Source organism: Lepidochelys kempii, chromosome 7 (genome assembly GCF_965140285.1).
Source record: "Lepidochelys kempii isolate rLepKem1 chromosome 7, rLepKem1.hap1, whole genome shotgun sequence".
Classification (NCBI taxonomy): Eukaryota; Metazoa; Chordata; order Testudines; family Cheloniidae; genus Lepidochelys; species Lepidochelys kempii.
In genome coordinates, this window is record NC_136386.1 from 71,460,108 (window position 1) to 71,532,196 (window position 72,089).

The following is a 72,089-nucleotide window of genomic DNA, read 5'->3' on the forward strand; positions in this document are numbered from 1 at the left end:
AAGTTAATAGACCTCTAATTTATGCTGAGGGACTTCAGTCCCCAGAGCAGCTAATAATCCCAAGGGCACAGAGGTGGTTTTACATCAATTCAGAGATCATCCCACACCACAGGATCCTTGGCTATCCACTTAGGCCAGCCTAAAACCCTTTTGTACCACTAGTCTGGTGTAAAAGTGCCTTGCAGTGGGTCAGGGTCTGGCTGCAGAGGAGAGGAGTTTAGATTGTGGACAGCATAGTGTAATCTGGATTGATGGAGCAGTTTGATTAGAGGTTCAGCACTGAGCATGCTGATCTCTGAGAGCCATTCCCCTGGATTTAACTTTAACTGGCAATATCCAGGGATCCAAGTGTTTTATTGAAATAATGTATTTACACCTAAAATGAAAAGAAATCTGGTAACTGCTAAAATGGCCAGCAGTTCACAAAATGGAGCACACTGGGGTGTGATTAGCTCTGGATAACAGGGTGCCCCTGCTGGACCAATTGTTTAGTTATACCACATAACCACTCTGTGATTTCATTTTCTGTCTCCTGCTAGCATGGTAGCACGGTGTGCTTGAAAGTTCAAAAATGTGACCTCCTTTAAACCATATTACTAAATACTTAAACACAAACACTACTGCACTTAAACTGTTTCATGTGACCATAAATGACACTGATGTAAATCAGCAGTAGCTCTACTGCTGTCACTGGAGTTACACCATTATATGGTGTAAGGGAGATCAAATTCACACCCACATGCCTTATTTTTCTGTTCATTTTGAGGAATGCGTTCATTTCCATGAAGAGAAGAACAGAGCTCAATGGTGGGATGGCATGATACACTTACAAAGCCCTGAGGGAGGCACTGCAGTCTGTCAGTCAAACATATCAATCATTTCAAAGAGTAGCAAAATATGTATTTACCCAGTAAACCACAGTGGCTCTTAATGAGTGAGGGATGGGGCAGGGCCTTTCTCTTCACCCACCCTGTGTCAGTACTAGACCCCTCCTGCTCTGCGTGGGGTGGCTTGTTAACCTTCTCACAGATAATCCTCTCTCTGCTGAAGGAACTAGTGTCTGAGACAGAGGTCTTGCATAGAAACCCCTTGGACTAACCTAATTTAGAGGGGAAAGTTTTTAAGATGAGCTTTCTGCTGAGTTGCTTTATTCCCCAGGAAGAGGAGTGTGGACATTGACTCTGTGTGTGTTTGCTGCACAGGATAAAGACTCAAATAGTCCATATATGCTCTGTCAGGCAAAGAATATTCATACTAATAATTAGCTGAATACCCTTCCGAGCGCTTAGCCCCTGAGAAAAGATTTTCTTTCCTCTTTCATTTATCCTACTTGTGGTGCTCTTTGTAGAAAAAACAAATAAAATAAAATACATACATGTACAAACAAGTAATGGGAACACCTCAAAAGAGTCTGAGTTCCAGTTTGGCCCTAAGCATTACCCATTAACCTGACTGCTTCTCACAGCCTTCCAGAACTCTTGAGGCTAAATAATTGGGCTGGCTATCTTGTGAGATTTTCTTGTAAAATTTCTGTTACTATGATTTCCACTTGGCCTACAAACACTGTAAGAGCAACCTCTCTAATTGCATTTAGTTCCAATTCTGCTCCCATCCAAAACACAACAGGGTGATGTGAGTGGGTAACTATCTCACACAGCATTCAGCAGGGAAGGAGTAATTCCTTGCAAAGGAAGTCAGATAGAGGGTCTCCACCATGCTACAAAACCTGCTGTCATTACTATTATTCATTCTTGTTTCAATAGCTTGTATGGTGGGGTAAATTTACATGGTGCTTTACAAACAAGTACAGTATGTGCAAAAGTGTTAATCATTTATTTCAAGGAAATGAGCTGCGGAAGGAAGGACTGTGACACTACAGAAGGCTGTCACAGGGTTGTGCTGTCTGTTTATTTAAATAGGTATCAGGTAAGATGGCACTCAAGTATATGTAGCACTGTCGTTGGGCTTTGTAGAACCAGTAAAATGTGTTGTACACTGCAAATGGATTCCTTTATGCAGCTGTTGTAGTTCTTAAAGGCTTCATTAGTTGATATTTTCTTCAGCGTTGCAAGTACATCTAAAGTAGCATTTGCCACGCTGGATTAGATCAGTCTTTCATCAAGCCTGGAATCCTGTCTCCTACCGAGTTCACTACCAGATGCTTCAGTGGAAATTGCAAGAAACGCTATTATGGACAATTGTCATCTTCAAATTTCTTCCTAACCTCTGACAGTGGTTGGATTATATCCTGAAGCTTTAGAGTTTTATACCACCTATTGGTTTTTAACCTATAGCATTTTCCATACGTGTGGTGTGGATGTATCCATATGAATTACCCTCAGCAGAGATTTATTCTTACCTGAAATACATTTTAGCAATACTCAAGGGTAGCATCAACATTTTAACAGTAATCTCCATTTAGTAACTTGCAGTGCCCTCTCCTGTGTACTGTGGGATTACCACCCTCTCCCAAAGAAAAGATTTCTTTTCAGCCAGACAAACAGCTAGTATTACACGTATCGATGTGGAAGAATAGAGAGCACTGCCTCTGTCTGTTTATCAAATATGGAGGAAGATTCTTTTTTAACACTCGTCTCTCCACCTCAGCTATCCAGAACAGTTAAAGAACCGCAGATCTCATTTTAGTTCAAAAATATCTCCAAGGCATTCAGCAGCAAACTCTTTGGTTGAGGGCTTTGCAAGGTTTGGAGCTGACAAGCCAATAAACATGCAGATGTGGGAACGAGACGGATTGACTTGGCCCAAGCTCATTTTACATATTCATCGCTACAGCACGGCACAAAGAAGCCTTCCTTTGGCTTTTTTCCATTTGATGTTGATACATCCAACCAGGACAGTAATACCCAGCCATGTAAATCATCAAATGAAAGAGGGAGGGTGCCAGAGAAGGAAAGTGCATGCAAGCACATAGTGGAGATCTATATGCTTGATATTCATTTTTGATAGAGTGAACCCCTGTTTAGTGTAGGGAAATGTGTAGGTATTGGGGCATTCAATATAATGAGAGGGTGTTTACTGATTATGTTTTTCTAATGACACAGCAGGAAAAAAATTAAATACCTCACTGAATAAGGAATTTACGTGGAGTTAAAGCCTGCCCTGTGCCAACCAGGTGCACCAGCAGGGAGAAGGGGAAGGGGGAAGCTTCTCACTTCAACCCCAGGATAAGGATCACCTACTAGTGATTGAAGTGGTCAGAGAAAAGTCCAGCTAATACACTTGTGAGACTTCAGAGGATTTACATCTGTGTAACCAAGAGCCAAACTTGGCTCCCGGTCCCCTTTGGTGCCTGAATAGCTTCCTTAGTAGGCTACAAGTGTGCTGCAGTCCTGAAAAGCAGTAGCTATGGATACACTTTGGTTCCTGGCAGAGAGCCTAGCAGTGCTTCCACCACGGTGGAATCCTATCCTGGACAGCTAGAGTCCTTCTGCAGACAATGCATGACGCAGCATCTCAGAGCTCCTCAGGGATGGGCAGGGTTGTGTTTAGTCCACCAATGCGTTTGAAAACTCTTCTTCTAACTTTTTTGAATAATTCATTATGAACTTGTATTCTTGCTGCGTCTGTAATTACAAGCCAGAACAGATGGCAAAAGCGTGGTTTAAAGCTATCTGTCCATTCTGGTAACGTATGCTGTCTAGTGATCACTCACTAACACACAATGTTTTGGCTCATTGTGAGGAAAAAACTATGAACAGGAAGGATCTGCCTTATCAGAAATGTCTCTTCTATATGAGAGGATTTATTGCAAGAGGTTTTACTTCTGCCTCACCCCTTTCAATGCTATTTTGAGATACTTTTAAATCAATATTGATGATGATTAAATGCTCCTGTTTAAGAATGGAAAATTGATTTTCCACAATAGGAAATTTCAGTAAGGTCAGAAAGGAGATTCGTAAAATCAGTGTGCATTTACAGGTTACAAAATCTCTATCAAAATGCCTTACATTTGTAAACTAATCCAGTTTCCCCCCAGGGCAAAATGGTGTCCAGGAATCCCTGTTAGAGAGATCCAGTCAGTCCTTCAGCTGATGAAAACTGGCATCAACTTCCATGGATATACACTGGTCACCACTTGAGGCTCTGGCCCAGTAAGAGATGTCTCATAAAATTACTCCAACCCTTTCTGTTTGCTGCCTGGTTCAAAATTAAAATAAAAGTATACAAAATTTAAACTTTAAAAAATGGAGGTTTCCTCTCCTCTGCATAGATAGTACAAAAAGCCTCTGTGCTACCCTTTATAAGCAGTGAGCTGTGCTTAATTGTCCCTGGCTAAAATATAGCACCTGCCCCACTGTAATGAAGTTTTAATGGCTGCCACTTACCACTTCACAGGCAATGGCTGGAGATATATAATGCCCAATACTACAAACACAAAAGTGAGTCATTTCACTCATGTGGGTAGCCCCACTGGGTAGGGTGGGACTAGTCACATGGATTTTAAGCTCTTTGGGTTGGGGACTGGGATTTTTTTTTGTTCTGTTTATTCAGCACCTAGCACAATGGAGTCTTGGTCCATGCCTAGAGCTCTGAGGCTGTATGGTAATAAAAATAAAAAGTAATACTGTGTTTGCAGGATCAGGCCCATAGCTTACACATATACCAGATTGTTTTCAGGTTGAAAGATGGTATAGGCAGTGGGCCTGATTTGGTAAGAGAAGGAGGGATGAAGAGCTGTGGCCAGTACTCTTAAAGGGTGAAAATAAAAAGCATGTCCGCTAATTGGATCTCTGCAGCATGGCCTGGCATCAGCATGAAAAAATGTAATCAGACACACAAAGTGGAGCTGGCTCTGCTTTGGCTGTTCCAAAGTCCTGGTTTGGAAAATGACTAGGGTCTTTCCAGGCCATGATATACCCTCATCCCTGCTCCAGGAATCAGTGTGCCGCAGGCTGCTGGCAGGCTGGTGCCAGCAATACGGCTGGTCAAAAAATTCCCGTCAAAACTGTTTGGTAGAAAAATTGAGTTTTTCAGCTACTCTATATTTTTTTGAAAGTGTCCGTCTGCTCTACATGGAAAACTTTGACTTTGTGGAAAAAAAGCCCAACAAACCTGAAAACATTTTGGTCCAAAACCTTAGGTTTTCAGATGAAAGGTGTGTGTGTGTGTGGGCACAAAGTCAAAATTTTCCACAGAAACCCACCCACTTTCCAACAAGCTTTAGCCAGCACCCTAATTGTGAGGTTTGAACAACACGCTTCCAATATTCATGACATCTCTTCGAAAGCTCAGGGACTCCTGTCTGTCAGCATGTTGTGATGCCATTGAGCCACCAGCTCCGCCCTCTGACACAAGTTTAAAGAAACGTTAAAAGGCAGAGTAGCAACACTTGGCTTTTTTTTTTTTAAAGATATGTTCTCACCCTGGGAGAGCAGATGCTGCAAAAATAAAACCTTGCAAGATGAGCCAATGGCTGTGAGGTCCAGGGAGCAAGGCACAGGTTCCAACCCAATGTCACAGCTGTATTAAGGGGAGGCACATTGCAGCACTGCTGCTGATTTCTCAGCATCCAACAGAGAGAACTGGGGCACAGAAGAGGACAACTTCCTCCCTCCGCCCTTCTTTTGATCGTGGTGTGAGTAGAAATTTGCTTCTGGCCTCTACAAACAAACTATTACCCTTCCCCTCCTGTCCTTGTGCCAGTGGAGCATGGCTAGCCAGCACTTTGAGGGCTGAGCTGAAGCTCCACCAGTTCCCTGCTCCTCCTTCTTCACTCCCCTATGCCTTCGGGGTGGGGGAGAGAGCATGATTTTTGAGCCAATCTGATTCTGAGGGGCTTAACTCATGATTTTGAATACTTAGGTTTGGCAATGCTTTATTTACCTGCACCTGCATAGACCCTCGATCCAGCAGGGTACATAAGCAGAAATGCCAAAATATTGCATGCAAGGTTTTTCTGATGGCATTTCTTCATGACAATACCTAACAGAGGTATTTACAGAGAAACAGCTACTGTAGTAACTAGGCACAGTCAGGACACCGATCATGCCAGCTTGGACTTCCCAGGGAGATATAATAGGCACAGACAAGATGATCCAGGGGTTAATATTTCTGGCCTAAGCGGGTGGAAGGACTAGAAATCTCCTGTAAAAGGGAGCTTTTTAATGAATCCCAGCCAAAAGTATCTGTGAAGTTTGGATTAACACCTGTAATGAACAGTGGAAACTGCATTTACTTACCCGCACTTAACCCCATAGCATTTTTCTCTTGCACAGCTTGTACTTGTCATCGGTCCCTAGATGATTTCATCATGGCCTGATGTGCACTGAGAAATGTTTAGCCTTTTCTTACACTTGAAAATCAAAAAAGGGCCTCTTGAAATTATTCCTCCCAAACCAACCTATCATATACAGCATTGTGGATGCTAGATGACCACTTGAGAATTTAAGCGTGTACCTATGAAGTGGATTCATTGCTCTGATGGTGAGCTGCTGTTGTGCTCAGAAATAAGGGATGTTTGGATCTTGTCCTTGCTTATCCATCTCCAATATTTGTATAAGGAAGGCCTCTCAGTTACGCTGGTGTAAATCAACAGTAACTCAGTTGATTTCAGGATTTACTCTGGTAGAACACTGCCAAATGTGACCCAATGGCCTAATTTTTTCCTCTTGCACCAATAAAATTCAATGGTCTTGAATGGAGTTGCTCCTGACTTCCATCAGTCTAAGCGATAGTAGAATCAGGCTCCCATGTGTTCTTTTAGGCCCCTGATTACAGGGGAAATGCAGCTGGATCAGAAGAAAATGACACCACTCAGATGGTTGTGAAAGCATCACTGACATGCTTAAGGCAGCAAATTAAAAACAGAATGAGATGTGATGTATATTTCTGCTGAAATTCAAATAGGCCTAGCCTTAGCCCTGGTCTACACTAGGACTTTAGGTCGAATTTAGCAGCGTTAAATCGATGTAAACCTGTACCCGTCCACACGATGAAGCCCTTTATTTCGACTTAAAGGGCTCTTAAAATCAATTTCCTTACTCCACCCCTGACAAGTGGATTAGCGCTTAAATCGGCCTTGCCGGCTCGAATTTGGGGTACTGTGGACACAATTCGATGGTATTGGCCTCCGGGAGCTATCCCAGAGTGCTCCATTGTGACCGCTCTGGACAGCACTCTCAACTCAGATGCACTGGCCAGTTAGACATGAAAAGAACGAACTTTTGAATCTCATTTCCTGTTTGGCCAGTGTGGCAAGCTGCAGGTGACCATGCAGAGCTCATCAGCAGAGGTGACCATGGTGGAGTCCCAGAATCGGAAAAGAGCTCCAGCATGGACCGAACGGGAGGTACGGGATCTGATCGCTGTATGGGGAGAGGAATCCGTGCTATCAGAACTCCGTTCCAGTTTTCAAAATGCCAAAACCTTTGTCAAAATCTCCCAGGGCATGAAGGACAGAGGCCATAAAAGGGACCCGAAGCAGTGCCGTTAGAAACTTAAGGAGCTGAAGCAAGCCTACCAGAAAACCAGAGAGGCGAACGGCCGCTCCGGGTCAGAGCCCCAAACATGCCGCTTCTATGATGAGCTGCATGCCATTTTAGGGGGTTCAGCCACCACTACCCCAGCCGTGTTGTTTGACTCCTTCAATGGAGATGGAGGCAACACAGAAGCAGGTTTTGGGGACGAAGAAGATGATGATGAGGAGGAGGTTGTAGATAGCTCACAGCAAGCAAGAGGAGAAACTGGTTTTCCTGACAGCCAGGAACTGTTTCTCACCCTGGACCTGGAGCCAGTACCCCCTGAACCCACCCAAGGCTGCTTCCTGGACCCGGCAGGCGGAGAAGGGACCTCCGGTGAGTGTACCTTTTAAAATACTATACATGATTTAAAAGCAAGCATGTGAAAGGATTACTTTGCCCTGGCATTCGCGGCTCTCCTGGATGTACTCCCAAAGCCTTTGCAAAAGGTTTCGGGGAAGGGCAGCCTTATTGCGTCCTTCATGGTAGGACACTTTACCACTCCAGGCCAGTAACACGTACTCGGGAATCATTGTACAACAAAGCATTGCAGTGTATGTTTGCTGGCGTTCAAACAACATCCATTCTTTATCTCTCTGTGTTATCCTCAGGAGAGTGAGATATAATTCATGGTCACCTGGTTGAAATAGAGTGCTTTTCTTCAGGGGACACTCAGAGGAGCCCGCTCCTGCTGGGCTGTTTGCCTGTGACTAAACAGAAATGTTCCCTGCTGTTAGCCACGGGGAGGGAGGAGGGTTGAGGGGGTAGCCACGCGGTGGGGGGAGGCAAAATGCAACCTTGTAACGAAAGCACATGTGCTATGTATGTAATGTTAATAGCAAGGTTTACCCTGAAAGAGTGTAGCCACTGTTTTATAAAATGTGTCTTTTTAAATACCGCTGTCCCTATTTTTTCTCCACCAGCTGCATGTGTTTCAATGATCACAGGAGCTTCTCCTTCCCAGAGGCTAGTGAAGATTAGAAAGAAAAAAAAACGCACTCGAGATGAAATGTTCTCCGAGCTCATGCTGTCCTCCCACACTGACAGAGCACAGACGAATGCGTGGAGGCAAATAATGTCAGAGTGCAGGAAAGCACAAAATGACCGGGAGGAGAGGTGGCGGGCTGAAGACAGGGCTGAAGCTCAAATGTGGCAGCAGCGTGATGAGAGGAGGCAGGATTCAATGCTGAGGCTGCTGGAGAACCAAACCAGTATGCTCCAGTGTATGGCTGAGCTGCAGCAAAGGCAGCTGGAGCACAGACTGCCACTACAGCCCCTGTGTAACCAACCGCCCTCCTCCCCAAGTTCCATAGCCTCCACACCCAGACGCCCAAGAACGCGGTGGGGGGGCCACCGGCCAACCAGCCACTCCACCACAGAGGATTGCCCCAAAAAAAGAAGGCTGGCATTCAATAAATTTTAAAGTTGTAAACTTTTAAAGTACTGTGTGGCATTTTCCTTCCCTCCTCCACCACCCCTCCTGGGCTACCTTGGTAGTCATCCCCCTATTTGTGTGATGAATGAATAAAGAATGCATGAATGTGAAGCAACAATTACTTTATTGCCTCTGCAAGCGGTGATCAAAGGGAGGAGGGAAGGGTGGTTAGCTTACAGGGAAGTAGAGTGAACCAAGGGGCGGGGGGTTTCATCAAGGAGAAACAAACAGAACTTTCACACCGTAGCCTGGCCAGTCATGAAACTGGTTTTCAAAGCTTCTCTGATGCGTACCGTGCCCTCCTGTGCTCTTCTAACCGCCCTGGTGTCTGGCTGTGCGTAACCAGCAGCCAGGCGATTTGCCTCAACCTCCCACCCCGCCATAAACGTCTCCCCCTTACTCTCACAGATATTGTGGAGCACACAGCAAGCAGTAATAACAGTAGGAATATTGGTTTCGCTGAGGTCTAAGAGTCAGTAAACTGCACCAACGCACCTTTAAACGTCCAAATGCACATTCTACCACCATTCTGCACTTGCTCAGCCTGCAGTTGAACAGCTCCTGACTACTGTCCAGGCTGCCTGTGTACGGCTTCATGAGCCATGGCATTAAGGGGTAGGTTGGGTTCCCAAGGATACATATAGGCATTTCAACATCCCCAAAAGTTATTTTCTGGTCTGGGAATAAAGTCCCTTCCTGCAGCTTTTGAAACAGACCAGAGTTCCTGAAGATGCGAGCGTCATGTACCTTTCCCGGCCATCCCACGTTGATGTTGGTGAAACGTCCCTTGTGATCCACCAGAGCTTGCAGCACTATCGAAAAGTACCCCTTGCGGTTTATGTACTCGGCGGTTTGGTGCTCCGGTGCCAAGATATGGATATGCGTTCCGTCTATGGCCCCACCACAGTTAGGGAATCCCATTGCAGCAAAGCCATCCACTATGACCTGCACATTTCCCAGGGTCACTACCCTTGATATCAGCAGATCTTTGATCGCGTGGGCTACTTGCATCAGAGCAGCCCCCACAGTAGATTTGCCCACTCCAAATTGATTCCCAACTGACCGGTAGCTGTCTGGCGTTGCAAGCTTCCACAGGGCTATCGCCACTCGCTTCTCAACTGTGAGGGCTGCTCTCATCTTGGTATTCATGCACTTCAGGGAGGGGAAAGCAAGTCACAAAGTTCCATGAAAGTGTCCTTACGCATGTGAAAGTTTTGCAGCCACTGGGAATCGTCCCAGACCTGCAACACTGTGCGGTCCCACCAGTCTGTGCTTGTTTCCCGAGCCCAGAATCAGCGTTCCACAGCATGAACCTGCCCCATTAGCACCATGATGCATGCATTGGCAGGGCCCATGCTTTCAGAGAAATCTGTGTCCATGTCCTGATCACTCACGTGACCGCGCTGACGTCGCCTTCTCGCCCGGTATCGTTTTGCCAGGTTCTGGTGCTGCATATACTGCTGGATAATGTGTGTGGTGTTTAATGTGCTCCTAATTGCCAAGGTGAGCTGAGCGGCCTCCATGCTTGCCTTGGTATGGCGTCCGCACAGAAAAAAGGCGCGGAACGATTGTCTGCCATTGCTCTGACAGAGGGGGGGCGACTGATGACACGGCTTACAGGGTTGGCTTCAGAGAGCTAAAATCAACAAAGGGGGTGGCTTTACATCAAGGAGTATTTCAGGCAGGACTTCACGGAGGGTTCCAATAAGAAATGGTGCACCTAAGTTATTTTTCTTATTGGAACAAGGAGGTTAGCCTGGCCTCTGATTAATACATGGCTAGATTTACCTCGCTGCACCTTCTCTGTGAGTGACTACAGTGTGACCTAGAGGAATGAGTCCACTAGACAGGGGAGGGGGGGAAGCAAATGAGTACAAAACAAATCTGGTCTATTTCTTGTTTTGATCCACTCCATCTATCTTTTACATCTTTGGCTGGCAGCAGACGGTGCAGAAAGACTGCATGCCATCCACATCTCGTGGCTGCTCGGCAGAAGATGGTACAGTACGACGGCTAGCCATCCTCATCTCTTGCCTGCCTGGCAGAAGATGGTACAGTACGACTGCTAGCAATCCATATCGCCTGCCTGCTCACCATAAGACGGTTCAATAGGACTGACTGCAGGACTAAAGAGAATGACCTGGTCAAGTCACTCCAAATTTAGTCCCTGCGCCCATGTTTTCCCAGGCGCTCCCAGCCGACATGGCCAGGAGCACCTCGGACACGACGAGGACGGCTACCAGTAGTATTGCACCGTCTGCTGCCAGAAGGCAATGGGTTGCTGCTACTGTGTAGCAATGCTGTACCGCGTCTGCCAGCACCCAGGAGACATACGGTGACGGTTACCTGAGCGGGCTCCATGCTTGCCGTGGTATGGCGTCTGCACAGGTAACTCAGGAAAAAAGGCGCGAAACGATTGTCTGCCCTTGCTTTCACGGAGGGTGGGAGGGAAGGGGGGCCTGACGATATGTACCCAGAACCACCCGCGACAATGTTTTAGCCCCATCAGGCATTGGGATCTCAACCCAGAATTCCAATGGGCAGCGGAGACTGCGGGAACTGTGGGATAGCTACCTACAGTGCAACGCTCTGGAAGTCGACTCTAGCCTCGGTACTGTGGAAGCACTCCACCGAGTTAATGCACTTAATGCACTTAGAGCATTTTCTGTGGGGACACACACACTCGAATATATAAAACAGATTTCTAAAAAAAGACTTCTATAAATTCGACCTTATTCCGTAGTGTAGACATACCCTTAGGCACTTGCAGATCTAAAGCCAAATTTATCCCTTTTATAACACCACTGGGTGAACATGGAGGCTGAACGTAGACACCTGTGACTGCAGGAACCCCCTCAACTTCACAACATGTTAAATGGAAGCAGAACACTACAAGCATCTTGTAGCTTCAGCAAGGGCTCAGATGTACAACTTATGCAGGAAGGCCCATCATAGGGACTTCAGGAAGTCAGGCACCCAGCCTACTTGTGATTGGCTCATTCTCCTTAGCCTATCTAGATCCACCTGTGGATAGTTAAATGCCTAAGTAACTTAGTGGCAGTTAATGAGGTAAGGAGCACCTGGACTAATAAGAGCTTATGAGGAGTCAGTCAGGGAAGCCCCAGAACAGATGAAGTACCTGAGGAGAGAGATTTCTCAGGGGAGCTGGGTAGGCAGCTGCTCCCCCTGGTGTTTCCCTGGAGAGCAAGAGCAGGCCAGAGCGAAAGTGCTCCTAGACAAAAGACCAGAGCAGCACAGGACAATGAACTGGTTATGGGACTTCCTGGGCAGCTACTAGGGATTGGTTCAGTAAAGAGCAACAAGCTGTCAGGGAAAGACTGGCAGCTGGCTGAATGCCTGGCAGAGGCCCAAGTTCCAGGAAGATAATTTGGTCTAAGAGTGCTCAGAGGAGCTAGGAGGGCGAGACATAGGACTGATTAACCTGGGGTGCAGACTTTCTGGTGGAGTAAGATGAGCTAAAGAGTTCATTTATATCTTTGTTTTGTTCTTTTCTGTTAAATGAGGCTCCGAAGATACTAGAAAGGCCTGCTTGGACTCACTTATACCCTGAGTGAGAGGAAACTGAGCCAGGAGCCCACTGGCTGTGCCACACCTAACCACAGGGGGCACACCATGGTGACTTCCATGCCATTACAGGGCCCTTCTAATCTTGGGCTAGTCCCAAATGTGCATAATTAAATATTAAACTGAAATGAATGCACTATGGAACCAGAGTTTGGGTGTTGCTCGTCCCTGTCTTCCTGTTTTATTTAATTCTTGACATAATGACACCTTTAAAATAAACCAGTAAATATCTCAGGAGTGTCAATTAGTCATAATAAGAAATGCAGCACATCTGCTAACCTGTGTGGTTAAGATTGCATAAACTGTTAAATGAAGCTGCATTCAGAAGTAAAATGTACTGAATCATACAGAGTCACATGAACTGAAAGACTTATTATAATGGGGAAAAAGTCTCAGATTACACATAGGTAAAGAGTATACAGATTTAAATTTTCCCCCAGAAACAAATTGACTTTATTCAAACTAACACTGATAGACTCAGATCCTTCAAACCAAAGATTGATAAATAGAATCTAAGATGAATCTAAAAAAAATACATTGAAAATTGAAGAATTTCAGTGTTTATCCATAATTAGAGCTGGAATTTTCTGTTTGGGGGGGGGGGGGGATCAATTGAAAAATGTCCTTTTTGTCAAAATGATTTTTTTTTCATTTATTTTCTAACTTTTCAGAAAAGTACTGGAAAATTTCAGTGAATTTTAAGGGGGGAAAATGTTTCATTTCAGTTGAAATTGTTCATGAAAATACTGCTTTCCACCCACAATCCTTCCAGGAAATGGCATCATACACAATACATATAAAATACTTGGGCCTGATTAGTATCATATGCGGTAATCTGGCATGTGCAATGATTTCATAAAAGCCACTTGGTGCTGTGTAACATCTACATAATTAGAGTGGTGCGGTTGCACAAATGGCTTAATTCTAGTGCTTCAATTGGGTGGGGAGGAGAGAAAGGTTGGGATGCTTCCCCAAAAAAGGACTAAGGCATCAATTTTATCCACTATTTCAAGGAAGTGATGTGCCTGCCTGTCCGGAAGAATAAGTATCTGTTCCCCATTTTCAAGTCCCAAACAGAAGTTAGTCTAATGTATGAGTGCTGCCAGATGACCAGAAGAAGCCCACAGTCATTACAAGAGTTAACAGGTCTTAGATATGAGTCTACCTGGGTTTTTATGTTTCTCTGGATCACAGAACTTAGGGGGGCCCATTCCTAGGACTGATAGAAGAACTAATAGAGTTGCTAAAAAGGCAACTGAACTCAGTGATGGACATGTCTGAGAGCCCCTGTAGATCAGCCGTGTCCCCATAGCTGGATCAGCATTTCAGGTGGGATGTACTCAGGTGTCCTAATTTATGAGGCAAGCTCGTAAATGAGTATGTGTAATGAGTGAGTAATATGCCCACTCCAACTTCCATGCCCACTCAGAGATGTTACTGAATAGGTATCCCATTGGCACTATAAAGGTTAGTACTGGGTTTGCAACAACCCCTAATCAAGACTTGCTGATGCATGCTACATTAGGAGACTCTTTCCTGGGTAGCATTGATTTTCATCACTGACATTGATTCAGCAGTCTGAGTTGAAGTTCTGGTTATGGGTTTTCCAATACAGTCCTTTCGATGATTGTGGTATCTGAGATCAGTGGGATATGCTGCAGTTCTCTGACACAGGGTGGGTCGTCTGCCTCTAGCAGACCCTGAGTGTCTGTGTGCTAAACAGCCCTGGTTCAGCAGCTCTGACCCCAGCAACATGTCTACAGCCCCACTCTGGCTTCCACCACCCTTGGTTACTACTTGCATAGTGACTCCAACACACACCAAGTCATGAATTTTGCCAAAACTGTGAGCTCTGGAATACCCAGACCTCTCCTGGGCAGTTCAAAGAAATAATACTGTTTGTTTTTTCCTTTTAAAGACAAAAAGCCACACCAAGTGTTATTAACTTAAGTTCACTTTAAACGCAGCACTGAGTTGGTTTGTGGTAAAAATGAAAAATTTATTAACAAAATATAGAATCATAGAATCATAGAATATCAGGGTTGGAAGGGACCCCAGAAGGTCATCTAGTCCAACCCCCTGCTCAAAGCAGGACCAATTCCCAGTTAAATCATCCCAGCCAGGGCTTTGTCAAGCCTGACCTTAAAAACCTCTAAGGAAGGAGATTCTACCACCTCCCTAGGTAACGCATTCCAGTGTTTCAGTATACATCGGATTAAGTGAGTTTTAGTATAAGGAATGAAAATAAAGAGGTACAAGTCAAGCAAAACAAAACATGCTTCTAAAGATCTAAAATTTAATCTAGCAAGATACGGGCTTTGTTCAAGATGGTTTCTCTCACCAGTCACTTTTCTTCCCAGCCTTGGCTGTCTTTCCCTCAGTCAGGACCTTCCACAAAGTACCGGGCTCTGGCTTCTTGAGTGAAAGATCTTTACCTACACAGGTTTTTCATCTATTTCATTTCCAGAGACTTCAACGCCGTCCTTCCTTGATTGAAGGATCCATCTTTCTCAGCTTGCAAGGGCACTGTTCCCTTGTGTCTTGTCTAGTGATGGATGCCAGCAACAGCTTCTGTCCTTGGTTGTATCTTCCAAAGTTCATTGAACCTCATTCTGTTCTTCCTTTCCTGTGGGTTCCCCATCCCCCTGTATGATTTCTATGTAAAAGGGGCTTCCATTGTTTGATTCCACCATGATTAATTTACATAGAGGTCCATAACGCTTAATACCCACCACGTACATACATGATGCAAGATTATTAATGATCACTAAGTTATTAGCTTTCAAATTATACCTCACAAGCCATATTCTGTACAAAGATCATTCCAATAGTGGGTAGGGTGTGAATAGAGGAGTGCTTAGTGTCACAGGCTCACAAGAGTCTTCAGTACATTTTTTGTATAGTGTCATGGTTCCTGAAAGGGCATTTTTGGTTTGCAGATTGAGAGTCTGGTGGGGCTTTACTAAGGTCTTTGCAAGAGGGTTGAGGAAAATCCTGATGAACTTCTGTTCACTTGCGTGCTTCTGTTAGCTAAAGTTTATTGTCATCCTGGTGTCAAGGTGAGTGATGTCCTGGAACTGTGACAACAGCCTGTTATCCTGAAGTGAAAAAATGAGGCAGGCGTAAAAAATCACCCAACATGCACCCTATTTCATGATGCTGGAGGACAAAGTCACAGACAGGGAGGGAGATGGAGGAGACAGAGCTTTGTAAGGGCTAGACACCATCTGCTATGTTGACAGTCATTTGTGCCAACAGAACAGGGCAATGATTAATTTGTTAAGGACTGTGCAAGGAGAATGTGGCTAGGTGTATTCAAGATGTAGGGGGGATGAGACGGTTGTCACTGAACCTGTGGTTAAAAATAACAAGAGAAAAAGGTGATCTGAGGTTTTGAAGAGGACATTCGGACATTTCATTTGGAGACTGAGACAAAGGTGTTAAGTGATGCTCTTAGCTTTGCTGCCAGAGAGGGAGACTGAGTTGCTCATGAGCAAGGAGAGAAGTATAAGTGATTGGTTATTTAGATAGCACAAAGCAAGGTATGGAATTTAAGAACAACTTGTGGGAAAGCTGCCTGTATGGCAACAGAGAAAGGGCAGGTTGGCTGACTGCTAACAATAACATTGAACACTTCTCTTAGCCTGCAGAATCCTCTGAAACACTTAAAGTTTTAAAACTCCAGTGCAATAATCTATGCTAATTAGAAATCTTGTTGGCAGATATATCAAGGACTGAAAGCAAGAAAGATGAGTGACTACCTGGTAGATACAGTGGTCCTTCCAATACAAGGTTGAGGCACACTGGAGGACAGTGGGGAAAGTTTCATGCCTTGAGTCCATTCTGTGCGTCGCCTGGAGTCCATTCTGTGCGTCTGTTCTGTAGGTGGCCTGTTTCAGTGCTAATTTGAAAGCCCTATATCTGTTCTCATTTGCTTTTTCCCATGGGTCAGATTGGCAGAGATGCTGGGGGGTTTTCGCCTTCCTCTGAACCATGGAGCATAAGTCACTTGCAGGTTTAAACTAGTGTAAATGATGGATTCTCTGTAATTTGAAGTCTTTAAATCATGTTTTGAGAACTTCAGTAACTCAGTCAGAGGTTATTGGTCTATTACAGGAGTGGGTGGGTTATCTTTTGTGGCCTAAAATGTGAGGGACTAGATGGTCATGATGGTCCCTTCTGGCCTTAGAGTCTATGAGTCTATTTCATTTTCACAGTCTTAATGCTCAGATGGCATCAGCAATAATGTACTCTTGATACTCTTGTTCCTGACTTAAATGTCTCCAAGTTCCATGGAAACTGCCTTCTGTTGTTACAATAAAAGGATGATTGATTCATGCTCCCCTGCTAGCATATCCTGATGTCAATCTTCTCATCAGCATCTCAAATGCAACTTGACATTTACTAAAAGAACAGTTCCTCAGGTTTGTCTCTTGCATTTGGGTGAGTCCATGAGCTGATGAAGAGGAGTGGAAATGTCTCTGTAATGGCACAGATCTTCAAGAGTGGCTCATAAACTAACAAAGCTTTATGAATTGAAGAATCCATGGATCTGGGAATGGATTTCCCACAGAGAAATATGACTGAAAAGACTAAATCAGAATTGCTGATGGTGCCAGGTTAACTCAACTCACATAATGTGTGAATAATATAGTTAGATGAAAGACTCTCTAGAGAAGATAAGACACCCACATCAGAAAGATCTCTCTCTCTCTCTCTCGCTCTCTCTCTCTCAAAATGCAATTTTACTTCTGACATAATAGAGGAATGAAAATTCTATTAATGCAGGAATGTATGGATTTATGTAAACGGTAGGGACAGAAGAAAGATTATAAACTACCTCATAAATGAGTATCAGGTAGTCAGGACTATAAACCTGAAAGTGAAATCTGGCAACTGTGCACTAAGGATGGAATCCTGACCCCATTGCAGTGGCAGAACTGTCATTGACTTCAGTGGGGCCAGGATTTCACCCTAATGTGGGGTGAGATATTTAAAGCCAAACTTGACTTTGGAAGTCGCTTTGAATTCCAAGGACATGATAGGTAGTACAAGATAGAGGTTGACAGGCTATGTGTAGCAGCTTAATCTGTGCCTCTTGCCTAGTGGATGAAGGTGAATGCTCCTTTAGAAAATTTCATTGTGGACTTCACTGTGCTGGAACTGGAACCAGCTTCAGTTACTTTAGAAACACTGCCCTGTTACGTTCCCCAAATGTACAACTCCCACCAGGTTCTCCTGGTGCCTTGGGCTATGGCGTCTCCTCTCCCCACTCAGATACTTCTCTCTCCCCTTTTCAATCTAACTAACCCTCAGTAGCTGAAATGATCTTCCTGTCCCTCCTTTCAAGTCCCTTCACTACTTTCTATCTCTTTCTGTATAATGTTCTTCAAAGTAACTGTCAACTCTTTTAAGGATCTGCCCTACCTAGAGCTTCATCTCACCCCCTCTACAGTTAACCCACTCTTCTCACTTTATTACTACCTTTGTCTCATTCTCACTCCTTCACCTTCATCCCCCTTTCCACACCACTTCCCATCCTAGAACAATAGCCCTCTTTTCTGCTCCAAATCCCTCCTCAGAACTCACTCAGGCCTTGCTTTCCTCTATTGAGGTCCAGTCCTGTGCTGTCAGCTCCTCCCCTCTTGCCCTACCGGTACCTCTCCTTTAATTCTAAAAATATCAGTACTTAAGAGACTCTCATATAATGTAACTTCTATTATCTCTACTTGTTGTAAGCCTTTTCCTTTCTTTCCCTTTCCTCCATTCCTCCTCTATTCCTCTTCCTTGGTCTATAAATCAGGAGGGAGGAATGTAGAGGGTATAGTACTATCCATTTCATCCTAGCTCTTTACTCCCCTAGGGATCCCTTACTGGGACTGGAGTGTTTTAAAGGGGAAAAACATTTTAGGACAATGGCACCTCTGAATCTGGTTGATTCTTGAAGGATAGAGGATTGTAACTCAGTTGGATCAGTATGCTGGGTGGAAGCAAGTGTAGAGCCTTAGAGCTCCTTCTACATAAGGGAAGGACTGCCCCATGGAAGAAGGAACTGGGAGGGAGAATCCAAAGTGCAGCTACAGAGACAGAAAGGGGCAGAGGGTGGCCTGATCCAAAGCCCTTTGAAATCAGTGGCAAGACTCCCATAGACTTCAATCAGTTTGGATTAGGCCCTGTCTGAGTAACCTCTTCACAAAGCTCTTACCTATTATTTAGTTAGTTATTTTTATTCTGAATGACAGTTGCTTCCCTGTGTTCATTGCCTTTCTATTTTTAACCATCTTTAAATATCTGGGAGGAAATTTAATTTCAAGACCATTATTTTCAAAGGTTCTTCCTTTCTGTGGCTCTAGAAGAGCTTGTGGTTTCAAAGCAAAGGAGCTAAGATGAGGGGCATTATTTTTTCCACTCTGTCTTCATCTTCTCTCTCCTAGTCCCCACAGCCCACACTTTCCCTCCCTCTCTGTGCCTTTTCTGCCAAATAAAAGGCAAAGGAAAATTTATCATTTAAAAAACACAGATGTGCACACACAGAACAGAGATATGAAAGTGTTGGATTTTGTAGTCTAGGTGCAGGTGGAGGGGGAAGTGTATTAAATGTTATTTGATGTTTGTGCTATAACAATACTTTTAAGGGGGTTTTGCAGTCCTCACTGCTCACACAAGTAAGACCAGATTACAGATGCTCCAGTAATGCAACAAGCTAAATTGCTCGACAGTGCATCATAATGTCTAAGGTTTTGCTTTGTTTTTGTTTTGTTTTGTTTTTTTGAAGGGGGGTGAAATGCTTGTCTGGGGCAGTATAGGTTTCATTTTGTTAACAAACAATTTTTATACCAAATTTTGCAGAAACATTGGGATGGTGTCTTTCCCACACCCTGGTTATGAAATCAGCAAAAGCAAAACATCAATGTTACTCGTGATGCAACATTTTTCTTGTGGCTATTGTCCTATGGCTTAGGTAGCCTGGGAAAAAATGTAAAAAACAAGTCCAACAGAAAGGAACCACATGGCAGAGAAGAGTCCAGCTGACTGTTTATTAACTACAACATGCAAGGCCTAGCTAAACATACATACACACACACACACACAGTTTCTGGGATTTGGTGGCATTTGAAACATACAAGGCAGTGAGAACCATTAGAGGGCTCACAAAGTGTTTAAAGGCATACTGCCAATTCCTACGTACTAAGGAGGGGCAGGAGGAGAAATTCAAGCCACCTTCATAGATCATACAGAAGCCCAAGAAAGAGCACTTCTTGTTCCTTTGCTGCTCATTCTGAACATGCCAAAGTGTCTGACACAAAAATTGCTATGGGTAACAAAAGAATGGAGGCTAACTAATAGGAGGAAGAGTGATATTGGACAGTATTTTTAGACCCAAGAAGAGCTCTGTGTAAGCTTGAAAGCTTGTCTCTCTCACCAACAGAAGCTGGTCCAGTAAAAGATATCACCTCATCCACCTTGTGTCTTTAGTATTTTTAGAGGTATTATAAAACTTTTAAAAAATGCTATTCCATTGTGTATTCTATTCTGGTTGTTTCTCTTTCCTTTCCCCAGGCTCCATGCTCAGTTAGATGGCTGGCTGGTAAAATGCCTCCCAGAGAGTACACGCTGTGCTTTACTTACTATTAAAATATATGAATCCAACTTGAGCAGCTGCTTGCTGTCAGGTCCATTAAATCCCTAGCATTCATGCCCCTGAGTGCTTCTTCCCGAGGTCTGTTCTCATTCATTGTTGGAGGTGACAGATATTGAAGCGAGAGCAGCTGATCCTCACTGAGATGGGAGTGGAGCTGCCTGATTGATTACCCATAGAGAATACAAGCTCTATATGCAGTGAGATGTTCTGCAGTAAAGTCGTGCTTAGGTAGATACAACAGGCTCTTGTCTGTTGTCCTCACTAGAGCATTCTATTCACATTCCTGGATAGCTTGTGTTTTGTTTTTCCTTTGCACCAGATAATACACTTTTGCTCTGTTTCCCATGTCATCATAGAAATTAGATGGGATGACCTATTAGGCTACACGTTATCTGTCCCTTTCACAAAGCAGGTTTGTTCCCTGAGTGTTTTACCAGGGCCAGTTTTAAATTATTCAAAGGGACACTATCAACCAGCTGAAGCCAACAATTTGGGTTGAAAGGCTATGTGGGTGAGTTATTCAAGCAAGTAAGTTAAAGGCTGGACTCCTGGTGCCAGCCGCTCCTCTCAATTCATATTCATGTAACTCAATTGGCTTCAGTGGAATTATTCCTGATTTACATGCAGTAAGTATAAGCAAGATTAGATTCTTGGAGTCTATTCTGTGTGAGTTGCTGGCTCACTGTGTGACCTTGGCTTTAGTTACTTGGGTGCTCTAGGCCTCACTTTACCTATCTGAAAATGACTATGGCACTATAGTAGCCACCTCATCACAAAAGCATGATAAGGCTTATTTCTGAAGAAGCACTGATATCTTTGAGGGAAGGGCATGCTCAATATCAGGTATGTCACAAAAGGGATGTCACAAAATAATACAAGTATTTTGCAATCACTTATTCAGCACTATGAACAAATAAACAATTCATATTCCTAAACTAAGACATTGTCCCTGTCCCCAATGACTTTACAGTCTAGGAACCAGTCTAGGTGTTCAAGGGAGATGAAAAGGGAGCAAGGAGCCCTCCCCTCTCCTCCTTATGGTCAGTGGAAGGAGACAGAAACAAGGAGTGGTCATTTTCAGCATGGCAAAAAGGTTAATAGTAAGTGTCACAGGGTTCTGCACTAGTGCCAGTGTTTAATATACCACATAAAGCCTTTCTGAGCAGGGAAAGGAGTAGCATGGGATAGCCACAGAAATGAAGTACCTTTTGCACCAATGGAAGCTGGACTCTTACCTGCTGGCTCCTGCTGAGGTATATTATAGGAGTGGCCATATGTGGAGGATGGGTCAAAAATGACATTCTGAGATACAGAGGAAGTCTGTGAGGTGGTGTAGGAGACTGGGGGACAGAATTAGGGAGGGAACAGCACTGTAGACATTTTAGGATAGGGACTATTTAAGGGCATTAATCTTTGGCATCAGACCTGAATGAAGATGAGAAGATGAGCTTGCTAGAACAGAAAGGGAATATGACTTGACTTTAGTGTCAGTGCAAAAGTTAGCTCCACCCACCTGATATAATTCAAAGAGACAGATGAATACACTCACATATGAACATTAATGTTGCTTTATTTCCCACCTACAGCCAACCAACACTTCTCAGGTGGACAGTCAGAGGTCACCCAGAAGAGAATCACTATGAGAAAATAGATACGCCTTTCCAAAACATGCTTGAACTTGCATGCTATGCCTTGGCGCCAGTTGATGATTTAAGGTAATTCTTCAATTTAAAATGTTGGGTACAGCTAAATAAGAATCTGGTACCCACAAGGATGGGCAAATAACAATGGTAGGCTCTAACATTAAGAAAAATCACAGCACTGAGTTCAGTGAAGCATTAGTTAGTATTTCTCAGTCTGTTACTGCATGCTTATAGATAACGTTTTTGAGCTGGGTTTTTGAGATTGGAGGATTGGTCCTCTATCAAATAATTGCCTCGTTATTGAAGAATACATAATCATGCTTCAAGCCTCTTTTAAAAGAAAGGAACTTTTTTATTTAGGTCCTATTCCTGTAATTGTAATCAGTTGAACTACACTGTGTAATACTAGAATAATACAGTGATACGTTGGGTCCCAGGTTAGAAACTAGCCAAGAGTCTGAGGGACATAACAAACATGCATACAACTTTACACATTCTGCTTAAAACCAACTCCATACATATCTGCTTGTTCATCTGTCTTCCTTGATAGACAGACAGACAGAAATCCCCCTCTACAGAGGAAACCCTAAGCGGTGTGGAGCTAATATAGCAGTTCCATGCCGCACTTTGACTGGCCCTAGCATAGGATGGGTGACCAGGGGAAAAGAGTTGTGGATGGAGCACTGCTGTGCTATGGATATATATTGTGCTGCTGTAACAGCTCTTTGAGGCTACAGGGTGCAAATTTGAGCCCTGGGGCCCAGGGCATAAAAATACCTGTACCTGCTCTCTGGTCCTGTGTTAGGAGCAGTTCATCTAGACTGGATCTGGGCCTTTAGAGAGGTCTACCAGGCTAGATCCAGTCTCTGGAGGCAATGCTTCAATAGCTTATACTTACAACTATTGTGGGTTAGCACCTGCACTCTTCCTGAATCTTTTAGGCCACCTCTAATGCAGTTATAAATTGCTAATTACCAAAGAATATGTAGCACTTATCTAGACTCTCACTGAACCTAGTTTAATTAAGGTACACAGCAAAAGAAAATGAAGGCTAGAGCACCATTCAGTTCCCTAACTGGCATGCTATTAAGTCATGGAGTGAAACCCATGCAGGACCCAATTACTGTACGTAAAATAAACAAGTGTAGTTAATGTAATCAAACTTAGGAAGTGAAAATCAGAAAAACAATGATTTAGCTCTTAATCTAACAATAATGTAGTGAGAAAGAGTGTTGTCTAGTGATTACAGCAAGAGACTGGGAGTCAGGTTCCATTTCTGCCTCTGACTTCCTGCATGACCTCAGACAACCCACTTAAACTTTCCATACCTCACTATGTCCATCTGTTAAATGAGTATAGTAATACTTGACACCTGTACCACCCAGGTGAGAATTAACTAGTCTGTCAAGTGCTTTGAGATCCTTAGATGCAAGGAGCTGTATAGAATTGCGAAGTGTTATTTTTTCCCATATATACTGTATTTGTTATTCCCAAGAGTCCAAAGCAGAGAAAAAGAGGAATGCAACGATGTTAGGAAGAGTCTATCAGTGACCTCTCTAGCAAATCTCTCCAGCAGTGACCTCCCTCAAACTCCCAGCTACTGCTGAAAATGAAATTTTAAATTTTATTTTAAAAATTACCCTTGAGGTTCCTGTGATTCTTGCAAGGCTTTTAGATGCACTTAGCAATCCACCTGGACATTGATTTATTTAGACTGCAGAGAAAAAAATACAGAACATTAACTCCTCTCTTATCCTCTCAAGAAATATACCACATTAACCCTTATCCCAGGCAGTGTGATGGATGGTAACAAGTACAAAGTGCCCTATTAACACGGTAGTGTAGTAAAATAATGGTTGGCTTATTTCCTGGGAATTGAATGGCAACCTCAGAATTATGAGGTTAGCTAACAATTAAAAACTACACAATAGCTGATCCTTTCTGGTGAGAAAACCTGGATTTGTGCTGGAAATGGCCCAACCTGATGATCACTTTAGATAAGCTATTACCAGCAGGACAGTGGGGTTGGAGGGGGTATTGTTTCATATTCTCTGTGTGTATATAAAGTCTGCTGCAGTTTCCACGGTATGCATCCGATGAAGTGAGCTGTAGCTCACGAAAGCTCATGCTCAAATAAATTATTTAGTCTCTAAGGTGCCACAAGTACTCCTTTTCTTTTTGCGAATACAGACTAACACGGCTGTTACTCTGAAATAGAATCTACCTGACATTACAAGTCAGGAGTCTGTTTTTTAAAAACTGCCTCTAATTTTCACTGGTAATTAATCATGACTGGAAAACTGTGAGTACAATCAACTCTGGATCCAGAGTCCAGCATTTACTAGGGGTCAGATTCAAAGTTCAGCATTTATTAAAGTCCTGATCCGAAGCTCATTAAAATCAATATGAACTTTTGTATTGGCTTTAAAGGACTGTGGATCAGGACTACGGCCCAGTTCTACACAGAGGTAGTGCTGCAGAAATCCTCAGCCCTATTACTATTTAGTGACCCTCATGGGCCAATCCTGAAATGAGAGTTAAAAGTTCTAAAGGAAGATGTCTCACTGCTCCTAATTGTAGTGCAAGTGGAAGGAGCCTAGATCAGTGGAGATCCTTCTTCAAGGTCCCCACAGTTCTCAGAATAAACCATAAACTTAGAACTAGCACAAGAACCAGAAGCAACACCATGATGTCATGGTACAGTAAATGTGGTACTCGTGCACAGTACTGTACATAGAAGCCATTGATTATTGACCAAAATACACTATCAACATGAAAATCTCAGCCCACCCCAAGGCAAAGGATTAACGTGCTTTTCTTTTGCTCATTGCTACAGATAGCATCTTCAGACTCCGGACCCATTCTCTGGTCTGGGGCAGAGTGTGGCTGTTGGCCTTTTGTTTGTTCTTTTATACTTAAAAAGCTTATCTAGCTGAATGCCAAGTCAAATACCAAGACTTCATTTTGTGGTCATTAGGCAGTGTAGTTCTGAGGTATTTTCCCATTCCTTCTGGTTCTTTAATATTCCTTTGCCAGCTGACCCCAGAGTCCTTTTCTTCTTGCCAGAAGGAAATTGTGACATCAGTCAGCAGAGATCATGTTGGGTTTAAATTGTATTAATGTTGCAGACTTTAAATGGGCCATCACTAGAGAACATGAACCTTGTTCTACTGCATTCATCTATAAACCAGAAACTGTTACAACTGAGACTTTTTGGAAGGAGGGAGGGTTAGGGCAGGAGTACAGAATGAGGATTTTTAAAAATGAAGTTGAAATATATCCAGTTCAACTTATTCATTCATCTCTAGTTTCATCGCCAAGAACTCTAGTTTTAAAGAAACACGGCCATCTCATGATACTTATTGGGTTTTTTTGAAGCTCCTGTTCTTGGATGATTCTGTGAGAATCTCAGTTTACAGTTTTTAAAATGTAAGTTTCTAGTCCTCATGGTTGCATAGAAGAACCTGAAACCATAACCTGAGTGCACTCTAAAGGCTCCAGAAACCAGATAGCCAATAAAAAGAACCCAGTATTTTTTTAAAAGTCTTTATATTTAAGCTAGTCTCGTGATTTTTATGGGGGCTGAGTCATGATTTTTGAATGCTTAGGGGGTTGACAGTACTGTTAAAGGAACACTGTCACCATAAAAAAGTCACTGATAGTCTCCAACCCTTTTCTACATTGCTAGTAAAATCCATTTACTGAAAAAGAAACTATTTTTAAAACATCACTTACTTTTCACTAAGGGACTGATCCAGAGTCCATTGATGTCAATGGTATGATGTACTGAGGACTGTATTGGAATTGCAAGGTATCACTTTAAGAGTGGAGGGACTTACTAGTCCTGCTTGCAGGTTGGGAGGCTCTGTAGGGAAGTGTGTGATCAGGTAGTTCAGCTAGAGTCTGATTCCCACCCTTGGTCTTGTCTGATGGTGCCAGAGGCCCAAAGAAGAGATGAAATCTTCTGACTGCCTTCCCCCACTTCCTACCCCCATGGCTAATGAAGAAATCAGCAGAGGCCATGGAACATCCTAAATACATGATGTGAGTGGTGGGGGGACACTCACTACTGACTGACTGCTGGGCCACAGGATGCAGTAGCTGATAGGGAGACAGGGGAAGACAGCATGTTGTAGGGGCTTAAGGAGGCCCATGAGCAGGGGAGGGATAACTCAGTGATTTGAGCATTGGCCTGCTAAACCCAGGGTTGTGAGTTCAATCCTTGAGGGGCCCACTTAGGGATCTGGGGCAAAACTTGGGGATTGGTCCTGCTTTGAGAAGGGGATTGGACTAGATGACATCCTGAGGTCCCTTCCAACCCTGATATTCTATTCTATGATTCTATGTGGTACTCGACATAGACACAGACACCTCTCGCAGTGATGACCTGGCAGGCAGATTGAATGTAGAAAGCACCAGGTGTTCATGCTTGTGGACACCTCAGGCTTCGCTTCCAGGTAATAATGTATGTAACTGAAGACCCACCATTGCCAACTGTTTCTGTTGAGATTGGTCACAGAGATTCCCCTGAGCTGGCATCATCCATCACAGAGAAAGGCATGTATCTTTCTCTAAGCCTGGTTTTATTAGGGAGAGAGACAACAGAGCCTCCCCAAGCTTCCCTAACAGAATGCTACTGCCAGAGAGAGAGAGAGGGGTTTACCCTACTGCAAGGCAGGAGGGGGCATGAGAAGGGGTTTGGGTCTCCTCGGAAGGTTTGGCAAGCATGGCTAGCACCCTAACTTCAGGGTGTTTTATCCAGACTGAACGTTCCAGCTTTCTGAGGTCTGACCGTTGCTAGTTGAACATGCCACAAGGTGCAAGACTCTTGCCTTTCCAGCAAAGGAATGTAGCCAAACTCCTTCCAAGGTAGTGGTGCTCCTGACAATTACAAACACAATAGGCCAAATGATCCTGCCACCTTTTCACACCCAGGACTCCTGTGGACTTCAAAGATTCAGCACAAGGAAGAACTGCAGAATCAGTCCCATTTCTGTATTCTTGCTTTGCCTTACTAACAGAAAATAAAGGCAAACAACAAACCCCAGAGAAATGCAGCCTGTAAATTCTTCGGCATGTGCTCAGTTCTTACATAAACACACGCTGCAATCCACCAAGGGAGGTATGTGACAGCTTCCAGGCATAAACTGTTGCCCTCCATGTGGCCTACAAATTACTGTACACAGCATCCAATACGTCGTCACTGGGCCAGCCTGGTTAACAAGCAAGAGCTCTTGACGGCTATTCCCTTCAAAGCAGGTTTGTTTTCTCACTGCCTTGTTCCACAGTAATTCAGCAATACACTGTTTGCCACACCAGCCTCATCTTCCTCAGCTGTTTAACAGCTATACTCTGAACTAGAGCTGTAGAATATCTCAATATTCTGTTCCAGAGAAAGGAGGGAAGAGAAGATAGAAGGGAAAAGCAACAGTTCAGGAGCACATCCATAAATGAGGCTATACTGCCAACTGCAGGCGGTATCCCTGAAACAGTCACAGAGGGGGCAAATATGGAATGAAGGGAAGAATTAAATAAGAAATGGGAAGGGAGGAAGGAATCTTTATTGGCTTTTGCTTCAGGGATGAGTTTAACCTGAGTTTAATCCCATTGCTTTAAAATATTCAGTAGCTGCTACATGCAAGGTCCATTTGCAGTGCTGGCTGAAAGGCCCTATCCATTATCCTTGGAGAGTGAGTCTGAAGTCTGGAAGAGTTAAAGCTGGATGGTTGAAGGGTAACTGGGCTTGTCAGTCCCCAAGCCACTGAACAGAGAATTTGAAAGCCAGGGCATTAGCTTCGCTCAGCCCACAGAAGGGGTGAAGTCATCCTGCAGTTCTGTGGAAGCAGTATCTGAGGCAGAGTCAGTCACTGCGCTGAGGTAAGCATGTTCTGCAAAGGAAGTGATCTGAGGGAGAGACTCAGAGAAAGAACCAATGCAGCAGCTGTGGGAAGAAATGTGACTCAGTGGCTAGTAAAGGATATTTATAGTCTGGACACATGGGCTCTATTTATAACTCTGCCACTAACTCCCTGTGTGACCTGGTACCAGTAAATTTTAGCCCAGTTTTCTAAAAGTGGCCACAAATGTTGTGTGCCTTACTTCAGAGAGGTTGTGAGCCTAATTTTTTTCCCAAAGGTGCTGAGCACCCACAGCTCCCATTGTCCTTCCGGCCAAAGTGTCTCAGATTACACCCCAAAAACAGAGGCACACAAAATTAGTGTCCACTTCAGAAATGTTTGGCTCAGCTTCTCTGTACCTCCATTTTTGCATTTGCAAAAGGGTATCATACTCACCTCACAGGCAGGAGTGAGGTGTAATCTGCATGTTAAGAAAAGGCAGACTGAGCTCTAGATAAAGGTGCTTGAATCTGAAGATTATTATCCCTCCTACATGTCTCACTTAAAATAAAATTGTGCCATAGACTATGCACCCTGAGGGATGTTTGGCATAACATCTCCCAGTAGGCAGAGTGTCACCCAACCACTGCGGCTAGCCTTTCTGGTGCAACCTCACAATGGAGTCTGAAAATGACTTTCTTGTAATGGGACTGTCTTCTCTGCACTGAGTTAGCATTGATTTTTCTATCATTTTCAACATGAATTGTGGGGCATTTTGTTCCTGCTATTCCAGCATCTGAAAAGGTAAAGCACTTGGCTTGTAGTTCTCAAATACCAATTCCAATCTGGTTTCAGATAGCTGTGGATAGTATGTCAAAGGTGCTTGAAAGATAACTTTCTCCCTCAGCCATATCTTTAAAAACACACATTTCACTCATCATGCTGCACAGCGCAATGACAATGTAGCTCTGAACATAACTCTCGACCTTCAACAGATTCCAGTGTGGGGCACAGACCTGTGAACCCAAGTCAGCTGGAATGTGCTAGCCATGAGATTTTATTTGCAGTGTAGATGTACCCTTAGTGGCCTACAAACAATGAGGTCACATGCTTTGTTCACCTTCTAGTGGGGAAGGTGCCCACGTCACAAAATTACCTTTCTGGTTGGCTAGCATCCCCCTTGTCAGCAGACTCAGGAAAGAGGCCAAGCGTTTGAATAGACATGGAGACTGAACTATGCTCCCACTATTTTTAAAGGTGGTCCTGATAGAACAAGAATGGGACAGAGCAGGGAGACCTGTGTAACACCAACAGACCCCAGTCGTCGGTGGGCAGGATCGAAGCGGGGACCTCTGGAGCTTAGTGCATGAGCCTCTACTACATGAGCTAAAAGCCTACTGACTGTTAGCTACAGCTGTAGAGCAGGACTCATTTTTTTTCTCTCTCTTTCTCAGTGGTCTCAGTGCCACTAGATGGGACAGAACACCACACCCAGGAGGTGTGTGGGTTACACCTGCACTGCTCATGTCTGCAATGTACCTGCTCCGCAGATAAAGACAGGACTTCAAACTCCAGGATCTGTTCCATCTGGCTCTTGCAAAGGTCCTTACATTTATTAGCACCTTTAATTTTAAAAAACGAGGACAGCTCTTTGAAAATAGGACCATTAGCTTTGGCTTCCATGTCTAAAGGCAAAACAAATTCAAAGTCAGGTGTGATGTGGTGACCTTATTAAAATGTCTAGTTCTTTATGGCATAAAATAGGACCAGGGCACAACTGCTTTCATATAACACCTGTTACTTTGAGAGTTATGTTTTAAACAATCTTTTAAGAGACAGAACCAATTTTTGTTTCTTAAAAAGTGACAAAAATTTTAAGCTTTAATAGACACCAGCCCAGAATGTTGTCCCTTCAATAAATGCAAGACAGAATTTCATATCATAAAGCCTATTCCAGTGAAGCAATTCAAGATGGCTAGTGTGTGTTCAAATGAAACAAAAGCTTGATGGTGTCTGCTACTGAGTACATCCCAAAAAATATTTATGTTCTGGAAACACTGTGAGAGAGTGATCTTTTGGTATGGGGGTTTTATTGATGGTGCCTACTGTACCACTGTGGTAAATTTGACTCCTTCTTTGAGTTTGGTATATTAGACCTTTTCTCTGCTATTAATTTTCCTGTCTTAAAAATGAGAATTAGTATTATGGAATACTATGGTAGGGGAGAAAAGATTAATAGTTACTCTTTAGGAAAGATAATTAACCTCCAAACATTGCTGTCAGAGAGTCATTATAACATCAGCCTTATTTTATCTCAGCTTTAGTCTTCCTTTCTCTTCCTACAGCTCTGAAGCACATTAGTTGTACTGCCCTGATAAACAAAGTTCCTAAACTGCCATGGGATAAGAGGGAAGGTTCTCTCATGGATCAGTAACTGGTTAAAAGATAGGAAACAAAGGTCAGCAGTTTTCAGAATGGAGAGGGGTTAAATAGTGGTAAATAGTACTGGGATCAGAACTGTTCAACATATTGATAAATGATCTGGAAAAAAGGGGTAAACAGCAAGGTGGCAAAATTTGCAGAGGATACAAAACTACTCAAGATAGTTAAGTCCAAAGCAGACTGCAAAGAGTTACAAAGGTACCTCACAAAACTGGGTGACTGGGCAACAGAATAACAGATGAAATGTTGATAAATACAAAGTAATGCGCATTGGAAAACATAATCCCAACTATAAATATAAAATGATGGGGTCTAAATTAGCTGTTATCACTCAAGAAAGAGATGTTGGAGTCCTTGTGGCTATTTCTCTGAAAACATCCACTCATTGTGCAGCAGCAGTCAAAAAAGCCAACAGAATGTTGGTAACCATTAGGCAAGGGATAGATAATAAGATAGAAAATACCATACTGCCTCTATATTAATCCATGGTACGTCCACATCTTGAATACTGTGTGCAGATCTGGTCACCTATCTCAAAAAAGATACACTGGAATTGGAAAAGGTACAGAAAGGGGCAACAAAAATGATTAGGGGTATGGATCAGCTTCCATATGAGGAGAGATTGATAAGACTGGAACTTTTCAACCTGAAAAAGAGACAACTAAGGTGGGATATGATAGAGGTCTATAAAATCATGACTGGGTGTGGAAAAAGTAAATAAGGAAGTGTCATTTACTCCTCATAACACAAGAACAAGAAGTCACCAAATGAAATTTGTAGGCAGCAGGTTTAAAACAAACAAAAGGAAGTATTTTTCACACAATGCGCAGTCAACCTGTGGAATTCCTTGCCAGAGGATGTTGTGAAGGCCAAGACTTAAACAGAGTTCAAAAAAGAACTATAGGTTCATGGAGGATAGGTCCATCAATGGCTATTAGCCAGGATGGGCAGGGATGGTGTCCCTAGCCTCTGTTTGCAAGCGTGACAGTGGGAATGAGTGACGGGATGGCTCACTTGATGATTACCTGTTCTGTTCATTCCCTCTGAAGCACCTGGCATTGGCCACTGTCAGAAGACAGGATAGTGGGGTAGATGGACTTTTGGTCTGACCCACTATGGCCATTCTTATCTTCTTATGAAGCCAGAAAGATGCGTTAGCAGACCACCTGGAGAAAGCAGGGCTTCATCTCCAGCTTCCATAAGAATAAAAACTGTGCTTTCCTGCAGGACTCTGCTGATGACATACCTGTTAGCAGGAGTTGGAACCCTGCAGAGATTTATTCCTGCTCACTCTTTGTGGCAAGTGTGACTTGCTAACTCCACCCTGGATAAGACAAATAGAAGTGGCCCTCAAGTGACAGAGAGCTGTGGCAGAGGACAGCCTCCTTGAGGTAGCCAGGCTCAGAGGAGACATTTAGGCTGAATTTTGTGTGTATGAGAGAGAGAAATCAAGCTATACCTCAAGAAGAGGATGAGTTTGGATGCTGGCTCAGAGTGCGCTCTGTTGAGGACAGGGAGGCACTTAAGCCATATAGGGTCAATAGTGGAGACTATTAATAGTGATAAACATCCCGAAATTGGGTGGGTAGCCCTATTCTTCTCAGATTGCTGCTATCTATTATGTCAGTGGCTTCAGATTTTTCAGACTAATAGTAGGTGTACCATCCATTTGAGCATACAACTGTGCACTGATGTCAGCCTCAAGAGAGTGTAGATTTATCTTTGATTCTATTAGTTTTATTTACAAATGTTCTATTGTACTATATTGTTTGGTACAAATTGAAACCTGTCCCTGACAGGAAAGTGGAAAAGGGGGTTTTGCAGGGCTTTGCTCTAACATCTAGTGGCAATGGCAGAATAATCAGACTATTTTTGCTTATGGAAAATTTGGTAAACTTCTATCTGCATCTGTACACAGGGGGAAAGGCAAAACCAGTAGGATTTCACATGGAATACCCTGAAAATACCTGTTGTTGCAGGCTGTTGTTACCCCCTTTTCTCCTAAGCAATTAGCCAAATTCAGTGTGTTGCAGGTTGTTCCAGTTAGGAAGAGAAATTGATGGTAGAACTAGATTTTTCTCTGATACAATCTTGCTTATTTACAAAGATGATACATAAAGACCTGTTTCCCTGAATACAATAGGAATCAAACAGTAGGAGGCAGTTTCTTTCCACACTGTTCCAGCCAGCACTCTGTGCCCAAAAAGCTTTCTCTCAGGGCCACATTTCCAGTACTTCCCTTGCTGTCTGCTTTGATTGTTGGCTGCTTCTCTCTTTTTATTTTTATATATTATATATAACGCATACCCTTTCCCAAATAATGCCCTCCAAACCCCTGTCCATGTTGTTCCCATCCCTGAGTGGCCTTTGTTTTGACCAAAGACATGGGCAAGTGGGGTGGCGGGAGGAGGGGGGAATGTGCAGGCTGTTTGACTGTTTCAGTCACCTGATTACAATGGTTTCTTTACACTTACCCCAAATGTAAGGTTGCAGTTATGCCGGATCCATAACAAGGGTTTACAAAATTCATAACACTATTTTACAATATATTATTATTTTATAATTAACTTGAATATTCACCTTCATATGCTGATCTAACTTCTACCCATGCATGTCTCAGAGTAACAGCCATGTTAGTCTGTATTCGCAAAAAGAAAAGGAGTACTTGTGGCACCTTAGAGACTAACCAATTTATTTGAGCATAAGCTTTTGTGAGCTACAGCTCACTTCATCGGATGCATACTGTGGAAAGTGTAGAAGATCTTTTTATATACACACAAAGCATGAAAAAATACCTCCTCCCACCCCACTCTCCTGCTGCTAATAGCTTATCTAAAGTGATCACTCTCCTTACAATGTGTATGATAATCAAGTTGGGCCATTTCCAGCACAAATCCAGGTTTTCTCACACACACACACACACCCCACACACAAACCCACTCTCCTGCTAGTAATAGCTTATCTAAAGTGACCACTCTCCTTAAAATGTGTATGATAATCCAGGTGGGCCATTTCCAACATAAATCCAGGGTTTAACAAGAACGTGCTGGAAATGGCCCACCTGGATTATCATACACATTGTAAGGAGAGTGGTCACTTTAGATAAGCTATTACCAGCAGGAGGAGGAGGTCTAATGGTGTCAAATTGGGGTACCTGAGATCAAAATCAGGGCCCATGTATGTAATACATAACTATATTTTCTTCTTCCAGTGATACTGGACATTCATCACAAGCTGTTTAGCATAGTGTTCAGTATTATAGAAAAAAATTGGTTACTATATCCTTTTATATTAAGTGGGTTATTAACTCACTATGGGTCATTAATTCCTATTAATCACTGATGAATTGTTTAAGGGAGTATACATTTATTACAGCTTGTCAATAGGAATTGACCCATATTGATGGCAACACATTAGTCCAGACACTGAAGGAACTTAGACTTAATTCCCCCTGCAAGATAGTCAAGTTTTTTGTTTGTCCTCCCACCCCTTTAAATGTATCAAGCCAATGTAAAGAGGCTGGATTGAGGCAAAATATATACTTGTACTATGCCTGCAAAATCCACCCACACAGCTTTGACAGTGATTCTCACTCCTGACCTGTTATCCCTCTGTATTGCAGCCATCATAGAATCACAGAATATCAGGATTAGCAGGAACCTCAGGAGGTCATCTAGTCCAACCCCCTGCTCAAAGCAGGACCAATCCCCCAATTTTTGCCCCAGATCCCTAAATGGCCCCCTCAAGGATTGAACTCACAACCCAGGGTTTAGCAGGCCAATGCTCAAACCACTGAGCTATCCCTCCCCCCATGGGCTCCTCTGAAGTAGACATTGCCAGGCTAGCCAGTTAGTGTTGCAGTTTGTAAACACATGGGAACTAGATAAGAATTTCCACTTCAAATATAGATGTGATGAGCTGAAACTATGAATCTGTCCCTCCCAAGGTGACAGCTCATGCATTAGCCCACTGCACCAGCAGTCTCCAGGCACAATGTGTATTAATTTTTAAATTTGCATGATATTGTAGCTGGGATTTCACTTCTTTAATGATATGGTGACTTTCCCCTCATTAGAATATGCTTTTATTGCACTCTTTCTGATTTTTTTAAGTTTGATTTGCTCCCTGCAGGGAGGTACTCAGGATTTTGAGATGTATCTTGTTACACATTTTCATGTCTTGTGACTCCTTTTAAATGTACCTGCCTGCATGTTTGAACTATATAAAATAAGGAACTTACAATGTATCATTTATAACATAGTTCAACTGAATGCAACATCTAAGCCTTCCTATATTCCCATTTCTATAGCACACGGTCCCCTACCCATTGTCATCATGTTGAATGACAGACAAAACCATACCAATGGACTATATGTGATTATGCAGTGTTGTTATAGATTATAGTTCTTTGACTCCAGCCCGCATTCTTATGATACAGGACTCCATTTGAAATTCTGGACTGTCACTCATCAGTTTTAAAGAAGTAAAGCAATATGGAGATGGCAGAGGGTGAATTGTGCCTTCTGAAAATTGTGAGATTTTCACATTTCATTACAAACTCAAAAATAGGCCTATCTTTGCAGAATAAAGTGGTATGATTTTTTACAATAAAATCAGGGCTATCTGTTTGCAAAAAATAGTTGACAATGGGCCCATCATTCAAATGATGATAGCTTTGGCATCAAATGTGAAAAAATGTGTGATTTTTGAACATTCCTTCAATATGAAAACTGCCATTTTTCCAAACCTGTAAATCAAGCAACAGTAAAGAAGTGGTGAGACCATGGATATTAACCAACCACCTGGCGTGCGTGAAATGAAACATATATGTATATATAGCTTAGTGCTGGAGCATAATCCAGTAACTGCATAAAGCGTAATAAGAGGAAGCCTTACAATTAGGTGGAACTGTGACAGATATGGCAATGTCCTACAATATCCTGAATAAACCTTATTGAATTAAGTTTATGTGCCATTGTGGGTCAGGGATTGTATGTAATGCCAGGGGGGAAGGTGACCACAGCTCTTCCAGAAATTAAGAACAGTGGGGAGATGTGACGTTGCACTCCATATGCTTTATAGAAATATGCAAAAAGAAAAGGAGTACTTGTGGCACCTTAGAGACTAACAAATTTATTTGAGCATAAGCTTTCGTGAGCTACAGCTCACTTCATCAGATGCATTCAGTGGAAAACACAGTGGGGAGATTTATATACATAGAGAACATGAAACAATGGGTGTTACCATACACACTGTAACGAGAAAAACCAGTTGGAGAACACTTCAATCTCTTTGGTCACTCGATTACAGACCTAAAAGTTGCAATTCTTCGACAAAAAAACTTCAGAAACAGAGTCCAATGAGAGACTGCTGAATTGGAATTGATTTGCAAACTGGATACAATTAACTTAGGCTTGAATAGAGACTGGGAGTGGATGGGTCATTACACAAAGTAAAACTATTTCTCCATGTTTATTCCACCCCCCACCCCCTACTGTTCCTCAGACGTTCTTGTCAACTGCTGGAAATGGCCCACCTTGATTATCACTACAAAAGGTTTCCCGCCCCCCCACTTCTGGTAATATCTCACCTTAAGTGATCACTCTCTTTACAGTGTGTATGGTAACACCCATTGTTTCATGTTCTCTGTGTATATAAATCTCCCCACTGTATTTTCCACTGAATGCATCCAATGAAGTGAGCTGTAGCTCACGAAAGCTTATGCTCAAATAAATTTTAGTCTCTAAGGTGCCACAAGTACTCCTTTTCTTTTTGCAAATACAGACTAACACGGCTGCTACTCTGAAACATATGGAAATATGCTTATGACTATGATGTAACTGGAATATGCTTTATGCAAAAGGTCTCTTGTAAGGCATCATTACAAAGCTTATAATCTACTGAGTTTGTTCGTCCTATTTGTATGCAGGTATCATTCTTATATCTGAAGCTAGAAATATGAAGTATAACTCTGAGGTCCTATTGTAATTATGCAAAGTGTGGGCTATTAATGGTGGTTTAGAATCTTGATGGCTCCCATTGACTAGGACAACTGGTTGTAGATGGTTTATTTACTTGCAAGCCTTCCTGTGTAGGTGTAGGCCAGCCCGTGGGTAATGAAGAATGAGATCTCACAGGACATGTGACCATGTCACATGATACTGGAATCCACCTTTAATCTGGTACTTTTCCCATTTGAAGGGGGGGTGGGGACCAAGGGAGACAAAAGATTCCCACCTTGTGCTAAAGCTATAAAAGGGGGAGGAACGGAACAAAGGGGGTGGCCAGTCATGAGAAAGCCCCTACTTTCCACCTAAGATGTCTGCTGGAACTAATAAGGACTGTACCAGAGGAAAGGATTGGGCCCAGACAAGGAAGAAGTCTAGTCTGTGAAAGAAGCTTATTGGAATATCTCTGAGGCAGCCGGTCATGAGAGAGCCTCTGCTTTACACCTAAGATATCTGCTGGAACTAACAAGAACTGCACCAGAGAAAGGATTGGGCCCAGACTAGGAAGGATTCTAGTCTGTGAAAGACGCTTATTGGAACATCTGTGAGGGTAAGATATTACCTGTAGTCAGTTTCTTAATGTATTAGGCTTAGACGTGCGTGTTTTGTTTTATTTTGCTTGGTGACTTACTTTGTTCTGTCTGTTATTACTTGAAACCACTTAAATCCTACTTTTTATACTTAATAAAATCACTTTTGTTTATTAATGAACCCAGAATAAGTGATTAAAACCCGGAGGAGCAAACAGCTGTGCATATCTCTCTATCAGTGTTATAGAGGGTGGACAATTTATGAGTTTACCCTGTATCAGATTTATTTAGGGTTTGGATCCCATTGGGAGCTGGGTGTCTGGTGCTGGAGGCAGGTAAACTGCTAAGCTGTTTTCTGTTAAGTCTGCAGCTTTCTGGGCGTGGCACAGACCCTGGGTCTGTGTTGCAGCAGGCTAGCATGTCTGGCTCAACAAGGCAGGGTTCTGGAGTCCCAAGCTGGCAGGGAAAACGGGCTCAGAGGTAATCTCCACACATCAGGTGACAGTCCCAAGGAGGTCTCTGTGACCAAACCCATCACTGGAGGTCATTAGGCAAATTCACTTAGGTTGTAGTACCACCACCTAGAGGCTCACATATACTGGTTCAAACTGGATTGTGTAGAGACCAGATGGCAAATAGAGGACTTTTGAATAAATAGCCTGAGTTTAAACTGCCTTAGGGCCTGTTCTCTGATCCAGCAACAGACAGGACTTTTTGTCCAAAGGAGGCCCCACAATCCCTCCTGGGAGTTTTGGAAGTTGGAAGTTTTGGAAGGAGTTGACCTCTTCCTGGGAGTTCCTATTCTGAGCAAAAGGTGTTATGAGCTTGTAACCACAGAAAAAAGCCTTTGATGGGGTTTGAAAAACTGTTCACATGCCAGAGCCCTGGTTGGGGCTGGGTTCATCTCCAGTAAGCTTATTAGTATATACGTAGGTTCTTCTATTGTTTTAAGTATTTTTTCTCTTTCATGCTTTTACCCTACAAGTAAATTTGCTCGGTTAGGAAGAGCTGGGCACAAACATAACTGTGGACAAATGTACTGTTTACAGCCACTGAGAAGGCAAAGCAGGCCTACTTAGGCAGTGTGACTTGCTGGGGAAGTCACAGTGAAGGCAGGGAACTGTGCAGCCTTGGAAATATCCTGGCCAAAAGAGAGACAGACACAGGTCTCTGCCCAAGAGAGGGGACAGCTGGAGAACCGGAAACCTAAGAGCGGTTGTCTTGGTTGGACCATCAAGGGGGATAGCAGGTGTGGTTGCCCTGAAGTGTGACCGGAATCCCAAATAAAAATCCCAATCCTTAGACATTGTCATAGTTCAGCTCTAAACCTAAACTTCCCAGTGGCTTCCTGTCTCTCCACCGGCCAATCTAAAGCCTTGAATGTAAATACCTCCAAATTTGTGGGGGAAGTTCAAATCTGGATTGAAACATTGCATCTGTTTTATCTACTCTTGTATGGCACTCATCACTATAGTATCTGAGGTCTGGTCTGTCTCCATCTAAAATATAAGCTGCCTCTCCTCCTGCTATGCTGTGTCATGTGGTTAGGATCCTCTCTAAACCTCTGAAACTTGCTCCCTTTGGTAGTTCATCATTGCCAGAATTTTGGGGGCTTCAGGGCACAGTGTAATGCACATTTGTTCCAGCAGGTTTTGAACTGTCTTTTAACTGAAGCATTTAACTGTCCCTTTCATATAGCAGTGGGATGACTCCTCATGTGAGTAGTTTCACCTTTTCATACAAGCAATAGTGGGGTTTGATCACCATAAGCAGATGGAATTGTTATTATGTATAGTTCAAAGTACTGTAAAACTTCCAGATGCTGCTACAGTGATGGATAGAGAATACAAATGCATATGCAAATAAATAAATGAGTAGTGTGAGTCACGGAAATGACAGTCTGAATAGGTTTTATCCTAACAAAACAATGGATTTATATTCCTTGCCTTTTAAATCAGTGTTGATCATAAAATCCAGGTTTAACTATACTGGTATGATTGTTATCAGCAGTTGAATTATAGGAGCTGAATTTTCATCTATACCTCAGATTTGGAAAAATGCAAAAATCTGAGCCAATCTGAACTTCTTTTAGATGAAGGCAAAGAAGGATGAGCAAGAAACCAGAGGAAATTGAAGTATTTTTTGAGTGTTATCACATATCATTCCAGCACTTTGATACCAAGGTGATACATGCCTAAGAAATGCCAAAGATAAATAGATTTGACATTATTTCATCCTCTAAATGCTGGGAAAGTTATGAAAAAAACCTCCAAAACAATGGAAAGAAGGATTTTTTTCTTCTTTTTATAGCTAAGCAGATGACAGTTACACTTAAGATAGCCTGTCACATTTTTTGATAGAAAGTCCATCTCCAGTTTTAAATGAAATGTATCTATATTGAAGCATATATTCCAAAGCACTTTCTATAAACAGTCTCTCTGGAGCCCTTAACTTGCTGCGAATATCAAACATTCAACTACTGAGTCAGGCTGTCCTTGTTCAAGGAGGCTGGTAGAAAGCTTGCAGGAGGACTGCATCATACTTAGGGTATGTCTACACTTAAAACACTACAGCAGCACCCACTGTAGCATTTGAGTGAAGATGCTGATGAGAGGGCATCTCCTGTCGGAGTAGTTATTCCACCTCTCCAAGAGGCAGTAGCTTGGTCGATTGGAGAATTCTTCCATTGACCTAGCATTGTCTCCATCGAGGAGTAGGTCAGTATAGCTACTTCTCTCAGGGGCGTGGATTATTCACACCCAAGAGACATAGTTATACTGATGTAAGTTCCTAGTGTAGACCACCCCTTGGAGACCCTGGGGTTCATTCTCCATGGCCTTGCCCCTTGTTATGTCACTTCCCCTTGTGCAAAGTGGGTGCGAAATGCCATCAAGTTAGAACTAGACAGGTGGTAGCATTTCACACCCACTTTGCACTAAACAAAGTCAAGGCAGTGAAGATCCACGCTCTGATTCCTGATACATCAGTGAAAATCTGGAATGACTCCATTGAAGTAAATCAAGGTAACACTCAGTAGTCTCTGCACCGCTCCCCTTCCCTCTCACAGCCATGCTCTTCCTTTTAGGGATTTTCCAAGGTAACAAGACTCTGGGCGAGATCTTCAGTGAGTATAAATTGGCATAGCTTCATTGTAGTTGACAAGAGCTGAGTCCTTAATGAACAATTCCTAACAAAGACTCTGCCATTATTTATTTTTATTTTTTTCAGCAAGAGTGTCTCCAGGAGCACATGATTACTTACACAAAATGCATTCCAGTCTACCGTGAGTAACCCAGAGTTTTTTCCAAGTTCTGCTGGAACGGGAGGAAAATACATACAGTGGAGGCTTTTAGAAAAAAATGATAGTCCCTCCAGGGGAGAATTTATAAAATCCTGCAAGGAGGGAAATTTGCATCACACCAGCTGACTTTCTGCAGAGAAGTGTCGTGCTGAGCCTGCAGCATTTCACAAAGAAGGTGTGCTGTACAGGACTGTGTATGTGACTGTAGAGCTGTGTGTGGATCTGTGTGTGAGGGGAACACAGGCATAGGGCAGCTAGGAGCAATGACCTCTCCCTTTGAGATATGGGGGCATAAAGATTTTTTTCTACAAAGGAATGCCTATCATAGACGTAAAAAAAAAGAAAAGGCCACAATGGTGAATTCAATGCTGCCACCCAGAGTATCTTTTTGCATAATATATGATGTGCTGCTTGGATTTTGGAACTAGGGAGATTAAAGCAGATGATCTTTCTGCATATAAAGCAGCCTGAGACAGCATGATGGATCATTGCTGAAAAAATTTCATCCCATGCATAATTGCTTTCTGATCTTCCTCACTGAAGTACTATCACCAGCTCCGTGCCTGACTATATTACTTAACTCGTAAAAGCCACAAGCATTCTTTACTTCTGTATATCTTGTCCATAGCTGGTTCTGGGGTCACTTGCTTTACAAGCATGCTACTGACAGCAACAGTAAAGCTGTTAAAAACTGGATCAAAGCAGCTTGCACCTGAACAGGAAGGTGAATCAGATAATTGGCTGCATATAGAGCCTGGAAGATGACTGCTTGTTGGGGTGCTTATGAGACATATGGTCCATTTCTGTTTAACCCTTCGCAGTTTGTTTCATTTGCCTGATGGCTTATGCAGCAGCTGGGAAATGAGAGAAGACACTGGTGTTTTGCATGATTTCTCAGCTACTTTGTTTTAAATTCCAGCATATCTTGCTCAAAGTATTTACAGAATAGGATTTTAAACCTGTACCTGCGTAACTACGATTTTGTAAGAGGCATGGATGAGAGGAACACAAACTTGTATTTCCTAGTGAATGGTGAATCTCAAATAGATTCATGGTTTGCTTTGATTCAGATCAGTAGCCTAAAATCTGGGGGTGAAATCCTGGCCTCATTGAAGTCAATGACAAAACTCCCTTTAACTTCAGTGGAGCTAAGGTTTCACCTTGGATATTTCTTTAAACCTCCTTCATCTGCAAAATTGGACTGGAGATCTCATGTAGATTGCTCAGATTTCTGCTCCTGCACTGGTTGAAAATACAGGGCCAAATTCTCTATTAGTATAAATGGGCAAAACATTATTGAAGGCACACTAACAGAGAACTTGGCCCATTCTGTGTGTGTGTGTGTGTGTGTGTGTGTGTGTGTGTGACTTGGCCCATTCTGTGTGTGTGTGTGTGTGTGTGTGTGTGTGTGTGTGTGAAAAAAGTCTGTCTTGTGGTATTTTAGGGTCCCATCCAGAACTAAAATGGGCACAAAGGAGCATGTAAATTGAAAATAATAGGATATATGTTGCAGAGAATTAAATGAATTTTTTCTAACATGAGAAATGTTTGGTTCAGGTGTGCCTCAAGGGCAGGTGTGCCTCAAGGGCAGAGGAACTGTTTTTGAGTTGGGCCTTGTCTAATCTGTAATGTTCACAGGCACCTCTCCAAAGTCTTATAACAAGCAGAGGATTCCTGGTACAGTGATCGTTATGCGTGCACCTTCAGTAGAAATCGCCCAATAACAAGACACTGAAAACTAAAACCAAACATTATCTGATCACTTACCATTGTTTTATGGGATAGTCTGGATCAGATAATAGCATTCTAACCTTTTCCTTCTGAAATAACCCCAAACTATGACAAGGATTAAACTGTAAGGTTCCACATAAATTTTTCTAAAATACCTTTGTAGGATAGTAGGATACACTTTCGATAGGTTTCTATTTTCAGATATCTTATTCTATAACAGAGATATAATTGTCTATTAAACTCAATAGGAGAGTTTGAAAAAAGCCTTTAGGAAAGTTAGAGGGAGACTTTCAAAAGTACAAATGGGAGTTAAGTATCCAGCTCCATTGCCTTTCAATGGGGGTTGGGTGCTTAATGGCACTTTGTGCCTTTGGAAATTCCCCCCCCCCCCCCCCCCCAACCTTGTTCTCCCGGACTTTTCCACAAGGAGAGGACCTGGAGGTTCAAGTCCCAAACAGACTTTAGCTGCTGACTCTGCAGTACCGTATTGGAGATGGGTTGTTATGCTCCCCTTGGCTGAGACGTTAAAGGGAGATTCCTTCTTCCTGTATTCAGTGGCCTTCACAGAGAAAATTAAAAAGCTCATTGTACATTCTAAAAAGTGTTGAGTGCTATTGCTGAGTGAAGAATAGTTACCCTGTCTTTCCTACATCATTGGTGCACCTTCAGAATCCAAGTATTATTTATAGAACTGAGCTATGTATTGGAGTCCAAATGGGATTTTATTTCTTGGAATTTTGACCCTATGAATGTTGAATTTAAAACACACGAATCTAATTCGAATATGAACTACTTGTAAAACTTTGGTGCCCAGACAAGTAACTCTGGGCAAGATTCTGATACCCTTCCTCACAAAGAAATACTCCCATGGAGTTATGATGAGCCCCGTGGACTCTCATGCGATAAAGTGCTACTAAGCAGAAGCAAGGGAATGAGAATCTGGCCCTGTATGAGGAGGCCTCAGCCCCAGCTGAAGAACAAGGCAGACGGCCCAGCAAGCATGTCCAAGGAAAATAGTTCTGTGAGATCATTAGTGGGGCACCAGTAATACTGTTTCTCTTTGGGTTTTATCTTTAACCCAAGATTTTAGCACTTTATCATAGCCATAGACCAGTCAGGAAATTCTGAGCTAAATTAATGTCATCTCACAATCAGTGAATTTGTCCTGGGGAGAGAGAAAGTCAGTGAAAATGAGAAGCTATGGAATAAGTCTAGGGATCTCTCAGAATAAAAGGATTGATTCTGCCTTTGAAATCAGTCTACTGATAGTTGTTCATTTTATTCCACTTTCCATGCAAGATTAGGGATCCATCAAACCAGCAATAGGTAAACCTAAAACGATTTTGCAGTTCAGTCTAGATGTGCATCTAAATCTATGGAGTCTTATCTGAATTCCTTGAGACTGCACAATTGGGCATGCAGTCCTGTGTAAAGAGCCTGCATCTGGTTGAGTCATAAATACCTTAGGAACGCCTCTCTCACTAATTCAGCACTACTGCTGCCAGTCCCACATGGTAAAAGGAAGCACAGGGGAGCCTTGAATAGTATCAGAGTTCAGAATGGAACTTGGAAGAAAGAAGCAGGGCTATTGGGGGCCCTGAAGTGTAGCAGAGGATCCAAAGGCCTACTAAACGGATAAAGAAGCCACAAAGGGGCATGCAACATATAAGAAAATTAAGCCAAATCATGCAGTGCAGACAAAGTGTGCAGGGCACAAATGAATGGAAGGATGTAAAGATAGTTTAAAGTCCCACTTCCTTGATCATACACCTGCTCTGTGCAGGGCTGGTCCTCCCTTCACTGTACTAGAACAGCCTGAGGGCTGCTTTAACTTACATGTGGCTTCAGTGACTACGGCAATGACAAAAACACAAACTAGGATTGATGTAGTGCAGGGACTTCCCCATCTCCCCTGACCATGAATCCTATTTCCCTGCTCTGCTGACAGCTGGGAGGCCAAGTGACATAAGATTCCGTGGTGTCATCAAAGGATCATCCATGGACTGAGGTGATCCTCCCTGACTGGCAGACATCTGTATGCTCAGGTTACTCTAGCAGGACAGTGCAAAGGGCTGTATGTAAGCGGGGGAATAGTTCCTCTATTGTGGGGAACTTTCCTGGCTTTTGTACTACCTCGGTTAAGTGGACTAGCGAAAGGATCTGAGTCCTCGCTCCCACTTCCTTTACCCAGTGGCCTCCCTGCCCTTGAGGACTCCCCTTCCACTCTCCTGTCTGGCAGAGTCCTCATAACCCCAACAAGGCTGGGCTCAGGATTCCTGGGGGGCTTGACCCCCAACCCTGTGATCACCTAGGACAGGGGCTAGGGTGTCCCCACTCCAGGTTACTCTCTCTGCACTGGGCACTTCTCTGACCCACTGACCATTACATACAATTTAAAGCAAATGCAAGTTATTTAATCAACAATTAATTTAAAAAAGAATAAGGAAAAATGGGAAAGCTTAAAGGAAACACATCAACCCGCTCTGTGGCAGGGAACATCACAAACAATGTCTCTGGAATGTCAGGGCAGTTCACAGTCTGTTCCTTGTAAGTCCCAGGCCTCCTTCTCAGGCCCTGGCTGTTCTGTAGGGATGCTGTGGGTTGGACACTTGTTCTGGTGGGTGGCCACATGCTCTCAGGCGCTAAGTGGTAGGACACTTCTTCCCAGTGTTGCCCCTGCCCTGTTGGGGTTACGATCCAAGCCTGGCCTGCAGAGCCTCTTGGCTGAGGTGTCTCCCTGTGCTGGGCCCGCTGCCTAGGGTCCCCCTCGCTCTCCCCAGCTGCTCACCGCACCCAGCTCCGGACTGCTCCAGCTCCACTACTCTGTCTCAGCACTGCTGCTGCTCTGCCTCCAGCTCCCTAGGCTGCTTTTCTGGCCCCTCTGGCTCTGGTTGCTGTAGCTCTGCTCCCAGGACAGGGTCTGCTCTCTCTGGGCTGCTTTTCTGGTCCCTCTGGATCTGGCACAACTCTGCTCTCCAGCTCAACTTGGGCCCCTGCTTTCTCCTTAGCTTGGCCCCACTCTGTCTGACCCAGGCAATTCCAGCTCACATGGAAGACGGGACCTCCCTAGCCTCCTGACACCCTGATTAGCCTGCCCACCCTGTCATTCAGGCTGACCTGGGCATTGGCCTCTCCCCATTGTTCCAAGGAACTGTCAGTCTCAGGGTCCTGATTCCCCATCGACCCTTCCCCCTTTTAGTACTGGGAGCTAGCAACTAAAACTCAATGTTATTAAGGGGCAACAGTCCCCTTACATGTACATACTGGCAGATCTGGCCCATAGCAGTTAGTATAAAGGATCCATCAACTCTGGCATTCTACCATGGGCAGTGTCTCAGACTCAGTGCTTCACAGGAAGTTGGAAAGAAACCTCTGATGCTAGTTATGCACTGCTTCTCTTCGATACTTTGCTGGTCTTCTAATTTCAAAGAGAGTTGGTACAACGTCTGAGGGCCCGAGGAGTAGTGGAGTAGCCTGTGAAAGCCAGAGGAGCATCAGAGAGAGCTCTCCATTCAGAAACAAAGGCAAAGGGGGCACAGTTCTGAACTGAACTTGAAATTTTGATGAGACCCTCTCTATAAGCATGAGATCTGCGATCAGAGAGGAATCCTAGGCCAGTATGTTTGTTCATTGAGGTTTTTCCTTAAGAACTCATATATAGTTCATTCAGATTTCAGTCTGTTCCTTACACTATAGTTATCTCAGGGGAAATTACAGGCTTAATACAAGAGGATGACAATAAAGCTACGTTTGAGATTTTAACAAAGGGATATGAATTGCCCAAGCTGTCATTCCTTCAGAAATGACAGTGTCTACTAGAATAGCAGTCTATCGTAATTTTTAGATCACTGAGCCTCCTTGTTTAATAGAAAACTGACAATGACGGTTCTTGTTTTGTTCTGTAGGTGCTTTCACCTGTAATTATTGTAGATAAGTCATAAGAAAATGCTTTGAGCAGCACATAAATCTCAGTCAGATGGGAATGTGTTGTTATCTGAAAGCTAGGCCTAAACCTCAGTTTCAGTGAAACCAGACAGTTTCCAACCACTTCCCAATCAAGAGATTTTCATGTCCTTGAAATGAATCCCCAGCAATCAAAGCTTTTATGCAAAGTCTGATCCCCCACCCCACCCCCGCCCCAGGATTTTTGAGATAATGCACTGAGGAATTAGCTCATGCAACTAATTCCTGAGTACAACCAAAAAGCATTTGTAAGTGAGGAAATGAGTCCATGTCATCTGTGAATGCATTGATATTCATCCCTATTATCCTTCACATTTTCTATTCAAGTAGCACATAAATTATCAGCTCTGTTGTTAAATACTGCATGTAATTGTGTTTTAGCATAAAGCCCTGGGACAGGAGGGGTGATAAGGAAAGGGGAGAGAGCCATTCACTTCTCCACAGAAGTGCAGAGCTAGACTTGACTTCAGGTGGTGGCCATCCAGTCTTTTCAAGCACTCCCAGGATGTCCTGTTTAAAAAAGTGGAACAGCCTGTCGGGACTAAGAAGGAGCAGCCGACGTAAATGTTTAACTGGAACAGTGCATAGCAAAGAGCTGGAAACACTTTGGGTTTAAGATGTTAAGTAGCTACGTACTGAAACAAGATGTCCGATGCCATTGCTTTAAAAGCTCTCTTGATGCAGAATGTCTGCCACTGCAGTGATCACCCAGCAACATCAGCATCTCCCCATCTGTGCTGGGACCCCCTTCACCTTGCCCTCCTCTTCCAAGAGGCCATGAACCTTCCATGGCCTGCAGGTGACAGCTCCATGACAGCTGTTACAGATCCTGGAGAGAGCCACCAAAGTGCTCCAGAAGATGAAGGCTAAGCTAGAAAGCTGCCTGTAAGCTTGCTGCCCCTTCTGCATGTGACAGTGCACCTACCCACAATGTCAGCAGCAGAGGGGCTGATAGGCCGGCTCCCTAAAACGTGCTTCACCCCATTGCCATAAATGCTGACTGCTCTTTGGTTCTGATATTGTTTTTAAAGTAGATTCCTCACAGATTGAGGCTGGCCTGGCCTCCAGTGACAGGGTCATGAACCATCCCATGCTTGATGGGCTGTTTTCATGTTTATTCCTTTACAGATCAGCCAGAAGAGAGGAATGGGTTCTCTGGCATGGCCCACCCACTTTGCATCAGTTAGGTAACATAAAGAGGCCCGAAAGCAGCCACTTCCCCAGCTGGGGATTACCCTGGTGTGGAGGGATTCCTAACTGGTTCTTACATCACCTGTTTAGGAAGCATGTTGGGTGTGGAGTGATCCTGTCTGGAATACAGTGTGCCCTGGCAATCTCCACCTGGTAGACAGCCCCTTGGGAGCCAGAACCAACCCCAGTGACTTACAGCAGCATCCAGGGCTGACACAGAATCACTCCAGAAGCAAAAACCAAAAACATGTTCCCTGGCAGCCCCCTCTCTTGCTTAGTGGAACTAAGTGTAGTTATGCATGTGGGTCTGAGTCTTAATGTCATATACTCAACTAGGGTAAAATAGGACAACAAAAAAGTAGGTTGTGAGAATCTCAAAGACTTGATTTTCTCTGGCTGAGAAGCCTCGTAAAGATTTCCGCTTGAACCATCAAGCTCAATGCAACAATAAGCCTTGATCTCAGCCAGCTGTACAGCTCCACCATATGATCACTTAGCCAAACTGGCAAGGAAATGCTGCTCTGGGTTTTGTTTTGTTTTACCCTTCCCTATTTCATACAATCATAGAATATCAGGGTTGGAAGGGACCTCAGGAGGTCATCTAGTCCAACCCCCTACTCAAAGCAGGACCGATGCCCAATTAAATCACCCCAGCCAGGGCTTTGTCAAGCCTGACCTTAAAAACCTCTAAGGAAGGAGATTCCACCACCTCCCTAGGTAACGCATTCCAGTGTTTCACCACCCTCCTAGTGAAAAAGTTTTTCCTAATATCCAACCTAAATCTCCCCCACTGCAACTTGAGACCATTACTCCTCGTTCTGTCATCTGCTACCACTGGGAACAGTCTAGAGCCATCCTCTTTGGAACCCCCTTTCAGGTAGTTGAAAGCAGCTATCAAATCCCCCCTCATTCTTCTCTTCCGTAGACTAAACATCCCCAGTTCTCTCAGCCTCTCCTCATAAGTCATGTGTTCCAGTCCCCTAATCATTTTTGTTGCCCTCCGCTGGACTCTTTCCAATTTTTCCACATCCTTCTCGTAGTGTAAGGCCCAAAACTGGACACAGTACTCCAGATGAGGCCTCACCAATTTTGAATAGAGGGGGACGATCACATCCCTATGTATTTCCATAATACAATAAACTTTGCATTCCACTCACTAGTGAGAGGGAGAGGGGGTGATGGTCTTGTAAAGCAGCTCAGTCCCTTTTAAAAAAAGAGACTGCTCCTCTCCAGTGTGTCAGATGTTGGTGTGTGAGAAGGATATTGATGAATGCTTACTTGACAAAAAGCAAAAGGCAGGTGCCAGTCTGGCGGTTTGATATGAAGCTCTACTTTAGTTTGAAAGGCACTCATGGTGCCAGAACAGCAGCTTGACCCCTGGTGATAGATCAGCCAAGACTTTCTATATTAACAGCAGTTTTGCCTGTATTTTACTACACAAATAAATTGGGCCTTTAGCTGTGCTGTTGTTGGACAGGTTTCTTTTTTTTTCTCTTCTCCCCGCTCCCCCGCATAGTCATCAGACATTCTCATCAGTTTTGTCCTACAAGCAGAGCTTAAAAAAAAAAAAAGAGCTAACTGAACAGCTGCTTTGCTTTTGGATTCTGTAGCTGTTTAATATTTCACTTGTCTGTCTTCTCAGGTGTACTGGGGAGACAGTGTTTAAATGTGGCTGTCTCAGGTACACATCCAGACAACCAGACCTTGAGCAGTCAAGTGAGAGAGCATTCAGAAAAGAAATCGTAGTGATGCTGGGGCAATTCACTTCCCGTTTCTTGAGTTTTGCTCTTCATGTGTCAAAAACTGAACATGTAATTAGGTGCTTAAACATCAGGTCATGGGATATTAGTAGATGTCTGGGATTGATCCATCTCTTCTTAATCAAACTGTTGTGGCTCTTTTTTATTCTTCCTCCATTTGAAGTGTGAGAATTATATAATCCAATCAATCTTGAAAAATGTGGTGTGTATTGTATTGTATTGTATTGTATTTATTACAAATATATGTCCTGGTTTATAGCCTTACTAGCTAGACATTTAACAAAATTTAAAGAAAACAGACTGACAGTTTAACTTTAAAAAAGCCTTTCCCAATAAAATTTATACTTGTATTTCTGGAGGCTTCAGACTGATATTAACTAATAATTGAAAATAAAATTGGATAAAGATCTGTAAAAACAAAAAGCCTTCTATTGTTTACTCCAGCTGGCTAAACTTAGGTAACTGGGAATGCCTGAGGCAAAGAAACCCACACACACTGAGTGCAGCTGCGCCAACGCAGTGTTTTAAGTGTAGACCCATATCCTAATCTGGTTCCTGCCCTCCTACCGGGCAGTGTAGCTACATCCTTCAGTTCAGCCCCAGAAAGGGGTAGGGTTACAATCCAGCCCCATATGATAAGAATGGTGAGAGAGGGCCAGATGTATCCTTGGCATCACTCCTTTGACTTCAGTGAACTCACCCCAGAGATGAATTTGAGTCAATGTGCACTCGGCCAAGAAATAATCAAATAAGATGCCTCCTATCATTTCCCATTTCTCCTTACAAACAGACTGAATGTTTAAAATGCAATCCTTGATCCCAGGTGAGTGATTAAAAAAAACACATGGAATGCAGGGATTCTTTCATCTGTCTAGGAAGATTACTGCATGGTTGTTCAAGCTGTCTTCCCAACTCCACATTCAGTACTGGCTCTTGAAACAAAAACTACTGAAAAGCAAAAAAGTACTACTGAGCTCTGAATTTCTGTGGCCCTGGCTTGTGAGGAGGAAACTAGATGCTCAATGACCACCTACAGGAAGGGAGATAAATTATTGCATCATCTTATAATATGGAGGGAGTTAATACTCATTTATAGCTGCTAATGCTACCTGGCATACATATATTTATTTGCAAGGATGATTCACAAATGTAACTTCCCCTTATATGCTGGCCAAGGAAAGCAGATAAATGAGAGGATGGTCATATAAAGAAAAATAGCTCAATATTGTACTTTCCAAAAAGAGGGTGGTGGGGGGACACTCCCTTTCCTCCCAGTCTTCTTGTCCAGGGCCCTAGCAGTAGCTTCTAAATTTTAAATTTGCATTACTGCTAACTTGGAAGAACATACAGAAACAAAGCTTTTCAATAATGTATGCTCTGCATGCTCTGAAGACTGAAAGCATATTTTGGCAAGGGCCTAACTAGCTGAAACCAGAATTTACTTTCAGACATTTCCTTTTTAATGTTCACACTGCCTGGGAGAAGATGCTGGCCTTGGTGCTGGAAAGCTTTGTTGGCTTACAGATAGTTTTAACAAGTGAAAATAATGCTAGTAAAAGGATCCAAATTGATAGCCCTGGAAACTCAAGCCCTATATCCAGAGAACATGTATAAGTGTTCCCTGTACTGCATCACCAATGAGCCTCAATTCTTTTCTGGAGGGACCACCTCTAGGGGTTTGTGGGTTGTTCATATCCAGTGCCTATTTCAGTGTTTAGCTTCTCGGCTGATTTTGGCAGAATGTCAATAAGGGTGGAGGTTTTGATGTTGATGCCTGTCCACTAGGAACTGAACTGAGATTAGCATTTCATTTCACATAAACCGTTGAACAGCCATCAGGTCCCTATTCACTTGTGTCAGATACGAAAAAATAATGTGGGACAAAAGACTTCTTATCCCACTGCCCTTTCTCTAGGACATGCAGTCCCTGTTCAATTGCGAGATGAATTTTACAGACCTGGTAAGTACTGAATGCTTTTAATTAGTCCTTTCTCCCTTTCTGCTTAGCATGAATATCTTATCAATACATATTCTGTTCCAATCAACTTGTTCTGCTTTAAAGGATCACATCATGTTTACCAGTTCTGACTAGAATGGGCATGATATCTGTGTGGATCTCATCCATCACTTGATTATTACATATGAAAAGTGCTCTAAGATATGTAATTGCCATATCACATGGGTAATCAGATGACACTACTTCTTTTGTAATCCACTATGTCATTTATAATTTTAACCTTCTTTTCCTAGACATAGAACAATAAAACCTTAAACAGAGATATATAAATAGATTTTAGAACAGTTGTTTGTGTCCCAAACAACTCATTATGTTCGCCAGTATGTTGACATTTGGTCTTGTCTAATTCTGTGTATAACTTTTACAGATACCAGTATGACATACTGTTTGCTTTTTAATCAATCTGGTACCAAGAAGCAAGACAGCTAAAAATCAATTAAAGTATAGTTAGAGATGGCATTTAACTATGCTGCTTTCTTAGTTACTCATTGGTGGAGTCACATAACCAAAATCTTAACTTGTAAGTAAACCATAGATCAAAGAGCCAGCAAGCTATTTACCATTCCACTTTGGGACAGAATGTATTTGGATGGAAAATCACATGGGAAAACCCAGATGGTTATAGGAAGTGATGTTTTGATCCATTACAAATAAGGTTTTCAGTGTGTAACACAAAACTCTGTTTCATGAGGTTTGATGCATATAAATGGACTAAATAGAAGGGGGCCAGTTGTTCAACTGTTGTAACTGGGTGTAGCATCACTGAAGTAAACAGAGGTACTGTGGCTTACACTAACTGATCCAATATCCCTGAACTCAATTCATGTGTGACCTCAGCAAAATGTAAATCCAGGCATTCAAAGGCAAGAGGCGAACATACCCACCACCTCCATTTCCATTACAAATACAAGCCTTAGAAATCATGGCAACCAATTGAAAGATCATTTTCTTGATTGAACTCCATCAGCTATTCTCCATTTAAATATTTTGCTCTGCTCCTTTTACTTCATTTTGGTATTCAGTGTACATATCTCTCTGCCCTTTCCAAAGCTGACACAAAATAATGGATTCTCTATAGATAATAGGAACTTTTTCAATTTTGCTGCCAGTTGTAAGCCTGTTACACTGTATATCCTTCTGTTGATAAACTACAATAATATGATTTATCTCAATGCACCTAAAACATCTCCATAAATTGGATTTACTTTATCATAAACTGGTGCTTCTTTGACTTGCAGCACTGTCTCGTATGCACACCACTGTTCTCATTTTGATAAGCCAAGATGTCTCTGAAGAAAAAAGCCAAAACATAACAAAGAGTTATATTCATTCATATTTTCATGTGTGACTTTATCCTTAGAAAGTATAATGAGCTCTTGTTTCTCCCCAACATCTTCCTCTTCTGGTGAAGTTTCCCTCATCTGCAGAGCCTGTCCCCTTGCCCCCGTTCCTCCATTCCCTTTTATCAAGAATGTGGTTATTTACTTAATAGCATTCATGTTGTGCTAGGTGCATTCTGAATAAGAAGGACAGCCCCTACAAGGAGCTCACTGACTAAGAGCAGATGGAGGCTAGGGGAAGGGGAACAACAACAGATAATTTATATATACAAATCACTGGTGGCAGCACAGCAGAGAGACTTCAGTGGGGTCAGGATAGCTGTCTTGTGGACACTCAGGGAGGCCCTACTATGTATAAAGGGCCACGTGGAAGAAAGCACATAGGTCTTTATGTGAGAAACTGACAAACATGCAGCAAAGGCTAATTTTGATCTGTTGGTCACATTCTTTACTACTACCTTTTTGCACGTCAGCCTACTTCAGGGCATGCCACATGATATCGCGTGTCAAGATGGCTGTGACCTAGCACAACAAAATCATGCTTATATTTAGAAACATAAATACGTATTGTCACACTATCTGGAGTAGCTCACAACCATGAGTGCCTACCTCAGGACAGACTGTCAGAAAACATGGTAGACATCTCAAAATGGTGGTGTGTTCTATAATTAGATTTCACCAAGCCTGTAACAAATGTGAACTCCTAACAGTCTTACCATGGAGTCACAGACAGTTCCCTTAGACCAGTGGTGGGCAACCTGCAACCCGCGAGCCGTAGGTTGCCCACCACTGCCTTAGACTATTTTGCCCACCACCAGGGCCGGCTCTGGGATTTTTGCACCCCCCAGCAAAAAAATTTTCGGCTGCCCCCACTTTTTTGTATGCCGCCCCGGCCCCCAGCTCCACCCCAACTCTGCCCCTTCCCAACCCCTTCCCAAAATCCCTGGCCCCACCTCCTCCCCTGGGCATGCCACATTCCCCCCATTGCTTCCTGCGGCTCCCTCCCCCTGCAACCCCCCGCCCTTGCTCACCTCCGCTCTGCCTGCTCCCCTGAACACGCCACTGCTTCACTTCTCCCCCGTCCCTCTCAGGCGAGGGAGAGGCAGCGTGTTCAGGGGAGCAGGCAGAGCAGAGGTGAGCTAGGGCAGGGGGGGAGCGCAGGAAGTAATGGGTGGGGTAGAGGAACTGCTCCCCACCCAGCTCACCTCCGCTCTACCGCCGCTGCCTCCCCCGAGCATGCCGCCGCTTGGCTTCTCCTCCCTCCCTGCCTCTCTCCCAGGCTTGCCGCGTGAAACAGCTGTTTGGCATGCGGCAAGCCTGGGAGAGGGGGAGAAGTGGAGCGGTAGCGGCAGCGGCGCACTCAGGCGAGCAGGTGGAGGCGGAGTGGAGGTGAGCTGGGGTGGCGGGGGCACATTTCTAGGGGTGGCAGGGCCGGCGCCGGAATGCCGCCCCTAGAAATGTGCTGCCCCAAGCACCTGCTTGTTTTGCTGGTGCCTGGAGCCCGCCCTGCCCACCACTGCCTTAGACTGTCTAGTGTAGTGTTGCCCATCGCTGTCTAGTGTCGCCCACCACTACCTCAGAATGTCTAGCTTGCCAGACAAACTGGACTTTGTGATAAAAGGTCACGTACGCCAAAATTCACACCACATTCAGGTTGCTCCCAGTCCCAAGAAACCAGTCACTTACCCCAGATCAATTGGTATCCTGGATCTTACACCCAAGTAGCTAATTCTATTAAAGGTTTATTAGCTAAGAAAAGGAAATTAGAGTTATTGAGAGGTTAAATAAGGTAAAATATATACACAGGTGAGTCACAGTTTGTAATTCCAACTGGTGGCAGTGATGTAATAAACTGCCAGTTTCCCAAAAGTCTTTTCAAGGTACCCAGATTGTTTCTGTGGATCTCTCCTTTGCATCTGATACTCTTCCCTATAAGAAGTCAAACAGTCCAGAGATGAAGGACCTTTTCCTGAATCCATACGTATAGCAGCTTCTCACAGAAAATAAACTGACAGGGTCCGTCTCCACTCAGTCTTTTCCTATGATGATGAAGAGTGAGGGATGCACTTAGAGGCTTTGACTTCCAGCCTTCACACACAAGGACTACTTGCTTTGAAATTATCACTTTTCTGTTCAAGTTCTTCATGTGCATTCCACAAGGCTTCTTTCTCATCTGATGGGTTATTTAGTTACAGGGGTATAAACAATCTAAATGTTTGCCACTGCATTATAATGGGATACAGATAAGTGAAAACAATGCATATAACATCCCATTCATTTTCATGAAGTTTACACACCAAATACATGCATATCTTTAACAATCACTTTGCTGTATACTGCTACACAAGTGAATTGGCCTAGCTTCCAGCTATGCATTTGTAAGCATTCAGTAAGCCCCGGGCTTTGGCATGAGCTGGCACCTGGTCTGCCAGTGTCACATGGACTTAAAAAGAAGACCTTCTTGTTAAAGAATAATTAAACCCCATTTGAAGATTGTTTGCCTACATAGAAATTTTAGAAAGTCTTTGAGTACCTGACCCTTCCTAGCTAGTAAGCAAGTGTGACATAGACAGCACATCATATTGACTGAGCTGAGGGGTTTTTTTAACAACAGTGGAGATCTCCCCTTTTCATGACGATAGCACATCTAAATTATTGCAGCAGAATCCATATTTCACAAGACATGCACACAATGCGCCTCCCAGCCCTACCAGTCTCTGCAGATACAGTTTAAATTATACATCACTGGAAGTGGGCTGGAAGCAAGGAGATAAAGGCTGTATTTTATGAGCAGTCTCAGCTCTATGATCAGTGGGTTACTTACCTCTGGCACCTGCTGGGAGATATGTGTCATCATTAAGTGGCATAGGCTGTTCATTTGTACATCCCTATGACTTTGGTTTCCCTCTCTGTGTCAACTGATACCAGCTTGTTACACAGCATCGTACTCATCCGGAGGAGACTGCATTAGCTTCTGCATAATACCCTGCTCTCAGCTGACTCGGGACATTGTACTTGCAAATATATTTTATGTAGTGGCGTTGCATGTTGTTGCAGTAGGGGAAGGTATTTGGAGGAATCGTATGTGTTACACCAATGTGTCTGTGCAGGGAGCAACAACGCAGTAAGTGACAGTATGTGTGTGAGGAACTGACTCAATATTGCATTCCTCCTGAGGGCACTGCTACTATATTAGGGGGAACTGTACCTATCGAGTCTGTGAGACAACTCTATTACTCTCAGTGAGTGCACTCTCCCTAATCAGGGTTTCCCCAGCCTTACTCCTCACAAATACACCTTCATTTAACTATACAAAACACCATTTGCAAATGACTCAATGTCTTTGCCACACACAGCGGCTACCCGCCTATCTTGCTCTCCCTTCCGAGCACAACCTTTCTCCCACTTGTGCCCCTACCCAATTCCAGTCCCAAGGAATCCTATGCACCCCCTTCCTCTTAAAGGAATGTTATAACTAATTTAATTACCAGCACTATAGCTGTGTTCTGATCGCTGGCTGGGAATGTTTCCAGTAGCATTTCTGGGATATGCTTTAAAAAAAAGATTAGTGTTTGTGAAAGGTGCCAGAGTGACAGCTTTGAAAACTGTTTGCAACAGGTACAGTAGTTTTGCTTCAGTGTAACTTAACTGTGATCCAGAGAGCCCTCTGCAAGTGCAAATGCAGTTAATCTCCATGCCCATTTACTTCTTGGCTTCTCTGAGGCTGCCAACAAAGGGGCCAAATAAAGCCAGTTATATGAGTGATTTTGTGATATGGACACTGAAAAGTGGACCTCGACCACTGACCCATTTCACCTACAGTCCTGGAGCTTTCACATTTTACCTGCCCTTCAGGAAAAGTGTCTTTTTATGGGAATTCCAGCTTTATTCAGTAGAAATCACTTTGCAAGGCAGGAAACTGTCCGGTTGTATTTTAAGCCCTAACCGTATGCTAGATGTACTATTTCAGTCATTAATAGAAAGGGTGATAAAATCCCCATGTCACAATGCAGTTCAGATAATTATGTTCTGTCTACCTACATTCCCCTGACATTTCAACTGGAAAACATATACTTCAATTCCTTTCCTAAACATTTATGTAGGGTTGCAGGGCACTATTAAATAGTTCTTATAGTCCGCCACAGAGATGGCTGCAGTTCAGCAGTGAATGAAGTGAGCCATGTATATCACTTCATTAAAATGGTAAAATACTTTGAGATCTTGTGGGATGAAAGGCATTATATTGGGTAAGGTTATTATATTAAAGTTTCTCAAACTTCTACTGAATAAGATTAGTTGTTAATCTCAATGGAAGAAATATGCTTTTTTCAGTGTTTTCCATAGGTTTTCATCAGGCTCTGAATCAATGGAAGACTCCTGTAATAAGAGGAGAACCTGAGCCACAAAGTTCAGACCAAGATCCAAGACTCCTCAGAGTTTGCAACTATTCAGATTCATGGTTTTTGTTCTGGTCCATCTCTAATTCTAATAGAGATTTCTACAGATTTCTGCCAAATTATTAACCTTTTTAAAGCAGTAATGCACATGTCCATGAATCTCCATAAACAGAATTTTATATTAAATTGGGGCCACCGGTATGATGCCCAGGAGTTTGTCCAGACATTAAATCAAGCTGAAGTTGTATTATAAAATGTAAAGAAACTAGAATCTCCAGCCTTCTTCAGCTGGAGTCACAAGAAGTCAAGCAGACTGTAAGGACTCTGTTTGGGGTGAAAAGAGTTTAGTTTTATGGTTGTTCGGGTTATTGTAGTGGTTCTGTCTCTTTGCACCTCAGAGTTTCCCTTCCATTCTGATGCCCAAAGATGAACAGCCTGTGTTGGACTATCTTCTGAAAGGAGCATTTTCAGCACTCTACCATCTCACCAGGAGGGGGCTTTTTATTTCAGGGGACAATGTACTAAATCAATGTGTAAATTCACTACAAGGTGAACAATATATATATGTATGTATTAAAATGTCGCATGTGCAGCATTTTGTCCTTTTCCATCATGTGAGAATAAGTTTGAATTATCAAGCAAGTTGCTTACTATGATGTTTTCCTTTGAGCCATCCTTTGTGGGAGGGATTTGTTATTTTATAAACACTTAAAATCTTAAACCTTACATGTCAATTCAAGCCTTTCTTGCCATGTCATGTGATTATAGCTCCATTTGCTTCCCAGACAGAATATGCAAATACCCATGTCATGTCTTTACAATGAGATGAAAAATTACCATAATTTTCTCCAGTTCTCTCCCATGTTCCTTGCTAGGTGTCATCCACTCCAAGTCCATTTCTCTCATCCAGGTAACATCAGCCAGGCTGACAAAGTAAAACCATCAAGACTAGAAGACAAGAAATAATTCTGAAAGCTAAAAGGAAAATCAAAATGTACATGTTATCCAGGAAGAAGACAAAGCAGGTTTTCCAGCTCACTGATAATGCTGAGCATATTTCATATCAATTTTGTTAAAAGTTCTCAAGGCTCATCTTGCGCTCTGACAGACATTTATCTACCAAAGAAATTAAGTCTCAAAGAGGAACACAAGACAGGGATTTAGATTATTAAAAGCCATGCAATTTTAAAGATTTTGTGGTGAGTGGAAATAAAATACAAATGACTAGATTTTCCAGGACCGTATATCTTGTGAGGTCATTTACACCTGTGCAAAGTGGGTGGAAAATTCTGCCAGATCAGAATGGTAATATTTTATACTGACTCTGCACACTTGTAAAGGACCACAAAAGGTACAGACAAGTACACAGGGTGTCAACACCAAACTTTTAGGCTGGCATCTTCAAATGGGCCTAAAGAAGTTAAGCACCAGAGCTGGTTAGACAATGTGTTTTTCCCCATTGAAAATTTTGACTCTTCATTAAAAATCTGAAAACTTTTTGGTTTTCAGGCAAAAACATTTGCTGACAATGTTCCATTTTGCGGTGTTTAAGGAATGTTTAATTTTCCACCTAAATTTAGACAGAAAATGTTTGAACAGTGCTATTAGGCATCCACTTCCCATTGCATTTCAATAGGAGCTGTGTGCCTAATTCCCTTAGATGCCTTTGAAAATCCAAGCCCAAAACCCTACAAAACAGCATTCTGTTTCTGATGTGCTTGTGTCGTTACTTGCAATATTGCCATTCGCAAGCAGAGACAGGAGTGTACAAGTCTCCCTAGGGCAGAACCATAATAGCTATATCTCTTGGGCAAGCATCCTTTGGAAGATTCCATGGTAAAAAAGCTTGCTTCTCCTTCGCTCACTGCTCTACAGCTGCTTTGGGCACTAGCCTGCTCTGCTCCAGGAGTTGAACTGCCAGCTCTGAGTTATATACAAGTATGAAAAAGTCAGCTAAATAAAACAATGCCATTTAATCGACTGAAAAGCAGTTAGATACATGGGAATAAGATCAAATAATGACCCACTCATTTCACCTGCCCCAGCTCTTTAAAATCAAAGTAAATTGTGTCATTAAGTAATTCATAAAATGGGTACATACTTCTAAGCTTAGGTTTTAAGGATGTTAGCTTTGCAGTTCAAGCATTATCCTGATCTCCATGTAAACATCCCCTTTTTTGTATGTATACTATACACATGAGCTAAAGCAGAGTTTGGGTTTGTTCCATAGCTCTTTTGTTACTTTTAAAGGCTGAATTTTTGCCTTCCACTCCTCATAAACTGGAGTGCTAAATGGCGTAATCAAAAGTCTTCTTTGGGCATGTGAAAGTGCCACAGGCTGGGCCTCTCCCACCAGACTTTGATTATCTGCATTCTACCCCCCTGGAAAATGGGAGCTATAGCCCAGTCCACAGACAGCAATATTTCCACTAAGTGCTAAAAATAAGCAGTTACCAGATAACGTTGATAAATGGCTCCCTTTAGGGAAGGGATGTGCATCATTTAACAGGCGATGCTTATGCAGGTTAAATGAGGTCTTACCAAGCACTTCTCCTCGTGTATGGACAGAGCATAAAGAACAAGCTTTATACCTGAATGTCCTTTGGATTTATATTGAAAAGAATGTAACACACCAATCTGAGTATGAAATCATGCTGGCACTCTACAAGTTTCTTGTGCTTCTGGCAAGCATGGTTGTCGGTTGCAAGCATGGAAGGAGAAAGAGGTTGTGCATTGCCAGCCTTATTTTTATAAGGTATTTATTATTATTTTTATGCAGCTGTATGGTGCTTAATGCGTAGATCAATAAAACAAGGTCCCTAAGTTACGATGAGAGGAGGGCCCAAATTGCAGAGTTCAGAACTACATCTGGATCCAGATTTCCCCAAAGCTCCAGGGTGCCTGGATATGAAGTTTTACCAAGTTAGGGGTCACCACTAAGTTCAAATAAAGATGTAGAACTGAACTTCCCCAAAGTCCTGCGGTGTTTAGATCTGGGGTTTGGTTTTTCACCTATCTCGACTTACAATATAAATTACAGAGAAAACACAACAAAAATGACAACAGATCGTCGTGGGTTAGAGAATGGGTTAGAGGGCAGACCACAGTAAATGGTGGGATGGGACACTGCTCTTGGGATACCTACAGGTACACTACAGGTCCTAATTCTACAGCATTGCAAATCTCCTCAGGTAGTCACTTCCTTTACTAAAAAGACTGGTATACAAAAGAGACCAGTTCCTTTTTCCCTACCTTATTTTAATGTATCATCTCTTCTCTGGGTATCTTAGAACCAATGGGATTTCACAATATCACAGCAAATGTAAAACAGTCATTTCTGCAAGCATCCACAACTTTGCCATACATAGAGGGAATGTTCTTTGTGTATGTGGGAGGAGTTTACATAAGCAGCACTTACCAGCATCTAAAATGAATGGGAATTCTGAACTATTTGGGATTGGCCCTTCTCCATTTAAAAGAAGAGCTAGGCCCAAACTGAAACACTGGATCCTATCGCACCTGTGAATTCTGATGAAATTCAGATCCAGATCTAAATCCTCTCTGTAATGGGACAAGTAATGCAGTCAAGAAACTTGTGTATTTTGGAAGTTTAGGTATCGATTTGGAGGGAATTAAAACTTTATGATCAGGTCCATCCAACAATGACAACCTATATGAGAATCTGATTCAAAATACTTTCATTATTAATTTGTCTACAAAAGAATTTACCTTTTTTCTTTTCTAATAAAACCACAAATGGTATATATGTTTATTGTACTTTCATCTTTATTAGCACAGATATTGAGACCCAGCATGTTAATTAAATGGGTTGTTTTGATATAATTTCATGTGTAATTCAATAAATGGTTTTCTGCCTACTGGATGGTGGAGATTCTAAGGCTCAATGGGACATGGATCCACCAAAAGATTGGGTGTCCCTGATTATCTCTTTCTCGCAGTCTTGTACCTCACCCATAACACTCCTCTTTTCAGATTTCCTGAATAAATTGTTGTCTTTCTCCCACTTCTGCTTCCTTTGAAGTTTCTCCAAAGTGAAGTAGCCCATTATAAACCCAGTTTACCCTAGCATATACCGCACCTCCATCAGCTGTTCTGCCTTTACCAGTAAACACAGGGTGCCCTGGCATGGGGCCTCCCAACAACAGAGGCCCTCACTGTTGAGGTCCGGCACAAAGCCAATGTCCTGTTTATTCATTGTTATTAAAAATCCCATGACATTGTTGGCCAGAAGAGGGATGATGGTCTTGGTGTTCTGGGCAAATTCCAACACAGACAATTTTGCACGCCCTACCTAATTCCTCCAGCAATTTCAATTGCCTTTTTCTTTTTCTTTTTTTTTTCTTTTTCATTTTGACCTAAGTGGCTGTGTAATATTGCTATAAATAAAGATCTGTTGTATTTCAGTAGTGAGTGGAGTGATCCCTATACACTGACCTATATAGGCCCTGATCGTGCAAAAATTTACACATATGCTTAACGTTAAGTCTGTGAGTAGTCCTTTGGCTTCAGTGGAACTGCTTGCATGTATAAAGCTAATCAGGTAAGTCTTTGAGGGGGGAGGATCAGATTGTAAGATTTGCAGAATACTTTTCATTTCTTTTGGATGAAAGGCATTGTTATCAATGTCGGTCATATCATATGTATTGTTAGTACCTGAACATTGTTTCAATCAATTAACTTTCTAATAGATGGTCTGAAAAAAATAATAAAAGCCCTGCTTGGCCTGAAAAGAGGATTAAAGTACAGTTGGCCCTAATATATAGTCCTCTTTAGCTCAAGTGGTTGAAGAGTGTTTCATGGAGCTAAGGGTCCATCAGGGGCCTAGCCTGCAGCAGAGCCAGACTTCTGGCAAACTAGTGTTGCCGGCACCCAGTGCCAGAGGCGAGCAACAGCCGGGGGGGGGGGGTTCGCTACCCGGTGTGCTTCACCCAATAATCACAACGGGGTGGAGAAGCAGAAAAGTTTATTTGAAGCTTCAAAGAAGGTACAGGAAGATTAGAATCTCAAATCCTGTACACAGAGCAGGAAGTTACATAGGCTTTTATACATCCTTTCTTCAGCATACTTATCCAATAGCAAGCTGCCCTAAGTATCCATATAGCCAGCCAATCCAGTTACCAGCTAGTTCCCTTGTTTTTTGTATCATTTGTTAAACTATACATAAAGCTGCTTTATTCAGCATTGTTCTTCCATATCTGCCCTGTTTGGCCTTGTTTAGTTTCAGGCAGTCTGACTCTGCAACATATTGTTGCAGATCTTCAGCATAACTGCTGTGAGTGCCTCCAGGTGGGGGGGCCAAGGACACTTGGGCCTAGTACGCAGAGCTGCTACGAGTGCCTCCAGGCGGGAGCGGGAGCGGGGGCCAAGGACACTTGGGCCTAGTGCGAGGGGGCTTCATCGACACTCGTGGTCTTCCATCCCCTCGAATTACCTAGGGGCCATGCCCCAGTGTCCCCAACACTAGTGAGCACAGCTGGCCCTGATCAAAGCTGATTGACTGCGCCACCTGATTAGCTAAAGGAGTCAGCAGGCTGATACTTAAGCTCAATAGCAGAAGCAGAACCGTGGCTGCTCAATGCATTCCTAGCCTGTAGCCATGCTTGGGCCTGTCCCTGCCTCCACTGTCTTCTCTAGATGTGCCCCAGTTTGCTCCTATCCTCTGACTCCCAGCTCAGACCTTTGGCTCTAGCTTCTGACTGTGACTCTGGTTAAGCTTTAGTTTCTGACCCCCGGTGCCAGCCCTTGGCTTTGCTTCTAGACCCACCCTGTCTGGATTCATCTCTAACTGGTAGGCCAGACTCTTGCTCCATCCACTAGGTGGGAGCCCTCACAGCTCAGTTGCTAACAAGGCCACAGGTATGCGTACGGGTGTGCCCAGGCACACCCTAATGCAGAGGTGGGCAAACTATGGCCCATGGGCCACATCTGGCCCGCAGGACTGTCCTGCCCGGCCCTTGAGCTCCCAGCAGGGAGGCTAGCCCCCGGTCCCTCCGTTGCTGTCGTCCCCCCCTCCTCCCCCCCTCTCCCCCACCCCCCCACCCCCCCGCAGCCTCAGCTTGCCGTGCTGCCAGTGCTCTGGGCGGCGTGACTGGCTCCAGCCAGGCAGCGCGGCTCAGGGGCAGATTTACCAGTAAACACAGGGTGCCCTGGCACAGGGCCTCCCAACAACAGGGGCCCTCAGGGCCAGGCACTCTGGCAGCTCAGGACCGCTGCCACCCCGCGGGGGGTGGCTGCACTGAGGGGGCAGGGGAGAGCAGGAAGGGAGGCTCACCTGCAGCCTCAGGGGAGCAGGTGGGAGGTGCAGGTGGTGGGAGTGCTCCCAACGCCAGCCGGAGGACTCGGGAGGAGCACAGGGCGGCCGCGCAGCCGGCCAGAGAGAAGCGGTGCTTTGAAAGGGAAACCGCCACTTCTCTCCGACTGCGGGGTTGCCCTTACTGCTCCTGAGTCCTCCACCCATGTTCGTAGGGCCACATTCTGAAAGGGGTGTGTGTGGGGGGGGAGTTGGATAGGGGGTGAGATCCGGGGGGTGGGGCAGTTAGGGGTAGAGGGTCCCTGGTGGGGGGGTGGTCAGGGGACAAGGAGCAGGAGAGGTTGGATGGGTCAGGGGTTCTGCGTGGGGCAGTCAGGGGGGAGGAAGTGGGAGGGGCGGATATGGGGTGGGGTCCAGGCTGTTCGGGGAGGAACAGCCTTCCCTACCGGTCCCTCTATACAGTTCTGGAACCCTGCTGTGGCCCTGTCATAAATATAAAGGGAAGGGTAAACCCCTTTAAAATCCCTCCTGGCCAGAGGAAAAATCCTCTCACCTGTAAAGGGTTAAGAAGCTAAAGGTAACCTCGCTGGCACTGACCAAAATGACCAATGAGGAGATAAGATACTTTCAAAAGCTGGGAGGAGGGAGAGAAACAAAGAGTCTGTGTCTGTCTGTATGCTGCTTTTGCCGGGGATAGACCAGGGATGGAGTCTTAGAACTTTAGTAAGTAATCTAGCTAGGTATGTGTTAGATTATGATTTCTTTAAATAGCTGAGAAAAGAACTGTGCTGAATAGAATGACTTTTCCTGTCTGTGTGTCTTTTTTGTAACTTAGAGAATCCCTCTAGGCAAAACCTTATGTTTTGAATCTAATTACCCTGTAAGGTATCTACCATACTGATTTTACAGAGGTGATTCCTTTATTTCTATTTACTTCTCCTTCTATTAAAAGTCTTCTTGTAAGAAAACTGAATGCTTTTTCATTGTTCTCAGATCCAAGGGTTTGGGTCTGTGGTCACCTATGCAAATTGGTGAGGATTTTTACCAAACCTTTCCCAGGAAGTGGGGTGCAAGGGTTGGGAGGATTTTGGGGGGAAAGACGTGTCCAAACTACGTTTCCCAGTAAACCCAGTTAGAGTTTGGTGGTGGCAGTGGATATTCCAATGGCAAAGGATAAAATTAATTTGTACCTTGGGGAAGTTTTAACATAAGCTGGTAAAAGTAAGCTTAGGAGGTTTTCATGCAGGTCCCCACATCTGTATCCTAGAGTTCAGAGTGGGGGAGGAAACTTGACAGGCCCTCAGGCCAAAACGTTTGCCCACCCTTGCCCTAATATCTCAAAAAAAAAGTGGCTTTGCGTTTTAATTTAATTGTATGATATGCTCTTTTAGTTTTAAAGTATGGATTGTTGTCTTATGCAATAAGCACCAAATTGTGTAATATAAATGTTGTAGAAATGTATAGAAAGCCCACGTTGGCTTGCAGTCCCCACTACTGCGGCGCCGCATTACCATTGGTCCTCCCCTCTCCCTCCAACTACTATGCTAGAAAATTCTTTGACCTACATAAGTGGCCGCGTCAGGCGTGCCCAGCACAGTGTCTACAGTGTCTGTAATCTCTGTCGCGTGTACTCTACTGAAATAGCATAACAAGCCCATGGCTTTACGTTTTAATTCAATCATGTGATACCTCCTTTTAATTTTAAAATATGGATCGGTTCGTTGTTAAGATAAGAAAAGGAACAGACAAACTGAATTATAATCAATGTGCTGACAGTAGTGCAAATACCTCGGACTCCTCGGTTAAGAACTTGCATGAAGATAATGCAGCCACCAGTTCCAGTGCGTGCAATAAACTGAGTAATGACCAACAGAAACAGACTTTGTCTCTTAGTTCAGATCAGTGTAGTTCCTATTCAAAGCCATCAAACATTCCATCTGATGGCCCGGTCTGTGATATTCCAAAAAATAGATTAGAACATAGGTCTCGATTATCTAGAGGTCCTTATCAGCTTAGATTGAGCATGTTTCCTAGAAGTAAGATAGAGAATAAACAAAGAAATTTTCAGTCCAACTAGTATGAAAAGTATAGGTGGTTAGAATGTAGCCCATCAAAGGACACAGCATTTTGCCTTTACTGCCGCTTCTTCTCCTCTAATGATGCAGCAAACAAAGGTCACACTAATCCAGCATTTATTGATAAGGGATTCAGAAACTGGCATAGGGCTAACGAATGTTTTAAAAAACCACCAACTGTCAAAATCTCACGTGTTGAGCTGTTCTTCATGGTCAAGTTTTAATGAAGGGAAACCTATTGATGTATTGTTGGATGAGGGCAAGCAGGCTTATCTGTGTAAACAAGAAGAAGAATGATGCCATAACCAAAGTGTAATGGAGCGACTGATTGACATTGTTCTGTGTTTGGCGAAAGGTGGGAGACCATTCAGGGGTCACAATGAAAAAGCTGACAGTGTTGAGAAAGATTTCTAAATCTTGTCAATATGCTCCAAAAATATGATCCCATAATGGCAAAGCATGTGCAACAATCTCCTCGAAACGCTACCTATCTGAGTAATCGCATCCAAAATGATTTAATTGTGGCCTTGCACAATGTTGGGCAACAAAAGATTGTGTCTTCACTAAATGTAAAAATGGTCTCAATAATTGCCGACGACACTACTGACTGTGGACACCAGGAACAGATGTCCATTGTGGTGCGGGTATTTTGACAATGAAAAACATAGTCCAGTGGAACATTTTGTGTCTGTTCAGAGACTATTAACAGTTGATGCTCAGTCTATTTTTGACCAGTTAAATGACGTCCTTGGCATTCTTAAAATTGACTGGTCATCAGTGACGTCTGTCTGTTTTGATGGTGCATCTACTATGTCTGGATGTACTGCAGGAGTTCAAATGAAATGTAAAGAAAGAAACAGTGAAATAATCTATGTACACTGCTATGCGCATTGTTTGAACCTCGTCCTAGTAGATGCATGCACTTCAAGTAAACAAAACAGAACTGTGTTTGATTTTTTTGATGTTATTCAGGCTCTTTATGCCTTCATGGAGGGGAGTCCTGTGCAACATGCAGTAATGGAGAAGATTTCACAAGAAGTAGGATCCCAGTTGAAGACTTTGAAGTCACTATCAAACACAAGACGGACATGCAGAGCAGAAGCAGTGGCTGCTGTAAAACAAAGCTACTCCATCATTTTACAAGCGTTACAAGAGATTATTGAAACAACTCGCCTTGCTGACGCTAAACTAAAAGGCAGGGGCCTTATCCATGAACTAAATTAATTCAAGTTCGTCTTTGCCCTTCACATGATGCACCCTGTTCTCCAGATGGTGGTAAAAGTGAATAAGGCTCTTGAAGCTCCAGATCTCAACTTACTTACTGCAATGAGAAGGGTGAAAAGCTTGCATAACTCTTTGGCTGCAATGAGAAGTGGCCCATAATATTTTCAATTTATTTTCAATGACAGTGTGAAAATGTGTGTAGAGAATGATATATCGATTCCCCCAGTTAAGAAGAGAAAAACGTCCACTCGTATTGATGCCGCGTTTGAGTCCCAGCATCACTTTGATACAAAAGAGGAGCAAGAGAGAATAACTTCATTTTACCCACTCCTAGACTCAATGATTACTGGCATTGACCAGCAATTTGAACAGGAGACTTGTAAAATTGTGACTGCAATGGGAAAACTGCTGAGCTTAGACGCTGGCAGGGACGATATCAGAATGATTGCCAACAAATTTAAAGTGTCCTTGGATGAGTTGGAAGCTGAAGTCAGATTGCTTCAGGGTTATGACGGGTCTGTTCCTAAAAGTAGCACTACAAACACCACCAGAGAGTGGCTTGATTGGCTAAAGGAATCAGGTTGGTCTTCCATGTTCCAGGCCTTTTACAAATCTATTCAGTGCTTTGCAGTCTTACCCGCTACAAGCTGGTCATGGGAAAGAGTCTTTTTGAAACTAGCACATGTAAAAACCAAACTAAGAAGTACAATGTCCCAACAGCGCCTCGACTCACTCATGATTTGGTACATTGAACAAGAATTGGCTTTTGTCAGTTAATTACGATGATGTGATTGAGGAATTTAAGTCCATTACACCTGGTGAGCGACGTCTCATTCTCTAGGACAGGAAGATGAAGAAACCTTAATCTGTTTTGGTCAATTTGGGTTAGCTCATTATCTGATTAAAGATAAAGATCATGAAAATTGACTGTATCTCTGTATATGCCTGGTTATCACTACAGCAAATATTTGGTATTTTGTGTCTCATTTCTTAAGTTTGTATTTTTTAAGTAAAGTTTAGTTGTTAATTTAAAAAAAATTAAGTTTAGTTAAGTTTTAGTGTCTTTAGTTTGTTTGATGAATAAAAATAATGTCCTTTATGATTAAGTATTCAATAAACGTTCGCCTTTAAAAAAATAAAATAAATAAAATTCCCTGGGTGCACACCCTAATGAAATGTGCTGCACACGCCTATGAACAAGGCCATAAGTTCTATTGTGCAAGGGAAACTCCAAACCAGCATGGGAATCAAGTCTCTGATGCTTGTATCCATTCCCCATGTAAGGTACAGATTATGCAGAAAGCAAGATTTTTTTTAAACATCTAGTCTTCATGGTTTCCTAGAAAAAAACTTGTGTGTGTGAATTGATGTAGCACGATCTTAGACTGAAACAACAATTTTGGAAGATGTAAACTGCCCCGTTAATCGTGAATGGTATTAACTCTGAACCTAAGGACGATACCATAAGGGCAAGATTTCCAAATAAATGTAGGTGTGCAACTGCAACACACAGTTATTGCAACTGGCCACATAAACAAAAGCAAAAATAGGAATTGTCCTAAAAGTGCCCTGAATCATTTTTCCCACTGAGTGTTGCTGAATCCAATATGAACTTTGCTAGCAAAAAGTGTATAGCCTGATCTTTTTTCAAAAGTGTTAAACATCTCTCTCCTCCACCTACTATTGACTTCAGGCTGTATCAACCAATCATTGTTTGTTGGCCAGTCATTGACGTGTGGCAGAATCAGGAGGGGCAACATAAATGGACAGGTTGGGAAGCAGCGGTGGGAAATAATCTGCTGTTTCCTTTGCGGGAAAGGGCAAAAAAGAAGGGTTTGGTTTCATACTCCATCAGTTGTGACTAGGGAGCATTGATTGCTGCATTATCTGACCTGCCTGTATCCAGAATGGATGCTGCAACCATCCTATGAGACACTGTCATGGAAGAGAGTTCATGGCATGCCTTTCAAAGTAAGGATCACACTAGCCCCATTCTGCTCAGTTAACCAAGCATAAGTAATTGCCAAACTGGTACAGGAGATTTGTTTTCCTGAATCCAGTCTGAGTGACCTCTCAGGCTTTCAAGAGTTAGCCTACTATCCCTGTAGCAGTCTATGAGATGATGTTACCACTCATTATCTCATTATGATGGGATTCAGGCCTCCTGCGATCCCCTAGGAAGTATCACTGAGTCCAGAATGTGGGACACAATTCCATAACCTCTGTGTTGTCAAACCTCAGCTTTGAACATTCACTTGAATTCCTGCTCACATTCATTCAGGCTCATGTGTTCTGGAGTACTAAAACTTCTGTGCTGGATTATAGTAGTGAATAGAATAGACAATAAAAAAGAAAAGATCCTAAATCATAACCATACAATCTAGAACAATTTGTCAGAAGAAATAACTATTTACTTTTATCAGAAATAGCTTGCATTATGATCTGTTAGAATCCTGGGTTTTTTTTAATTTTATCCAACATGATATAAGTACACTTGAAACTGGAGCAGTAATTGCCTAGAGTCTCATATATATTGTATTTTACCTTTTGGTATCTCAGAGTTTAGAGATGAAGGGGTTGGACACCCCTGCTATATATCTCAGTGTAAACCAGCAAAATATTTTTAGCATGTGAGGCTAAAACCAGAAATGCCTGTTATAATACATGGGGATGCCTTTCACTGTTGCAGTGAGATTATAAAAGTGTTTCGAAGTAAACAAAAAACAAAAAACCTAAGTCTCAGAGGTGAACTCTCGGAGTTGAGAAATTCTGTCTTTGTGCTACATTGTGAAAGGAAAATAGATCTACCATGTCCTCATTAGAGGGAAAAGTGACCCATCCTGGGTAGGATGTCACCTTAGCAATTTTTCTCTTTCACACTTACCATTCCTTGAATGGAGATTTTTGTCGATCAAAGCCCCTCAGGCCATCAGTTTATGAGCAACTTCATGCAAGTTTAAAACCCATCTGTGTCTTTTTTTGCTACTAATACTACCCAAGGCAGATTTCTTCAATTATTTACTCTCCACTTTCTACCAATCGTGTTTTATTTGGGTTTTTTGTTAAACTGTCGGATTCTTTTTGTTTCCCAACTCAAAATCTAGTACCACAGGGATTTTTGATGAGGGTTATACTAAGGATAGCTCTATAAACAGCAATGTACTTGACAGCGCAAAACCCCCACAGATACTTGACAAATAAGACTTCAGTCGCAATTTGATCCAAATCCAGTAGCATGCCAAGAAAGAACACACATAGTCTAGTATGTACCAGGTAAACAACAACAGTGATATAGTAAAAAGGAATGGTCCATAAGATGGAGGGTCTGTCAATGTTTGATTTGACACTGTTGGGAAACGTTAACTGTGACGAATAAAGGAATTATCCAATGTTTAATAGAAAGATGAGAGCAGAGTTCACGGCAAGTCCACAGAACTGAAGGCATGATTCAGCTCCCACTGATTGTTTAAGAAAGGCTCTCATTGTTAATGGGACTGGATGTAGCCATTAAAGAGCAAATAGTGGCAGTTCAGGGTCCAAACTTCTTGTTATTTTCCCAGGCAAAATATCTCCATGAAGGCGGAGTTAAGGTTGAGCAGATGTACAATTCGAAAATGCCTTAAAAAAACAAAAGCAACAGCAGCAACCAAACAGAAATTTTGGAAATCCTAAAAGCCCCAAGTCAGTGACATGCTAAAAGACGACATAAAACATTGGAAACAGCTTGTTAACCATTAAGATCAGTTGGACAAATGTAACTCTGAAGTCAACAGAGCTAAGCTGAATTACACCAACTGAGGATTTGGCCTCATGATAGTTTCTTTAGGTTAAAATTCAGGACTTTGCTTGAATGAGAGTATCCTCACTGTGCTACAGATTTTAAGAACTTCAAAGCCATAGACTATAAGCATCATATATAGGCTGCTTCTCTTCTGCCTCTGCTTCTTGTACACATGGAGTGCGTCTCAGATTTTTAGTTTCAAATCTACAAATATGGGCCAGATACCCAACTAGTGTACCCTGATTTACACCAGCTCAGGAGTATGGCCCATGACATGTCTCCAGTACAAAGTGCTATGAGAAGTGCTCCAAGTTAAGGAGAGTCTCCTGTATCTAACTATTTTCCAGAGTGAAGAGAATATTCAGGGGAAGAGTGGCCTGTGGCAAAGTTTAACCTCTGCGACCTCTGTCATTCACTAACCAGCAGTTGCCACTATTGATGAACCAGCAAGGCATACCAGTGTATATTTTTCTTTTGTTACAGCCATTGCTATGAATCTCTGACAGTGTTTTAAGGAGGGTTTAGAGTTCCACCTCTGTTTATATGCCTAAACCAGGCTAGCTCTCTTGGGTGCCAAAAAACTCCTATATAAACCCTTTCAATGGGCAACTCACCAGACTTCCTCTCAAATTCTTATTACTCAGCAGAATTGTCATAAATACCTTGGGGTTCTGTTGCCATGGGCAGACTGGTGCCCCTCACAGCACCACAGTCACTCACATAATTCACAGTCACTAACATCTGGCTGCTATAGGCAGCACCTCCTGGTCTGTGTCTATAGGAGATGGAGATTGGGCTACTATGGTGGTTCTTTCATGCCAGTGGCCACATTAGGTGACAATCTCCCTGGTGGCTCTCTGAGCTCTTCTTCAGTCATGAAGTTGTGAATCTTGCAACTCCATGGCACATGAATTCTGGCTACTTTTCCCAGGATCCCCAGCAAAACCAACAACTCTCACTTTCAGGGCTTCTGCTGTCTGGCTTCTCCCAGAGCTGCTAGCACTCCTAGCATACCAGGAGCTCTCAAGTTGTATTGTTGCTTTTCCTTCTTCAATGTTAGCCAATATCTCTGATGCTCCTTCTCCTCAGCAGCTCAGGTGGGCATGGTTCCAAAGCGCCTGCCTTCTGCATCAATTTTCCTTTTTATCAGAGCCCCCAAGGAAACAGCAAGCTGTTTCAAGTCACACTCAGCATATATGACCACTTCCAATCCCACCTCAGCCAACTCTCCAGTGCTGAGGATGAGACTCAAGCTCTCATCAGCGATGGGACCCCAGGGGTACAGGAGGCTGCACAATGTTAGTCCCACTATCCCTAAACAAGGAGTGACTAAGAGCCAGCACAGACAGATGTTTACAGAAATATTGGCACCTATGCTGATATGATTAAACCTTCTGCAATGCCTCGCTGGGAATATACAGAACCAAGATAAACTTAAACAAACCAGAAGTTCACCAGTTATTTAATAACCTAACCTACTCCAGCAGCCAACTAACATTAACCTCATTTCTAGCTCACGATGAGCCAGGTTGATCATGGTCAGTTCATGGGTGTGTCAGGGAAGTAGTACACAAGGACTCCTCCCTGCGCCCTTCCCCCCCCCCCCCCCCACAACAGTACAGACTGGACAAGGAGGCGAGACAATCAGTCTCTACACTCAGGGACCCAAGAGCCTGCTCCCTCTGTTTGCCCTGGGAGTGCAAATTGACCTAAAAGGGGTGCAAAGGCAGCATAACACAATCTCTCTGAGCTCCGGCTGGGGTAGAGCAGCTCTGCCCTTCATCTATTCAAGTCTATGGCTAAATGCTACAGTCGAACCCAGTAGTAACAAGGGAACAGGAGGTTGAAGACTTACTGCAGGAACTCACGTACTCATGGTCTGAAGATGAAGGCAGTGCCTTTCGTTCTGCCTGACCAGGCTTTCCAACCTTCAGACCCAAAGTCTATGACCTTGTGGAAGAGGATGGTGGTTTGCCCATGAACTGGACTTTTTCTTTTGATAATTAAACACAAGGTCTAATGAGAATATCATACTAGAAGGGAGCCAAAAAAGTGGAGTCTCTCCAGATAAATAATGGCATGTAATAATCATACTAATCCTATCTTCCATTTTCTAACAAGCTTCATCTAAAAGCATTCCACAGATTTCACAGACAGGGCTCGTTTCACCCACTGATGAAATGTGGCCATGTTGGGTGGAGTATGGCAGCTGTTACCCAATGCACAGAAATGATCCAAAACAATATAAGGACAGGAAGAGTAAAAGAACACTGTATCAAATTAAAATTGCAGGGAGACAGACTGTAGTGACCCACCCCGGAATTTGGCCAACACACTAAGCATCATGGGATTGTTAAAGATCACAAGAGGGCAGGACCCAGGTCTTATGTGTCCTCTGAACGATGGCATCTCTGGCAGCCAGAGGGCCTGATATGCTG